The sequence below is a fragment of the Symphalangus syndactylus genome, chromosome 1, assembly GCF_028878055.3.
Source record: "Symphalangus syndactylus isolate Jambi chromosome 1, NHGRI_mSymSyn1-v2.1_pri, whole genome shotgun sequence".
NCBI lineage: Eukaryota > Metazoa > Chordata > Mammalia > Primates > Hylobatidae > Symphalangus > Symphalangus syndactylus.
This window is the reverse complement of record NC_072423.2, coordinates 22,488,876-22,549,823: the sequence shown is the minus strand read 5'-3', so window position 1 is coordinate 22,549,823 and position 60,948 is coordinate 22,488,876. Positions and strand designations below refer to the sequence as shown.

Sequence of the window (60,948 nt, the reverse complement as noted above, 5' to 3'; positions counted from 1 at the left end):
TTGAGTCATTCATTGACAAGATGGGACTGCCAGACTGTGGATACTTAGCTATTGGAAGATCCTACAGTTGAGATCCCATTGAAATGGGAAAATTGGTCACTCTAAACTTAAGAGCTTTGCTATGTCATGTAGGGCTGCCCTGGTTTCTACTTTAGATCAACTAAATTTGTATTGATAGAGATGCCCTCTCTAGGAAGAATGAGAACAATGCTAAAGCAAGTATTCAGAGCTTGAAGCATACCTTCTGTGCCTTCTCAAGTGGTCTTGAATTGAAGGACACTCTTTCTGCATTGCTAAATGTGGCATACTTAGACATCATAAGTTAATTTTTAATAAACGATTCTGTTTCTTGTGTATAAAATGGAAGAACTTAGAAGAAATAATCTATGGGACAAGCACTTAGAAAAACTTGTCCAGCTTCCAGTTTTTGGCTTGAAGAAAGCCAAGGTGAAACTTTCTTTATTTGTCCCACATCCAGGTTCATCCCACACCAACATCCTCTATTATTCTGCCTCAGTTCAACCGCAATAAAATCAGAGTTGTATACCTGAGGTGTACTGGTGGAAAACTCATGCCACACCTGCCGAGGTCCCAAAATTGGTCCTCTGGATCTGTCTCCAAAAAAAGTTGGTGATGACATCATCAAAGTAACTGGAGACTGAAAGGGACTAAAGATGATAGTGAAACTGACCATTCAAAACAGACAGGACCAGAGGGAACGGGTAACTTCTGCTTCTGCCCTGATTATCAAAGCCCTCAACGATCTGCCAAGAGACAGAACAAAGTAGAAAATCACTTAACACTGTGGGGAATATCACTTTTGATGAGATTGTCAACATTTCCTGACAGATCACTACTGATCTTTGGCAGAGAACGCTGTGGAACCAATAAGGAGATCCTGGGGACTGCCCAGTCTGTGGTCTGTTGGCTGCAAAGTTGATGCTTCCACCCTCATGATATCACAGATGACATCAACGGTGCTGCGGTGAAATTCCCAGTTAGGTAAGAGTACAAAGAAAAATATTTCAACCACCAAAAGTTTATTCACTTTAGCTTGACATTTAAAGTCCTCTATGGTTTTCCCATATACTAGTCATTCCCAAACATGGCAGAATCACCCATGGTGCTTTAAAACAATTACAGATTCTTTGAGCTCAATTCTGAACCTATTGAATCAAAATCTCTGGAGGTGTGATCCTAGAAACTATATTTTTTAGCAGCTTGCTAATACATTCTTATGTATCTAACCCCGCTTACTGTCCTAAATTACCTCTTCAGTCCTGCTGTCTTGCTATCCATTATTAGTCCTCACGTAACTTTTCAGAAAAATTCATTTGTCCTTTTTCTACCTGTCTTTTCTATTAGTTTATCTGTCCTTTTCTTTTTCTATCTTTTTTTTCTATCTCCGTGCATCCCTTTAAAATTTCCTTGCCCTTTCGATGTTTTTCCTGTCTTTGGAAGAGTGAGAAATTAAGAACAACTACAAAGTTAGAGGGAACAGTTCCCATAAGACTACTCTCACTGCTGACATCAAATGGAAGTTTGAAGGGTTTCCTGTAAACACTTCAGGTTTGATAATTTTCTAGAAAGACTCATATAACTCACTGACAGCTCCTATACTTGTGGTTAAAGTTTATTACAGCTCAGATACAAATTAAAATCGCCAAGAAAATAGAGGCATAGGGCAGAGTCCAGGATGGGCTCAATGCAGAGCTCTGGTTGCCTTCTCCCTGTGGCTTCAAGAGTGGCCTTCCCTCCTCCTGGCCACAGTGTGTGATGATATACACAGACAATTACCAACTGTGAAAACTCACCCCAGCCTTTGGTATCCAGAATTTTATTCAGGTCGGTAACATACTACCTGTGTGGCTAAACTTCAGTCCCTAGCTTTCCTGGAGTTTGAGCTAATATCTTTAATTATCAGGTTATTTGATGGTCAGAGCTCATGTGGCCTTGCTCTAAGTTTTCATTACAAATCACATTGTTAGACTTCCTGAAGGACAAAGCTCCCAGAAAATACATTCTCAGCAGGCAGGGCACTCGAGGGGCCTGAAGATCACCTTCCAGTAGCCGAAGGCAAAGGCCAGATTTCGTGCTTCTCTTCTTTCAGCCTCTTGTCCCTCTGCCTCATTATTTCTTGATAGAACTTGATTTTGTCAAAATAGGCATGTTTTTAAAGTAATAGTTGGCAGCTGTTAGGAAACAATTGGCAGTGTCTGGCAGGAAGTGAAAGGGTTATGAAAATATATCCCAAGCCTAGAATGCTTACGGCACGTATGGAATTTAACTTTTACAAGAGTTTTTAAAGGAAGCTATTTTTTTTTTAATATAGGATAAAAAAGCAAAGTCTCAACATGATCACAGAGACAGTAAGGGAGACAGAATTTAAATTTGGGTCTTGCTGGCTCCAAAGTGAATGCTGTTTTCTCTGTACCAGATGTGACTCTAGGTTATTATTGCTCTTCCTCACCATGGGTGAATATTCATTGCAAGGAGCAGCCACTGCTTCTGAGAGTGATGAGAAGGGAAAAGGGTCTAGGTCAGCCTGAAGGTCAATCCAAGCCCATCGGTCAGTATGGGCAGTGCTTGAGCTGGATACGATGAGCTCTATTTTCTCTCTGACTCCTAAATTTACTTTAGATGAAGAATTAAAGAACCACTGGAGGCCAGGTGTGGTGGCTCATGCCTGTAATCCCAGCACTTTGGGAGGCCAAGGTGGGCAGATTGCCTGAACTCAGGAGTTCAAAACCAGCCTGGGCAACATGGCAAAACCCCTTCTCTACTAAAAATACAAAAAATTAGCTGGTTGTGGTGGTGGGCATCTGTATTCCCAACTACGCAGGAGGCTGAGGCAGGAGAATCACTTGAATTCGAGAGGTGGAGATTGCAGCGAGCAAGATCATGCCACTGCACTCCAGCTTGGGCGACAGAGGGAGACTCCAAAAAAAAAAAAAAAAGAAAGAACCATTGGAGAAAACCTCTACCTATGACTTTATGCTCATATTTCAATTATTAAAACTTACTAAATGCCTATATGTTATTTTTTATTGCAATGCATTATAAAGTAACCATGATTATATTTAGTTTTACACATGAACAAACTGAGGCTCAAAGTATTGGAGAGCAGATGAACAGTAGAGCTGAAATCAAAATCGAGGTGAGCTTGACTCCCATGCTCACATCTGTCTGCTATACCACACTGCTTTATCTTATCACCGTACATAGATAATTCATGAAACAGAAGTTATGCATGTCACCTTTCCCACTTCTTTTGTTATTTATATGGAGGGGCACTGATGCTTTTCCAGTAATGTATGTTCCTGGTATTTTGTAGATAGGAACAAGCTCTGTACTTGTCAAGCTTTCAAAGCAAATGAAGGGTCTGCCCATTGTGTTTCTGATTTGACTGCGGCTACCCTTTTCTGTAGAGATAGAGTTGGTTAGACCTGTAGAGGAAAGAATGAAGGCAAAACATCTATGTTTTATGGCATGATACAAGTTTAGATCTTAACTATTTTATTACTTAACCTTCTAATACAGAAGCACTTCTGCACTTCTTGAGTTTATAATTAAATTTGGAATTTAATGCTTTCTTAGAACATGGTTTCAAATCTAGGGGAAATTAAGAGGAAAAAGTATTCTGAAACTCACAAGAGTTGCACATAAAGCAATCAATCCTACCAAATTTTAGGACTCACAGCCCAGAGAAAAGTCCAATGCATTAATCTGAATGCTGGGTACCTGTGAATCAGCCAACCCATATCAATGTCAGCCTATAAATCACCTATTACCCCAAGAGGAGGTAAAAACAGCCAAACACTATATTTAGTAGATCCTAGTCTTGCAATTAAATGACAAAAAGAGAAGCAGGAGACAAGGTGACTAGCTAGAAATATGACTCATTAGGACATACAATCTCTACTTTAGGAATGTCACACCATGGTTATTTTGGGAGGAAAAAATGATTTGAATGACTATAAGGTCCCCAACATTGGATGAAGTCATATTTATTTTAAGGAATGAGCATAAAATCAATGGTGTAGTATATTTTGCCGGAAAACAAAATCTAAAGAGAAGCTCTTTAAAGCAGCCAAAAGGGAATTTTCTGAAAGAATGTATTTTCTCTTGTGTTAATTTCAAAATAATATAACCCAACTAATTTAATTGATCTTGACATTTTACTGACTGACACTTTGCTGAAACCAACATTTTGATTTTTTTGGTGGGGGAGCCATTGATGGGTGTGAGAACATCATTTTACAGGTGTCTCAAATTTTTTACATAACAAGTTAATGTTTTATATTCAATTTCATATTGAAGCCGCCATTGCAAAATTGTAACTGAGACATTGAAAAAGAGCTGACCTAACCAACTTCATCTTGCTTCTAACCTCCAAATTGTCCTGTTTATTCCTGGGTGTAGGCTGAACTAACTTTGGGAGGAACTTAGTTTATAGTTTAAAACAAAAACGATAACAACCCTTTCCCAAAACAAACCTCCTACTTGTCTGGGGACTAGACTGCCTTTGTAGGGCTAACAAATTAGCCACAAGATTAGAAATTATGGCTTAGGAGTCATTGCAGCTGGAGGCTACAAGATTCTGATGCTCCCTAAACTGCTCCTAAGATTAATGCTTGAGATATTTCGGAGACCCTGCCATTGATGGATCAGCTGGCACCACCCAGATCATAAACTGGCTCATCTGATCTTGTGGCCTCCACCCAAGAACTGACTCAGCACAAGAGGACAGCTTCAATTCCCTGTGATTTCATCTCTCACCCAACCACCCAGCACTCTCAGCTGACTGGCTTTCCCTCACCCACCAAATTATCCTTAAATCCTCTGATGCCCAAATGCTTGGGGAGAATGATTTGAGTAATAATAAAACTTCAGTCTCCCACACAGCTGGCTCTGTGTGAATTACACTTTCTCTACTGCAATTCCCCTGTCTTGATAAATCAGCCCTGTCTAGGCAGCAGTCAAGGTGAACCCATTGGGCAGTTATAGTAATATGTGATTTCAATTAATATAGTTCATATTATACTGTATCACATTGTTATACAAATATATTGCTTTACTTTGCTAATTTTTAATTAAAGTCATTTAAAATACTTTGCATGGTGAAAATGTATAATAAGTGTTGATAAATCTTCTCATATTAGTAATATCTTCATAACAAATGTCACTTTTGGAAACTACATGTGGGGAAATGATAGTTTAGATTTAGATTGAACCTTGCAGGGAAAATTGTGTGCTTCAGTGGAAAACTAAGTGCTTTGAGCATAACCTTCTGGGTTATCTGATTCGGATTCTGTGGGGACTCTTGGCATTGCCTTTGATCCATTTTACAACTGTGTAAGTTGTAGATAACTGATAGCAAGATGCAATAATTCTTGTCTATAGACATGCAAAATAATTCTGTTTGGTGGTTTGACTTCCCTCCCTCCAGGGAAAAAAACAGGTTTCTCTCTATTTGTAAATGCATTTCAACATTCCTTTACTACACAACTTTCTGCTCATTTACCTTATTTTTAAAACTGATTGTAACAGCTTACTGTTTTCCTCATTAATCATGAGTTTAAAAGAATCTTTAACATGTATTCATTTTATATCTATGTGAGACTCATGATTTTACCTGATTTTTGAAAATTATCCTTTAATAAATGACACTTAAATGTTATCCTTTTAAGAAACCAGAGTGGTATTTTTCTGTAGTTGTTACGTATTGAATCATATTAATTGTTGCTTTTATTTTCATATCTTCTGATATTGCTGCTGTTTCATCCGTCATATTTTTAGTTAAATATTCACAGGTGTGTGTTTTGTTTTCCCATCCTCATTGTAAGTTCTTTGATGGTTAATGCTTTCCTGTATTCCTTGCTGTGCCTAACATAGCATGTTACACATAGTGTATGATCAGCTTGATGATAACTACAAGTTAAATAAAATAAAAATACTGGGTTTCCTATTTCATCTAGTCTCTGTACCTTCTCTGTGGTCTTTTGCAAGTGTTACAAGACTAGTAGCTTCATATTGTAGACTGAACATCCTAGGAGTCTTATACTTCAAGTGTGAAAAGGGCAATTGGGTATTTCCCAATGACTTTTTAATTTTAACTATTTTTATGTTATTTTTATATGACGATAGTAGTATGTGAAAAAATAAATCTAGCCTACATTTCAAACAGATCTCAGTCTTTGCAGATGTTTGCTTTATGGTAATAAATTACTTGGAAGAATTTCAACCTAAAGTTTCTTTCACCCAAGGACTGAGTGTCTGGCAGACTTCATCCCAAGGATGCATGTGGAGAAGGAGTGCTCTCCCCTAACACATGTACCAATGATGTATACTTTCTAGAAATTTAAGTGGATTGGTAGTTTGTATGTTTTTAGCCCCTGATTGATTACTTTAACATGCATTTTCATATTTGGTTTTCACAAAAATCTTATAAAAGACATATCTGCTATTTCTCCATTTTACAGCTGAGTAAGCTAAGGGTTTATCAAGTTAAGTGACTAGAGATTTGAACCTAGGCCTTCTCACATGCTAACTCATTCTCATTTCACTAAAGCAAGCTATTCTCTACATCTTGAGAAGGTCTTATCCTTCCAAGCATCACCTCATGGTATAGCCTTTCCAATATGCTCTGGGTCTATCTGTACCATTTTCTAAATTTTACCCAGAGTGTTTCCTAGAAAATTGTAAGGACACAAAGAAAATTGTTAGACCACAAATACATATATTTTTTTCACGTAAATAAAGGTGTAAATAAAATTTGATATTGAATTTCTCTTCATCTGTTTTTCTCTGAATTGGACACTTAACTTCATGGCAATTTCATGTTGAGCAACTCCAATCAGATTACTTGCTTTCCAAGGCCTGTCCTGATTACTGTTAGTACAGTGATAGGGAATCCTGGATCTTCCAAAAAAAAAGTAGGAGATCAAAGGTTAGTCTTGAATAGTTATTCCCAAATTTTGTTGCACATTAGAATCCAGATCTTTAGGGTCTGAGCCTCCACATGTATTTTGGGGGATGCTGATCTAAGGCATTTAATTTAGGAAAGATCTAAAGGCCGGGACCCAAAGTCCCCCAGAGCCAGAGAACTGTAAGAGTTTCTCGGATGAGGTCACAGTTTTCCTAGAAAGCATTCATCTGTTTTTTTCAAAGACTATTTATTTTAGAGCAGTTTTAGATTCATGGCAAAATTAAGAGGAAGGTACAGCTCATCTGATTTTAATGTGCTTGAATCTGTCCCCCTGTCTCTTCTGAGGTGACTAGAGCGGACCAGACGTAAAAGTAATCCCAAACCATTCTCCCTAGCTCCCTAGAAGTTTATGTTCTTGAATGGATCTGCAGAGACTTACTTATGAATCACTGGTACAGCACTGTGTTCATAGAACCTGAGAGTTAACTACTGAAGAAGCCAATAAGATGTTTTTTGCTAAAATGCTGATGAAACTGGTGCGATTGTCCCATAGAACTGATGTTTATGGGGTTTTTTGAATAAATATAGAAATTGACCTTCCTAGTCATGAAACTTAAGAAATTGATATTTCTCTCTTATCTGAGTTCGTTTCTTAGGAAACCAACCCTCAGGCTTCCCAGATAGTATCAAGGAGCTGAAACTCACCAGATCACCGCATCTAGACAATGGGATGCCAGACCCCTCACCCATCATGGTGGCCTAACTGACCACCTGTGTCTTGTTGACCAACTCCTCTTGCTTATCCCTCCCTGATTCCTATTTTCTCACATATAGTTACATTTCTTCTCTACTACATAATCCCCTGATTTTAGTCCATCGGGGAGGTGGATTTGAGACTAATCTCTCATCAACTAGGCTGCAGCACCTGATTAATGCCTTCTTACCTGTCAATACTTGTGTCTCAGTGATTGGCTTTTTGTGTGGTGAGTAGCAGACCTAGTCCGAAACTCTGGCATTTCAGTGACATTAATGATGAAAATAATGAAAATAAATTATTATTTAGAAGAACAAGAAAGTTAAACAAATGTTTAATAGGAGAATACTAAAACCGCAACATTCTATTGAGAGATATCAAAGAAGACAAATAAATGGAGATTAAACTCTACTTCAGAAAGAAAAGATGAAAAATTTTAAAAGTGTTTTGCCACTTCCCTGCATGAGACCTTTCAATGGATTATGCTCACATTTAAAAAGAAAATCCAAAGTCCCTGCCGTTTATCCAAAGGTGCTTCACAGTATGACCTCTGATCGCTCCCTAACTTGTCATCTTCTCTGTTTTCAAAGAAACAGAAAACGTCATCCAGCTTAGTGATCTCCTTTCCTCTTCTCTTTGACAACCATGTGGCTTTCTTCCTTGCTTCCTTCAGGTCTCTGGTTGTAACCTTTTGAAAGGTTCTTCCTGCATGCTGTACAAACAAAAGTAATCCACATTATTGCAGTAGAGAAAAAGTTTAAACTTGATCAAATGATTCAAAATTCATACATACCTAAATTTAGAATATGCATACTTTAAAAAACAAATTCTACTTGCAGGCAGTGATTCTAAAAATAATTGAATAAATGTTCATTTATCTATACCAGGATTTTATCATAGAATTACTCATAAAGCAGAAACTGGAAAATAATTTTAAGTACATTAATTGGAGCTAGGTTTATAATTTATGGTGTATAAAATTGAAGGATAGTCTCTGATAGAAACAATACAACGATAAGTGAAAGATGTTATCAAACAATATGTAGTGCAAAATTATTTAAAATATATAATTGTATATTTACACATATGCAAAACATGTCTGTAAGACTATATATGAAGACATTAACAATATTTTTTATTGGTAAGTCTAGAATCACCTTCACTTATTTTAAATCTTCTTCTTTTCTGTCATAACCATGAATTATTCATAAAAGAAAAAGAAAACTATTTTTATTTTTTAAAAACAAAAAACAGTATCTGGTCCAATTTTTTTATTGTACAGATAAAAGAAATCGGTCTCAAGATACAAATTATCTGTGTGTGTCTGTGTGTTTAAGTATTGAAAATAGGGATAAACATATTTATCCAATATAATCCATCTGGAAAAGAAGAGCAGGTTTGGTTTTAGTGAAAAGTTGTGAGTTGTTTTATTTTTCCCTGAACCAAATAGCTATTTTTTATAAACTTCAAGCTTAGCTGTCACATTGCCTTTTGGCAAGACACTTGATTTGAAGGTAGATGTACTCTGCAAATAGAGTATATCTATCACAGACTACTAATGCAGCAAAATGAAATCACACAAGTAATCCTTCAGATAGATTCCAGTGAATCTTCTTGCTCATTTCAATCCAAATCAAATCTATATTAAAATATTAATGCAAGGATTAAACTATATAAGTACCAGGTCAGACTGGAGGAAGATTAAAGGGAATACAAGAATCAATCCTCAGGCATCAAGTTGTAACTTCACGGTATGAGCTCTTAAGATATAGCTATTTGCATAAACCAAAGTCACAAAGGAAAAAATGTTCTCAAAAGATACCAACATTAGTAATTCCCTGGGTTTATGTGCTGCACATAAAAATAACTATTTATTGTTAAACTTACATGGCTTTTGTTTAACATACTCATATGATTTTATTTCTTGATTATTTCGGGTATTCATATAAATATTGGGTCAAAAGAATTTGAATAGTTAAGTACTTAAGAAGTTCAATTTTGAAAAGCCCAAGCTGTGAAAATATTATGTGAGATGATGTGAACAATTTAAAAAAACATCTGGGGCGACAGGTAGCCCATATAACGCCCTTGTACACAGTGGAGAAAGCTGCATCCTCCAGGTGGACACGACCACATGGTCTGGCAAGCCTGTTCTCTGGGCAACTTGGGGAAAAAACCCAAAAACAAACAATGAAAAAACAGCATGGCTATGATGAAGGTGGAGGGAAAAGGGGCCTCTTTTAATCTTGATCCTGAGGTTTTAAGAGGAATATGTCTGTGAGTAGTGAAACTGCCTTTGCGAAAATTAAAACGGTGAGAAAATTATGACAGTGAAAGAGATCTGATCTAACTGACTCCATCTTGCTTCTCACTTCCAAGCTGCCTTTGTTCATTTCTGAGACTAGGCCAAACTAACTTTGTGAGAAATTTAGTTTATACTTTAACTTTGAAACAAACGTGACAAAAGTCCTTTCCTGAAACAAAACCCCTTTTAGCCTGGGGACCAGATTGCTTTTGTAAGACTAACAAATTGGCCACAAGATTAGAACTTATGATTTAGGAGTCATACAGCCAAAGGCCTCAAGATAAAACTTCTCCAATTGCTCCTAGGGATAACATCACTATTGTAAAACCTAAGATTGGTGCTCAAGACATTTTTTTCAGATCCTGCCATTCTGATGCACCAGATGGCACCACCTAGACTGGTAATTTGGCCCCATCAGGAACAGAAGACAACAGAACAGGGACGGAAGAGAACAGGGACGGAAGACAACAGAGAGAACCCACCAAAAGCCCCAATGATTTCATCCATGCCCCAACCAATCAGCACTCCCCACTCCTGCCAAATTATCCTTAAAAAACCTCAGTCTCGGCCGGGCGCGGTGGCTCACGCTTGTAATCCCAGCACTTTGGGAGGCCGAGGCGGGCGGATCACGAGGTCAGGAGATTGAGACCACAGTGAAACCCCGTCTCTACTAAAAATACAAAAAAAAAAAAAAAAAATTAGCCGGGCGTGGTGGCGGGCGCCTGTAGTCCCAGCTACTCGGAGAGGCTGAGGCAGGAGAATGGTGGAAACCCGGGAGGCGGAGCTTGCAGTGAGCCGAGATTGCGCCACTGCACTCCAGCCTCGGCAACAGAGCGAGACTCCGTCTCAAAAAAAAAAAAACAAAAAACCTCAGTCTCCACATTTTCGGGGAGAGACCGATTTGAGTAACAAAACTCCGGTTTCTCATTTAGCTGGCCCTGCGTGAAATACATTCTTTCTCTGTTGCAATTCCCGTGTCTAGATAAATAGGCTCTATCTGGGCAGCGGGCAAGGATAATCCTTTGGGCAGCTACAGTGGCAGAGGCAGAAATGGATTGCATAAAGCTTAACCAGGAATTCCCATCACTGGCTTGCTGACAGTGTGAATTCTGTATCTATCCTCAGCCTAGGCCCCTTTCCAGTCTTGTTCCCTCTTTCACCCCCACACTAACTATATTATCTTGTTTCTTTAATGCTCTGTTTTTTCAGTTTCTCAACACAGTTTTAGAACTTTCTGTTCTCTTTCTAAATGCTGATTATTTTACTTTATTTTCTGTTTCCATTTCAGTTAACTTCACCTGTTCATTCTATAGGCTTCTTGCTTTTCTTTCATTTTAATCTTTCTTCTTTTAAATTCTTGTTTCTAAAATATTTGAAAAAAATTCCATTTTAACTCCAGATAAAACATTTAGAACTTTCTAATTCATGCTTGATTTGATTCTTAAAGTTTAACTTTTTAATATTATTGGGTTTTAAATGGTATTAAAAATTTTACTCCATTAAATTGTCCGTTACCTTGTCCTTAAACTTATCTTTAGTCTCTTTAGCCGTTCACCTTCCCTTAGTCACCCTACTTTAATTTTCTTTTTTTATTTTTTACTCCCCTCCCCTTTAATAATTTTTAAAGTGACCTTTAGAATGTTTAGCCAAAGAACTGGTAAAAATGCAGACATTCCTCACCCCAGACAGGAGCTATGTTGGAGCTCTCCCACAACTGTCTTTGCAGCTTCCCCTTGCTTTCCCCTAATGGATTTCCTGGTCCACTTAAGGCTGGCTCTTCAAAAACCTCACCGGTGATACCCCATTGTTCCCACTGACTATAATTCTATTAGTGTGTCTGACACTTCTGATTTCCGGGAATAGTGTTTCTTCCTAAGTTCTCATACCGTGTGGTCTTTACCTAGGCAATATGCATTTAAAATCTATAGTCTTCAATACACTGTACGTGCTATTAACTTGGAGACAAACAGCCAAGAGAAAAAGTATGTGACAGCACTAATAATCACGCCAGAAACTTTATGCACTAGCCCTGTCTGGCAAGTCTTGCCCTTGGTAAAGAACCAAGTGGTTCTGACCTGCACACGGGAACTCAGAGAAAAGGAGCACGGGCCCCTTTTAATGCCCTTATCTCCAAGTTACTGTCATTTCTCTTCTAGTAGAGTATAAGTGGATCCTAATTTTTAGCACCTCTTAGAGCTCTTCCTAAATTCCTGGTTCTCATTATAATGCTCAAAGGGAATCTATTTAGAGCAGCTTTTTAAAAGTGACAATTATAAACCTGCTTGATGGTAACCTTGATTTGTTAGGATTTGTATTTAGCAATTTGAATCTGACTCGAATGTCATTACCTAAGAAGAAAAGCCCATTTTCTTAGACATGTACTTTGTTCCCCAGGGAAAGTTCATGTAGGGAGGATCCCTGTGCTGGGCTTCTCTTACCTCTAAAGAAATGGGCATCTGGGGTGGCCAGAGTCCCTGAAGCTCCATGGTTTGCATGCAGGCTGTTAGTGGAAGCACCCACAAAAAACACACTCTCCTCATCCAGATGTCTTGTGTTCTCACACCTTGAAGCTAGTTCCCTTTTCTCCTAATCTGCCTGGCAGTGTCTCATATGCAGTGATCCAAGAAAGGCAATTTCTACATTTAAATAGCTGACTGAATTTTCTTGTCTCTTTTCTCATATATATGGCATATAGTATCAACTCAGTTTTAAGCTTCCTGAGAACAGGGGTGATGTTTTTTATCCTTTCTATCCTCATAAGAATCCAATTCATTAAGCTGTATGCAGTGAGTACATAAAATGTAGGCCTCATACCTGGGTGACGAAGTAGTTTGTACAACAAACCCCCATGACACAAGTTTACCTAGGTAACAAACCGTACATGTACCCCTGAACTTGAAATACAAGTTAAAAAACAATGTTGCTGACCTCTTTTCTTTAGCCTTCATAGTTTTAGATATTTTACTCTATATTATAAAAGTTAGTGAATAGTATCATTTGAGTGTCTTTCATGGTTTATAAATAAATTTTTGCTCTGCGATAAACAACCACAAAATGTCAGTGGCATACTACAGTAAACATTCATTTCTCATGCATCTGCAGGGTTCATCCATCCAAACTGGGCTTGCCCGGAGGGCTCTGCTCATTTTGGCTGTGCTCACTTAGGCAGCTGAGGCTTAGATGGTCTAGGCTAAACTTGGCTGATGGAACTCAGCCCCATGTATCTTTCATCTGATAGAAGCCAGCCTTCTCATGATGCTTGTAGATGTGCAAGAGAATAATCCCCAAGAACTACTCTTCAAGGCTTCATCTCTCTTAGCATCGTGTCCACCAAAGCTGGTATGTGGCTGAGCAGTTGTTTGGAAAAGAGTATGAGAGCAGGGAGGTGTGAGGAATCAGCGCCAAATGATGTCATCAACCACACATAGTGTGGAATATAAGTGACTAGTGCTCTATGAAAAAATTGTGGATGTGCATTCAAGGAGAGTTGACTGTGATCACATAATGCCTTCTAATATTGTGCCCACTGACAACAACTTCACTGACTTGGTTAGACTGACTCCTTAAGCTTCCCCAATCAAGAAGGCCACTTTCATCCCTTTCATTACATCACTTATTCATTAAGCCAAACACATACAGATTGCATTTCCTATTCCTATTCCTATTCTTATGTACCTGCTTGAATCCTACTCACTCTTCTCCACTCTTCAAGGCACAGATCAAGGCCTATTATCCATAGGAAGTCTGCTTTAAGCTTCATGCTAAAATGTTTCCATGGATTTGTTAATGTCCCACTTCCCTTTGGATCTCCAGCATACTATTTACATATAAACTGTATGTTGTGTTACTTAATCTCTATGTATTTGTCACTTTTTTTTTTTTTTGAGACTGAGTCTTGCTCTGTTGCCCAGGCTGGAGTGCAGTGGCGCAATCTCAGCTCACTGCAAACTCTGCCTCCCGGGTTCAAGAGATTCTCCTGCCTCAGCCTCCCAAGTAGCTGGGACTACAGGCGCACAACTATGCCCAGCTAATTTTTGTATTTTTAGTAGAGATGGGGTTTCGCTATGTTGGCCAGGCTGGTTTCGAACTCCTGACCTCAAGTGATCCACCTGCCTCTGCCTCCCAAAGTGCTGGGATTACAGGCATGAGCCACCATGCCCAGTTGTATGTGTCATTTTTATCTGCCCAGGCAGCATGCAGGCTCATAAAAGAAGACATGGGGACAACTCTAGATTTAAAGACTGGAAATTTGACTTTTGGTGCTGACTCTGCCATTAGCTAATGAGGAAGCTGTTTTAATCTATAAATGGGAATTGCCTCTCTTACACTGAGGGGGTTAAGAAGGCCCTCCATGTGTATCTACATTTCTTTGCCGTTGTCCATAGCATTTCATTTAGCATACTGTTACACACAGAATATGTTCTTAATATATGCTTTTTGTTGATTGGTAAAATGTGGAATGAGATTTATAAACTTGAATCCTATACTCACGCAAAGTTAGGATTGAATGAAGTGCAGGAAGTTTGTCTATGGGGAAGACTGAGCTGGCCCACAAATGTTCTAGTTATTTCAGTGATATTTTTATCTCTAATAATCACTTAAAGTCATAATAAATGTAGCCATTCCTCTCATAGGCTTGATTGTAATCTATTAAGCTTTGAAGTGCATAAAGATGCTATTGCATTTTTGCCAACAGATTTATGTTAAGTTGGTTAAAAAAATGGATATTGCAGATCAATTTATATGTCATATCAAAATCTGACCACAGTGGGGGACACTACAAAGTTACAGGAAAAACAATATGGATAATTAGATAATGTGGATAGGAACACTGTCATATTTTCCAAAAATTGAAAAAACAGAGAATTTCTTGATAGTCGTAGCTTTGGAAATTTCTAAGGTTGCTTGAAAGGGTAACAATAGCTGCTCATTTGACCTTTGATTCACTAAAGCTACCCATCAGGATTGGGAAAGTTTACCTTCTGTTGTCTGTCCTCTATTGAGAGTGTGCATTTTTCTTTCAACTATGCACTTTAGCAAGCTAAATATTATCATTGCATGTCAAAGAAGATTGGTGGGGCTTGTTTCAGGATGAAAGAGTCTCATTCCAAACTATTCTTGCTTGGATTTTCCCCTTGCTCTGTTAGCAGGCTACACACCATTTTTGATTGTTTAGGCCCATGTGATGTGTGCAGCAAATGAGAGGTGACTTCTTATCTATAAGCAGAAGCTGCCTGATAAACAGCAGGGATGAATAATTTATAAGGTAGCAGTATGGAAAGTGGCATTTCACACTTCTTTCCATGTAAAATGTCACATGAATTCCAAACAGGCTAAACAGTTTAGTAGGAAACAGAAACCTAATATTGCTAGCAAGAGAAGGGAAAGAGAGGGTCTATAATGTGGTAATTATGATATTACTCAAAAAGAATTCTGATCCAAATATTGTTCTCCATTGATTAAATGTGAAAGCAAATTACAGTTTCTCAAATCAATATTAGGAAATAATTATTATACACATGGAAATAGCATCTGCAAGGCAAATATGCTTGGGTTTTATTCCACTCAATTTCAGTCAACTTACAGTAAATGAACCCAGAAAAACTGTATTTTTCATTTTCTAATCATGCAGTTAGCCCTCCATTAAAAGAGAGCTAAAAAATGGGGTTTGATAGATTATTATGCATCATATGGCATAGTTAACATTAGTCCACTTAATCAGAAAATCCAATCAAATTGGTTCTCTGAATTCGAATCATCAAGCCATTAGCAGCTCTTTATTACTAAAGATGGTTAGTAAAATTAAACTGAAACCATAGAAGCTCAAACTTGAAAGTAAGATTGCATTTTTATTCCATTTGATAATTAATATTTAGTAAGTTGATATTTTGGAAAGCTAAAAATTTAGAGTTACCTTATTGAATTCTTGACATTGTTACTTAATCTTGCTTATAGTGATATAACATTTTTGAAATATATTTTAAAAACCTAGATTCCTCAAAGAAATCTGTTAAATAACTTTATATATGAAATATGATAGGGAACACTCTGGAGTATAGAAAAATATACTATTGCTTTTGTCTTTAAGGACCTATCTCTTGATCTGGGTGGAGGAGGTCACTGATGAATACATAAAAGAATTAGAGATAAGGAAATGAGTTATTGTCTGGTGCTAACCATTGCTTATTAGAAATTCAGAGAGAAGCAGCTAGGCGCGGTGGCTAACGCCTGTAATCCCAGCACTTTGGGAGGCTGAGGCGGGTGGATCACGAGGTCAGGAGATAGAGACCATCCTGGCTAACACAGTGAAACCCCATCTCTACCAAAAATACAAAAATACCAAAAAAAAAAAAAAAAAAATTAGCTGGGCGTGGTGGCGGCGGGCGCCTGTAGTCCCAGCTACTCTGGAGGCTGAGACGAGAGAATGGTGTGAATCCGGGAGGCGGAGCTTGCAGTGAGCTGAGATCGTGCCACTGCACTCCAGCCTGGGTGACAGAGCGAGACTCTGTCTCAGAAAAAAAAAAAAAAAGAAAGAAATTCAGAGAGAAGCAAGATCAGGCAGCTCTGGAACAGTCATGGAAGACTTGCTAAATAACCAGAAATTTGTGATTTTTCTCAACTCTTTCTTTTCCCTCACCAGTTGACCAATAATTTCAGATGACCTTGCTGGCCAAATAATTCTTCTGCGTCCATTTCCTTATTTCTTCTCCCACCATCCTGAAATATGGAAGTACAGTTCTAAAGAGTGGCCCTGAAACCGATCAGGAATTCTTCATGCATCTCAGTGCTCTTGCTTGGGCAGCCTGCCTAAATATTTCCCACGTGTACAAAGAGCACCTCCCAATCTAGCTCTTTAGTGCAATGCACAAAATCCTTCTTGAGGGGTGCCTGCCTTGTCCACGTTCACAGAGTCAGTAAGTGGTAGAGCCAGGATTCATGTCCATGTGGTTTGCTTCCAAAGCATATGTGTTTGTCCAAAATACCATATTGTAATCGTACATGGATTTGTCTGCCTCCCATGATGAGACTGTAAGTTCCTTGAGGACAACTGGACTATGTCTTATTCATTTTCTACCTTCAGTGTCATGCCCTCCTAAGATACTCAAAAACTACATGTTACATAATTTTTGGAAAACTTGCATTTTGAAGATTGCAATGGTGGGAGACCTCATCAGGAGAACAGAGCCTGTGCCAGGTATAATGAGAGGTGATATTTAATAGGGAGGATTAGCTGCAGAAGTCTTGAAAAAGCTAAACAGATAAAAAAAGGGACAGGAAGGTGACCAAAAGTCAGCATCAACAGAAAACAGGACCAACCTTAGGACTGGGGCACAAGGGGAATATGGGGTTACCAGAGCCAAGGAGACAGAGCTACCTGTGGTGAGCTATGATCACAGAAGGATAGACTATCAGGAAGAAACAGGAGACATGAAGATACAGGTAATTCCAGAGATAGAGACTGATAAGGTTTAATTCTGTGTCCGCACTCAAATCTCAACTTGAATTGTAATCTGAATTGTAACCCCCAGATGTAGAGAGAGGGACCTGGTGGGAGGTGATTGGATCATGGGGGCAGTTTTCCCAATGCTGTTCTCATGATAGTGGGTAAGTCTCATTAGCTCCAATGGCTTTACAAAGAGCAGTTTCCCATGCTCACTCCTCTCTGTCTGCTGCCACCTTGTGAAGAAGGTGCTTGCTTCTACTTTGCCTTCTGCCATGATCGTACGTTTCCTGAGGCCTCCCCAGCCATGCTGAACTGTGAGTCAATTAAGTCTCTTTCCTTTATAAACTATCCAGTCTCAGGTAGTATATAGCAGTGTGAAAATGGACTAATACAGAGACAGTGCAAACACGCATGCTGGTTTCTTTTTTTTCCACTGCTCTCTAGGCTCTCTGTTGGCCAAACCCAAGGGAAAGCCACTTGTCAAAGTAGCCTGAGAAATGTCATTTGCAGAAGTAAGGAGTGGGGAAAAGGCAGGAAATGAATTATCCTGGATTGTGCCTGTATTAGTCCATTTTCACATTGCTGATAAAGACATACCCAAGACTGAGTGATTTACAAAAGAAAGGGAGGTTTAGTGGACTTACAGTTCCACGTGGCTGGGGAGGCCTCACAACTACGGTGGAAGGCAAGGAGAAGCAAGTCGTGTCTTACATGGATGGCAGCAGGGAAAAAGAGAGAGCTTGTGCAGGGAAACTCCACCTTATAAAACCATCAGATCTCATGAGACTTATTCATTATCACGAGAACAGCATGGGAAAGACCTGCCCTCATGATTCAGTTACCTCCCACCAGGTCCCTCTTACAACCTGTGGTAATTCAAGATGAGATTTGGGTGGGAGCACAGCCAAACCATCTCAGTGCCTGTTTCCAGACAGGCACACAATAGGCAGAGGGGAAAATACTTAAGGGGCAAATAGTGGGCTCAAAGACATGGATGGAAACGTGCATTTGGGAGAATAGAGGCATATGTTTCAATAGGCAGGGAGAGGCCAATTTTGGAGCTATCTTTAAACCTAGGTGGAAAAGTTTATAGGCAATATCACTAAGTGTTTGGAAACAGAAAGCATTAAGTGAGCTTTTTAGTAGAATATGAAAATATCATGGATACAATAGACACTAGAGGCAAATTAGAATAGTTGCCAAGCACAGAATAAAATTCTAAGAATCAAATAATAGAAAGTTGTGATATAATCTCTCACAACCTCATTCTTCTAAAGAGGCATTTTCTGAACTTACTTGATAATAAAATTCTCCTGGTGTTCCTGTTAAGCATGCAGACACACACCTACAATATCAGTTCTCCAGAAATAGTTTCTGTAATCTATGCTACTATCAATAGTGCTAATGGTGATTTTTATGATCAGGCAAATCGAGGAAATGTTACCTAAAAGAGTTTATGTGAGAAAAATACCTGCTTTTTTCAACTGATCAGTATGTGCCACTAGCGATCACTTGCAGGACTTGGTGCAGAATGAAAATGAGGGGCCCCTTGCTCAAGTATTCAGAAAGTGATGTGATAATGGTACTGAAATATGAAGCTTCTTCCTTTCCTCTGCAGTCTCTCTTTATGTGTCATGGTATTTTTTATTTGCTTTTCGATGTTATAAGTAAAAAAATAAAAATGTAAATTATCTGCCTGAATTGTAACATTCATCTTTATATTGTACAATGCCAATTTTAAATGCAAATATTAGGGCATTTAACTTGTGTGTGGAATCACTGACATGACACCACTTATGTTTCATAGCTTACACATGTGTATGTATTTCTTTCTTACCAGACCAATGGAAGTGCTGCACAAAACTAACTCAACTGTCTTTAATTCACATCTTGATTAGCATTTGCCAACACTTTCTGCCATTGACTTACTTATGAATAAGGCAGGACTGACAAGAAAAGGAAGTATGTGCTGTCCTGTCTTTCCCTTTTCTACTATGTGGTCATTGCCAACTAAGTGGGTGACTAATACAGGGAAATAAATGAGTGACAAATAACATGCTAGTGTTCCCTGGTTTTTCACGTATCTTAGAACATCATTGCCTCTTTCTGGATTGAAAGTAAGTTCTGTTCAAATAGAAGGTGTGACCTCTCTGGGCTGTCTGTCCCCTGCTTATTGATAGACATAATATATGCTTTCCTTTTCTTTCCTTTGGATCTCTCTAAACTCCCAAACATCATATGTTCACCTGAGTTCTGTGCTCATGGAGCATTGCCCACACAGCGTGCGAATGGGGCAGCAAGGGTCTCTCTCTGCTCACATGGATGATGCTCCATTGTTTCATTGGACTTCATGTGCAAAACGCAAGTTCAAAGATAATCATTATTTAAAATTTCAGGAGGAGTACAGCAGAACTTCAAGTGTGGGCCCTTCTGTGTGATGACACAGGTCCCATGTCCATAAAGCTATCGTTGTGCCAGGGAGTTATTATTATCCTCATTTTGCAAATCAGGAAACTGAGGTTTAGAGAGGTCAAATAATGTTCAAAGCTACTCACCTGGAAAGTGACAGACCTGGGGTTTGAATCAGACCATTGGTCTGCAAAGCTCATGTGCTAACATAAAATCTGCTTCTTCATTTTGCCACACTCAGCCCCCCTGTTGCTATATTTAGACACATCTGAAAGCAGATGACATCGTTGTGGGTAGTTTGGTTCAGTGATTAATTAGTCACTCATAATCAATATGTGATTAATTTCCAAGTCCTGTTAAGAATGTAAACACACACCTACACAGTTTTCCAGAAAAAAAGCTTGCATAATCTGTGCTATATTGAAAGGGCTTTTAAAATTATTTAAGTAGAGACTATCTGCCCTGAGAGTGGTATTTATTTAACTTGATCTCTTATTTCCACACAAAACCACTCCTATGCACTTGGTGCACTGAGGTATGAGAATAAAAATGGATTAGTTCATAAGGCACAATTTCTGCCCTTAGGCAGCTTAAATATGTTTGAAAAACCAACATTTCCCTTAGTTTAATTTCATCCTGTCACCTCCTTTGGCTTTTCTCACAGGTTTTGTTTCTCTTCATTTCTCCTTGGTGCTTACTGGGTGCCTTTTCTAGTTTCATGTTCTTTTCAACAGCAACTGCATGGCTGCTTCCATGACTTTGTCTCCTGCATATTGTTATGGTTTGTAAAACATTTGCTGACTAGGCCAGGCATGGTGGCTCACGCCTGTAATCCTAGAACTTTGGGAGGCTGAGGTGGGCAGATCACGAGGTCAGAAGATCGAGACCATCCTGGCCACATGGTGAAACCCCGTCTTTACTAAAAATACAAAAAATTAACCTGGTGTGGTGGTGGGCACCTGTCCCAGCTACTCAGGAGGCTGAGGCAGGAGAATCGCTTGAACCTGGGAGGCGGAGCTTGCAGTGAGCCAAGATCGCACCACTGTACTCTAGTCTGAGTGACAGAGCACGACTCTGTCTCAAAAAAACAAACAAACAAAAAACATTTGCTGACTAATCTGATTCTTCAAATTAAGGGTGATCGGATGTTTTCCTTTCCCCTGGTCTTTGACACCTCCAACAAAGGTGAGGTGTGAATGATACTGGGGTGGATCTTCACCAAGGGCCCAGTGAATTTTCTCCTGTCAAGTGAACTCTCTGTGGCTTGCGTACAGTGATTATGCCAAGAGCAAGACTTGTTCTCCCTATTTAAAGAGGGAAAGTCATTTAAAATATTTAAGAAATGAGAAGCTGCTCAGAATACATTTCATTAAGGATGTACTTGGGGTGATTTTGAGTTGGCTGTGGGGAAGCAGTAAACAGTCACAGCTCTTAACCACTCTTTCTGAACAAAATCTTCTTTAGGACACACAACATATCTCAAAGCACATCTAGTGTATTATCACACATCCAGTAAGCAATTCATTATAATGTTTTAAATGGCCGTGGAGGACAGCCCGAGGCACCAATGCTTTCGGAAAATATATTTTGCATATCTAATGAATGGGATCATAGCGAGTCTATAAAAATATTAGCCTTAAAGGAATCATTCCACCCATACTTTACTCTTAGCAATTATGCCTGAAACCACTCCAGTGATGAGAACTTTTTAGAAATGTGTAAGTGTCTAGAGATAATCAAGCAGGCTACTGTATTTATTACAAAAAGTTCACAACTTCCCCACATGAATATACCTGACTGCCAGTTAGTTCACTTAGCTGCTCTGATTAGTAGTTGTAAGCTAATCCTACCCTATTTTTATTTTTATTTTATTTATTTTTTTGAGATGGAGTCTCGCTCTGTTGCCAGGCTGGAGTACAGTGGTGCGATCTCGGCTCACTGCAACCTCCACCTCCCGGGTTCAAGCAATTCTCCTGCCTCAGCCTCCCGAGTAGCTGGGATTACAGGCATGTACCACCAAGCCCGGCTAATTTTTGTGTTTTTAGTAGAGATGGGGTTTCACCATGTTGGCCAGGTTGGTCTCGAACTCCTGACCTCAAATGATCCACCTGCCTTGGCCTCCCAAGGTGCTGGGATGACAGGTATGAGCCACTGCACCCAGCCAATCCTACCCTATTAATATGTGCTTGTAGTCACAGGGGGTTGTAGCCATGGGGAAAAGTGACTCATTTAATATATGTGTCATTAACTTCTGCTATAGGCAAGACAGTTTTAAATGATGAGAGCTGGGAAGGGACTTACAGACAGAGCATATGTTGACCTTGAGCAGCATAGCCACCCATCCCTGTTTACAAGATTTCTGGTTCGGGAGATTTTCAGTTTCAAAACATGAGAGGTTCTAGGAAAACCAGGAGGCATTGGTCACCCCACCTTTACTCAAAGAACTTACAGTTTAATTGGAAAGAGGTGCACACAAAATATGAGAAATAGAAAAGTACTATGAATTGCGAAAAAAGGGGAAATAGCTTTCCGGTGAAGGGATTCTGCATCAGGGGAATGCAAATCCCTTGCTCTACCTGGGGTCTGTGGGAGAAGAGTTGAATGAATGGCATTTTGGTACGATGAAACTTGATGGAGTCCAGGCATTTCATTTGTCTTTTCCTAGATCTCCTGTGAAATGGCCAAAATGACAGCAAACTAAAAGAAATGTTATTACTGAAAACTAGGGAAAAGAGTCAATCATCTGAGAGAAAGTGCAAATAATTTCTGCTGGAAGAGAGCAATTGGAAGACAACTGAAGGAAAACACAGAAGACTGTTTCACAAGGTCCCCTTCTGAGAAGATGATACAAACATGGAAATTAAGGAAAGCAAGTCCTGGCAGCACCCCATGGATATTTCCTTATTTGGAGTGGTGAAGGGAGGTGTGAGGGTCGACTGTGGGCAGAGAGCACAACACCCTCAGAATCACTTCTGCTACTGCGGAGTCAGGATCAGCCCAGGGCAGATCCTCCAGGATGTCTGGAGCTTCAACCGTGGCGGAACCAGGCAGAGAGCTGGTGGTGAGCCAGGCATCCCCCTAAGCAGTGAGCCTTCCCTTGGTAAAGCAGAATTTCTTCCTGGGCCAAGCTCACACCTGTAATCCCAGCACTTTGGGAGGCTAAGGGGGGCAGATCACCTGAAGTCAGGAGTTTAAGACCACCCTGGGCAACATGGCAAAATCCCATCTCTACTAAAAATAAAAAATAAACCAGGTGTGTTGGCAGGTGCCTGTAATCCCAGCTACTTGGGGGGCTGAGGCAGGAGAATCACTTGAACCCGGGAGGTGGAGCTTGCAGTGAGCTGCACTGTACTCCAGCCTAGGGGACAGAGCAAGACTTCGTCTCAAAAAAAAATAAAAAAATAAATAAATATAAAAGAAAAGAAAAGAAAAGAAAAGAAAAGAATTTCTTTCTGGGCAAGCAGACTCCCAAGAAGCCTCAATCTGTGTACCTGTCATAGAGACCAGGACAAACAAATCTGGATACAGAAAACTGACCTCTGAGCCATACAGAGAAGAGATTGAACAGAATTAGCCTTGACTGATCATGGTTATGATTCTTCCCCATTTCTTTTAGGCTGCTGGCTTTACTAAAAGGGCAAAGCAATTTTAAATTAAAACAGCAAGGATGACAAAAAATACCCCTTTTGAGCTTAAAATTTGAGAGGCGATTTCTAACAGCAAGCAGATGGATAGTGAGGAGACACAAGGACAGTCCTCCTACTCTATTTACACACAAGCATGAGGCTAGGAGAGACCTCTCCTCTCTCAAGGATGTGTAAATAGAAAACAACCAACAGGAGGCCTGTGAAAAGATTTTGCAGCTCAAAATAAGGAGAGGGACATAGTACTCAACATCCAGGAAAGCAGCTGGTTTGGAAGAGATTTATTACAGAAGATAAATTATATTAGGGCAATACCTGCTTTATGATCTCACTAAAATATAAGACAAGAGGAGTTTTTTTTTTTTTAATAGAAGAAGTGAAAGATGACATGGAATCCTATGAGACTGAAGTGAAACAGGAGCTATCTGAAAACTAAAAGCACACCAAAAGGAATCTAAAAGAAGTGAAATAATTTAAGAAAATTAAAAATGCAATTTTGGAATTTGCAACTGCATTTCATCATTAAAGAACAGAACCAACACTGCAGAATTTTTACTTACTGGCTAGAAAACTCACTTGAGGATCCTAACAGAACACAAAGAAAGTGGGTGGAGAAAAGAAACAGATCAGAGAGAAATAGCAGATAGAATACATTTGGAATTTCAATATATACATAATCGATGTTTCTGAATAAAAGACTAAAACAAATGGAATTATTTGAAGATATGAAATAAGGAACTTTATGAGCTGAAGAAATACACAAGCTTCATATAAAAGAGATCAATGAGTATCTGGAAAAATTTATGAAACATGGGAAATGTTATGAAAAGAAACAAATTTCAATTTTCCCCATTAACATTTGGAATTTCAACAATAAAATGGGAAAAATGCTAGAAGAATTCTCACAGAGTTCTGTAATGGTCCTGATAAAAAAAAAATTTAAAAAATGAATAAAACTTTATACTTCTTAAAAGAGTTTATTAAGGATAGAGTTTATAGATAATATAAGATGACTCAAATAGACTCAAGAAGCAAGTGCCTATATACATAAGAATCTTTATGCATAATAACATAAAACTTGATAAAGTGATATGAAGAAATGAAGATTTAGTCCTTACTTTTAGACATAAAGATTCAGGATTGTATGAATATCAATTTTTCCCAAATTTAATGCAATTCCAACAAAAATATTAAAAATCTTAGGAGTTTTTAAAAACTTGGCAAAATGGTTCTAAAATGTAAAATTACCAATGTCCGAAACAGCAAAAATATTTTGAAAAACAGGGATAATAAAAAGCGACTTAACTAGACTGTTAAAATGCTTAACATAGCTGACTAGATAGAGAAATCAATAAATGAAAATAGTAAAACCAGAAATAGGTACATACACAGAAGTTTATAGTGTATAATCCTGTTGGTATTAAAATCCATTGAATAAATATGAATTATTTATTAAATGTTGAGAGTTAACTATCAGGAAAATATAATGCTATTTATATCTTTACAGCATACAACAAAGTTAATTCTAGATGAATTACAACACTAACTATAAACAATCATACCAAAAATTAATGAATATAATATGGGAATAAATATTTCCATTCAGGAATGTGGATTTGACTATATGACATATTAAAATCTTCTTTGTATTACAAAACATAGTAAAGAACACAGTAATAAAATATTTAATGAACATATGAGGAACTACTGAAATTCCCAAGTAAATCTTGAATGCTGTCTTAGAAAAACGTTTAATGAACACAAAGTTAATTTACAAAGAAGTACAATAATAATAATAATGGCCAAAATAACTAGAGGAATAACATTTTTATGTGACTATAATAAAACTTTAATTTTTAAATATCATTTTTAAAATTAATAAATTTGGTAAATATTTAAAATGCTAAGAATTCTGGAGGACATGGTGAGAACTCATGTACGGTCTACAGAATTGTAAGTTTGCATAATGCTTCTGGAAGGGACTTTATAAAGTTATGTTAGTGTAATGATATTTCCATCATTATAACTGGATGTAAGTATCTATATGTGATTATTTAAGGAAGTTGTAATATGTGTTATGATAGAATATTATGCAGCCATGAGAGATGTATTTTTCAAGATGCTAATAGCTGAATTAATTGCTGTGAATTAAATCTATTTGTATATTTTCAAGATTTTCCGTATTTGATTTATATTATATACAATTATGTTATTTTGTAAAAACCAAAGAGTCTGCCCCACGACTGGTGATTCAGTAACACAATATTTGCCACAAAAAGCAGCTTATAATTACTACTCAAGACAATGGATTCTTATTGTCTTAGAGATACAACTTACTGTAACTTTGGAGGCAGACAATAATGTAAAACTTGTAATTGCTATGTTTTCAGTCCAAGGTTTGAGCATGAGGTGTCTTTTATATAATTTCAGATTTGCTTGTTCTTATTATTAAGACTTATGAAAGTTTTTGAAGTAAAATATATATAAAATAAAGAAAAAATATAAAGAACATTTTTAAAAAGAGCCTATAAAGAATTACTCCGCATGGTCAGAAGAGGGAGCTTTTAGATTGCAAAAAACAGTAAAATTTTAAGCACTCTATTATCAGAAGTAATATTATTTCAAGTCCTCGTATTGAATACTAATAAAAAAGTAGCCACAGAAACATTCCTTTGTAATAACTTAAAAAACTTTTTGTTTCATGAAATATTGAGCTTACGTTTATTCTTCATTGAGAGCATGTAGAATCTCACTCTAACCACTGTCTTCTGACGCTTTGCACCTTTGACCTTTGTAAGTGTGGCTGATAAACCAGAAGGCTGCTGACCAGTTTCCACCTCCTGCTTTCCCTTTCCATCTTTGCAGGTTGCAGAGATGGCTACTGAGATAAGGGACAAGAGAGTGGAAAGCAAGGTGGCAACAACTAACCAACAACAAAATTAAAGATTTGTTACCTATTATTGAATAAAGGTACAGAGGCAAAGTTCTCTGACCAACATTGTTCATTAAAGATAATACTAGAAATATAAAAGTTGAAACTATCCATCTAATCTGAAGCCTTTTTCTATGTCAATATTCAGATTTTAAAAGCTAGTATTTCAGTTACTAGTGCCTTTGTAAGCGATTCATAAACCTGACCGTGTTCATAGGTACGGCAGAAAATGAAGACTCAGGAGTGAGTTCTGTTATTATAAAAATCATGGCAGTTAGAAGTGTAACCCAGAGTGCAGAATGCAACAATAAGGAGGATAATTCTTTTTTGATTGGCATGGATCACACACCAGTTCCGCATTCAGTTAGTGGCTCTACATCTTGAAAGAGAAGTAGAAAATTTGAAGTGAGTTCATGACCTACTCATAAGTAACATTCTAATTTGGGAAACAAATTACCACAAACTCTATAAATAGGGTTAATTTTTTTCTTAGGTTTGTTACTTTAAAGAAAGGATTTGAATAGTGCCGCAATAAACATACGTGTGCATGTGTCTTTATAGCAGCATGATTTATAGTCCTTTGGGTATATACCCAGTAATGGGATGGCTGGGTCAAATGGTATTTCTAGTTCGAGATCCCTGAGGAATCGCCACACTGACTTCCACAATGGTTGAACTAGTTTACAGTCCCACCAACAGTGTAAAAGTGTTCCTATTCTCCACATCCTCTCCAGCACCTGTTGTTTCCTGATTTTTTAATGATGGCCATTCTAACTGGTGTGAGATGGTATCTCACTGTGGTTTTGATTTGCATTTCTCTGATGGCCAGTGATGATGAGCATTTCTTCATGTGTTTTTTGGCTGCATAAATGTCTTCTTTTGAGAAGTGTCTGTTCATGTCCTTTGCCCACTTTTTGATGGGGTTGTTTGTTTTTTTCTTGTAAATTTGTTGGAGTTCCTTGTAGATTCTGGATATTAGCCCTTTGTCAGATGCGTAGGTTGCAAAAATTTTCTCCCATTCTGTAGGTTGCCTGTGTTCACTCTGATGGTAGTTTCTTTTGCTGTGCAGAAGCTCTTTAGTTTAATGAGATCCCATTTGTCAATTTTGGCTTTTGTTGCCATTGCTTTTGGTGTTTTAGACATGAAGTCCTTGCCCACGCCTATGTCCTGAATGGTATTGCCTAGGTTTTCTTGTAGGATTTTAATGGTTTTAGGTCTAACATATAAGTCTTTAATCCATCTTGAATTAATTTTTGTATAAGGTGTAAGGAAGGGATCCAGTTTCAGCTTTCTACATATGGCTAGCCAGTTTTCCCAGCACCATTTATTAAATAGGGAATCCTTTCCCCATTGCTTGTTTTTGTCAGGTTTGTCAAAGATCAGATAGTTGTAGCTATGCGGCATCATTTCTGAGGGCTCTGTTCTGTTCCATTGATCTATGTCTCTGTTGTGGTACCAGTACCATGCTGTTTTGGTTACTGTAGCCTTGTAGTATAGTTTCAAGTCAGGTAGCGTGATGCCTCCAGCTTTGTTCTTTTGGCTTAGGATTGACTTGGCGATGTGGGCTCTTTTTTGGTTCCATATGAACTTTAAAGTAGTTTTTTCCAATTCTGTGAAGAAAGTCATTGGTAGCTTGATGGGGCTGGCATTGAATCTATAAATTACCTTGGGCAGTATGGCCATTTAGCAAAGAGTTGGAACCAACCCAAATGTCCAACAACAATAGACTGGATTAAGAAAATGTGGCACATATACACCATGGAATACTATGCAGCCATAAAAAATGATGAGTTCGTGTCCTTTGTAGGGACATGGATGAAACTGGAAAACATCATTCTCAGTAAACTATCGCAAGGACAAAAAACCAAACACCGCATGTTCTCACTCATAGGTGGGAATTGAACAATGAGAACTCATGGACACAGGAAGGGGAACATCACACTCCGGGGACTATTGTGGGGTGGGGGGAGGGGGGAGGGACAGCATTAGGAGATACACCTAATGCTAAATGACGAGTTAATGGGTGCAGGAAATCAACATGGCACATGGATACATATGTAACAAACCTGCACATTGTGCACATGTACCCTAAAACCCTAAAGTATAATTAAAAAAAAAAAAATACATTGAAACGCTAAAAAAAAAAAAAAAAAAAAAAAAAAAAAAAAGAAAGGATTTGAAATGGTTACTCACCGTGTATAATACAGAGTATATGAAGGTTGATCGTATCCAGGGGTGGGACCAGATCCTTTCCATCCTGCAAGTGAAAAAAGAAAATAGTTATTTTCAGTGAATGCTGCAAAACACAACAGAAGTGAGTAACCCATGGAGTGTAAAAGTCCCCCATTCTTCTGTGTGAATCAGTGCTCATCTAAAGCCTGGACCTGAGCAGCCTTGATGTGTCCTCTATTTGCACCCAGCCTGGTTTAGATGACTCTAAGCCTCTTTCTGAAGTTATGTGTGCTGTTGGCTTAAATTTGACAAAAATATTTGGTAGTGTCAAGGCACTAAGCCAAGTGACAAGGAGCATTGAAGTTTCATACAATGTAAGGAAAGAGAAAGATCTGAGGGAGAAGGAACCTCAGTCATCCCATGAATAGAAGGAAAGTGGGGTGTTTGAGCAGAGAGAATATAGAGGGATATTATTCAAACCAGTAAGAGGAGAAGATATCCCGTCTCTATTCCTGTTGACCTTCTCCTTCTTATCACCAATCATTCATTTACTTTTACTGTCCGAAGAGGTGCAAATATTGTAATTTAAAAAGCAGATATTCCTTATAATAATATATTAAATGCTATATACCTGGAAACATTACTTTTAATGTTTTGTTTGTGTATTCTATGGTCCCTAAATATGGTCACATTTCATACATGTGTACTCTCTAAATTTGTGATTTTAAGCATTTATTTAAAAGCCCTATTTATTAATCACTGATCTTGTGCCAAACATTGGGTGAGGTGATGATGGGTGAAAAGATGAATGAGGCACAGTCGTAGAAACTCTTAGCCTCATAGGGGAATCAGAGAGGTCAGCAGACATTTAAAACCTGCTGAGAACTAAGTACAGGTTTCAGTGGTAAGATGCAAGGTGCTGCTGAGGCAGGGTTGGACCCAGAGATGGAAGAGGCACCGACAGTGACAGAGTTGGTCTTAAGCTTTAAAATGATCTCACTCCTGAAAATAAAAATCTTTTTTGCTAGCTGGTCACCTGAATTCATTTGGTTTACCTTGTCTTTTTCCTGTAGTAGGATTTCACAGAGGATTTAACATGTAATGGTGAGAACTCAGAACTGAGTGCAAAGACTTGGTTTTGACCATCAGGGAGAATAAGAAACAGCTCCTTGGTTTTATTAGGTACTGGGATCCTCGTTTCTCATTGCAGTTGGTGGATTTTGTAGTGTTTACATCTTTCAAGTTGTGAGTTGCCCTTTCCTGAATACTTGATATGTTCTACATGGCAAAGTCTGCCAGTCAGACGGCACAAAAAAAGGTGTGTTCTGTGGTTCCTTGTTAACATACATACAGCTTTTCGGAACACAAACAAGTTCAAAGTTGTGCAAAGCTGTAAGATGTTCCATGTTGCTCTAGGCATTAATATAAAGCGAAAGTTAGTTACAGTTTGCAACTGAATTAGTAGCAGTCTCTATTTATAATGCAACCCTACTTCAACACGTACATATATTTTTAAAGAAAGACTTAATATCCAATTATTTTTATAAGAAAGCTGGCTGGCTAACTCCAAGAAGTTTTAGTTTCCAGTTAAATATTTTTTTTTTTCTTCAGGGGAGATGGTTGTTATGACAGGATTCTTTTGCCTTATAGAAAGCCTTATGTAACAGATAAAGTAATTAGCTGTAGACCAAAGTAGTTTGCTCTGTGTGATTCTTTAACACCCCCTCAAAGCTACTCAAGCATGCTATTTCATTTAATTAAATACACAAAAAGTCAACTGGAGCTCTCCGCTACATGAAACTTCTTGGAAGTATGAAGAAAGAACGTCACAGGAGGGCTTGTGTGTTCACCACAACCTCAGGACTGTCCCGGTGCTGGGCCTTGCTTTTCCTCAAGGGGCTTCCCAGTACAACTTGAAGCAGTCAGGGCCAGGATTGTGAAGTCAGTCCATCTTCTTCACTGGTTATTTGCGGAAGCCCAATTTACCCTACTTTTACCCACATCCCCAGGCAAGTGAGTGCAAATAACTGAAATGACTCATGAAGTCTTTGAATGAATTGATTTTCTCTTTTTACTTGAAATCAAAAATAAGTGTTCTCTTTTTTCTCTGGCAAATTGCCTCCTATGCAGTTATAGCTGTGTATTTCTCCTGGGATTTACAGCATTTGAAAATCAGCACTTGAGAGACTCGTGCACCTGTGTGTCCATATATGGCTTCCTGTTTTGTCGCATCAGGCAGTTGCCTGCTATGTTCAGATTCAGGGCTTTTTGAGTGGGACAGCCATGAATGAATGTCCCCTGGAAGGCTGCTGGTGAAGAGTGTCGTGACTGTTCTGTTTGCAATAGAGTGTGTGTGTATCCTCATTTATCTTATGGAGAAAACAGGGTACTTGCTTTCCAGAGACCTTTCTAGGATTCCTCCGTAAAAACCTCCTGTGAAAATTCCAAATGGTTTGAAAGACCCTTGGACCCTCAGGAGCACAAAGCTGGACATCTTTGCAGATGATCTGAGCAACCCCATCTCTACTCTTGCAAAGTGCTGTTTATCTCCATTAGAATTTGAATCTCATGGTGGGTTTGTATTTGATAACGCCTTTTTATGATCGCCTCAGTTCAGGACAGGGGATTGAGAAGCTGTATTTTCAGAATGAAATGAACCTGAGCAATGATCACTAACTTGGCATCGAGGAACAAGAATGTGACACCCACCTTAGGGTAAAGATAACAGTGCTCATATAGGAACAATGCCCTCTGTATTGGTTTCCTTGAGTTGATGTCACAGAGTTCCAGAAGCTGGGTGGCTTAAAACAGCAGAAAATTGAGTTGTTGAGAGGGGCATGCTCTGAGGGCTTTTGGGAAAACATGTTGCTAGCTTCTGGTGGTTGCTGGCAATTTTTAGCTTTCTTTGGTTTGTAGCCACATCACTCCAATCTCTGCCCCCATTGTCACATGGTATTTTCTCCGTGTCTCTGTCTTCACATTGTCTTCCCTCTATGTATGTGTGTGTGTCCAAGTTTCCTTCTTATATGGACACCCGTCATTGGATTATGTCCCACCCTAATCCACGATGACTTCATCTTAACAGATTACATTTAACAAGACCTTTTGTAAATCAGGTCACATTCTGAGGCTCTGGGTGGAAAGCTTCTTCTGGAAGAAGTATTTGGGGAACACTGTTTAACTCACTACATTTTTCTATGGCATCTTCATTTCCTTGCAGCAGCCTCACAGAAAGGCAAAACCAAATTTACAGGATCAGTTACTGAAATGGAAATCCGTCTTCAGTATGATGTGACTGTACAGCCAGAGTTTTCCATGTGGTAGGTTGTAGCCTACAAATGAATATGGCTGCTTGAATGTGGCTGACTCTTTTGGGCTACTACTTAAAATTTTTCTAGTCATATTTTTGTAGTGCAAAATAGATTCCCGACATTTCCTGAAGTGCTTAGTATAACTCCAGACTAGAACATGTGCCTTCCCAAGTCCTGACAACTAAGTCAATTTCACAAACCGACAGCATCGTCCTGTGTTCTGATGCCCCCAGTGACTGCTGTTCATATCAGAAACATTTGAAATTTATCCTCACTTGTCCCATAAACATACACAAGCACAAAGCCCTCAGCAGCAACTGAACAAAATGCTTTCATGAGAGAAGCCTAAAGGTCTGTCAGTTATTCTCCCTTTGCTATGCTTATTCAGCATTGCTTCCCATGATCTAGTGAGGTAAGATATATTAACTGATACCCAAGGGCTAAAAAACAATAATAGAACTTAGCATTTTAATCTCCTACCTTTCCCTAGAGTTTCATAGCAACTTTTTGGATTCATTAGAAGTAGACATTTAGAATGTCAGCTTCCAGCAATACGTACTCTGTGGTTACAAGTCCCCTGTTTTATATTGGGAACATAAGTATAAAGGGTAAAATATAATGGCATTTTAAATAAAGAACGGAAGAGACATACCCAAATGCCAGACATGACCAAAATGCTAAAAATCAGGATGGGTGGGTATATTAGGCCATTCTTTCATTGCTATAAAGAAATACCTGAGACTGGGTAACTTATAAAGAAAGAGATTTGATTGGCTCATGGTTCTGCAGGCTATATAGGAAGTATAGTAGCTTCTGCTTCTAGGGAGACCTCAGGAAACTTAGAATCATGATGGAGGGCAAAGGGGAAGCAGGCTTGTCTTATGTGGTCAGAGCAGGAGAAAGAGAGAGAGTGGGGAGATACTACACATATTTTAACTACCAGATGTCGCAAGAACTCACAATACAGTATCAAGGAGGGATGTTGCTAAGCTATTTATGAAAACTCTGACCCCATGATCCAGTCACCTCCCATTAGGCCCCACCTCCAACACTGGAGATTGCAACTGAACGTGAGATTTGGATGGGGACACAGATCCACACCATATCAGTGAGCCAGTGATCAACTTCTGTTTGGCAGGCAGGACAAGCATGCTCTGTAGTGGATTAGTTCTCATGATTCCTAACACCTGAGGCAGCTCTTAATTCCTTCTTATTTGATTGTTTTTCTTATTGACATACCCTGTTGGTCACATTCTATTTCTAGCTTCCTGATTCAGAAGATATAAAACACAAGCAGAAACTTAAAATTGTAGTATGTACATTTGTCCATTTGTGTGTGCCATTTTCCCTGCTCCGTGTTGCTGCTAATCTCCTCTGTCCTCATCAATTCCTGTCTTTCTCAAATAGTATTCTCAGTCTTCATTTGTGTGTAGATTTCTTGATTCCACTGTCGAACTGAAAGTTCAAATGAGTGTGGGTAGACAATTATGTTTTCCTAAGCAGCCTGAGGATAGCATTTCTTATTCACAGTCTCTCTTGTTACTAATGAAAAGCCTCTTAATTATCTTCCTTTCGTGGCACTTCTCATCCTGGTTGTTTTCTCGTTGTCTTCAGCACTCTCCAGTTTCACTAAACTGGGTCTAAAATGTGTTCGATTCTGATTTTATATTCTGTCCGAGGGCTTGGTTTCTTTCATACATTTCTTAAGAATGTATGTCTTTATCTTAGTTATTTTCTTGTAGAATGTTATACTTCCCCTACTTTCTCTCTTCTCAGCTCAGGAACTCCTGCCAAATGTGTTTGAATTTTTAATTCTAACCTCCATGGCTGATAAGCAGCACTGTATGTTTTCAGACGAAAATGCCTACCCTACACAAAGGGGAGATTCTTAATTTGTTCTTTTTGAGTTATTATCCATGCTGTGTTTATCTATAACTACTCTTTTGGTATTGCTTAGATACTAGAGTCAGTGTTGATGTTAATTTTAGCCTCAAAAAATGTAGAATGATCTGTGGACATGGACAGTGTCACAGTTACAGGCACAGAAAGCATTGTGAGGTTTTCAAATAGGCAAATATTTACGTATATATATGGTTATTTAAAAATGTATTTCTTATGTCAATCCATGACTTGCCTATGTCACAATGGAATCTGGTGTAGGTTTTATTTCTTGACAGAAAGAAAGATTCTATCCTCATAGTGTTGAGTCTTTTGCAAGGACCTATGGATATAGGTGGTACCTACATGGGGACACATTGCCTAATACCACCGAGAATGGGTAGCAGAGTTCATAGTGAAGTTTCCATTGTGAGTGGCAGGTGGCGGGCTCTTCTGAGAAAGAACCTTCTAGATGCATATTATGGGGAGCAGGTATGGGATAACCACTTGGAGTCTTGCTCATCCTCCTTGGATAATAAGTGGGTTCCTGAAGTCTGCATCTTCTCTGCTTTCTATTTCCTCTAGAAAGTTGTATAAAGAAATATAGACATATTGTGTATTACAGAGGAAGGCAGACTTCAGCTTAATTTTGAGGCACAGAAAAGGGAGTGTTCATTTATGTGTCTGAACTGTAAGCATCCATAGAAAGAAGATTCCCCCTCCTGAGAACCCAGCCTGCACCTTAATCAATTACCATTCTTGCCTTCACATGCCAGCAGTTCAGCAGCTTTGGTTCAGATTTTGACAATGACAGGGGATGTCATAGAAGAGGTGTGATTGGGTTCCCTGACTGGGATTTATTGTACAGCAGATTTTGTTTTATTTTGCTGGGAGAGAAGTAGCAAGAACTCTACCTACCTTGAAGGGGCAAATCCTCTTTGGGAAATTAGGAAGTGTTATGCTTGGGAGCCTCCTTCAGGAGTGGCAGTTTTCTGCTGCTTCTTCACTTCCCCGGGACAAACAAAATTTTCTTTGAGGCTGCCCAGGGACCTGTCTGGACACTCACCTTATGTCCATTTCTCCTGAAATCTGCCAGGAAATCCGGCCCAGGCTGCCTCTTGGGACCCAGAGGCCTCTCTACCCTTCCTCCTCCAGGCCCTGTGGAATTGTTCTATTCTCGTGGTGGGGGCTAGGGGGTGTAAGACCCCTCACTCTCCCCCTGCTTCTCCAGCATGCTCTTCTTGGTCTTCTTCTTTACTACTTCAGCACCTACCCCCCCTGCTCCCCTCCCTTTACCTCCTCCACAAACCCTTTGGGTGCTCTAAGACCTCAGAGCAAAAGAGTCAGAAAAAAAAGGACAGTTTTTTATTTTTCTGCTTCCACCTGCCATGTAGCTTCCCTGAGGTATCACAGTGCATATAAAAAATGTTTTATAGGCCGGGTGCGGTGTCTCATGGCTGTAATCCAGCACTTAGGGAGGCTGAGGTGGGCGGATCACCTGAGGTCAGGAGTTTGAGACCAGCCTGGCTAACATGGTGAAACCTCATCTCTACCAAAAATACAAAAATTAGTCAGGCTTGATGACACACACCTGTAGTCCCAGCTACTAGGGAGGCTGAAGTGGGAGGATCCCTTGAACCTGGGAGACAGAGGTTACAGTGAACTGATTGTACCACTGCACTCCAGCCTGAGTGACAGAGTGAGATTCCATCTCAAAAAAAAAAAAAATATTATCTAGTGAAATTGATCATTAAAAATTTAAAAACCCCTCTAAAATTGCATAAACATATATTTCTGTGGGTGGTGTGTATGTGTGTGTGCACGTGTGTGTGTACGTGTGTGTAGGGTACATGTGTTCAAAGAAATGATGCCTTAAATTTACACTATGGTAATGGTATGGGATAGGATGGCAATGGTGCGCTTATCCCCCAACATTTGCATTAAAATGGAATTTTGATCCATGCAGTTGCTCAATTCATTTTCTTAAAGAGGCCACACCTGATCCAATAATATCAATACTACAATAAATACCTCTGAAATGACACAGGGAGAACCTGGTTAGTAGGTGAGAGAAGCATCACAATTTCCAATAGCTCACCGTTACTTTTGCATCAGCCAAATTAAGGAGAAATAGCAGATATAATTAGAAAGGTTTATATCCCTGTGCTTTCTCGTGCCCTGCAATTGGCCATACCCGGGTGCTACCTTTTGTAGGAATGCATGTAACATTGTTTCCAATGACATTCTGGCTTAAGGGAAGGAAGGGAATACTAGCAATTTGTCAACAGAGTTAGCCTTTGAGATTTCTACTTCTACAAGCTGAAGCCCTGACTGGCACCTGAACTTTAGAAGGTTTATTTAATGCTACAGAACCTCAGCATTTTCAGGTTACCCTTCAATTCGGAAGTGTTGTGTATATTTTCTCCAGTGATCCATTGCGCACCTCTGCTTAGCCTCCGAATCCCCTTGCTCTTGAGGTCAGCTTCTCCCAGCATGTTTCTGTAAACCTGGGCATGTGTGCTATGCCTGGAAGCCTGGACGTAGGTTGGCTGAGACCATGCCTACGCTCTGGCTTTCCTGGCAATGGCGTCTTTACTCCACACCTGCTCCTGGCTGTTTCACTCATTTCCACCTTTACAAACTTAGATCTATTTTGTCACCACCTAGAAACTTCTGGTTCCAATAACAAATGTTCGAAGACGCCCTCTCCCTCTGCCCATTCCTCTTTCTGTCATTCATACCCCCTTCCTCCATTGTCATCTGGAGTTTCTGGGTTCTATCATCACACTTGCAAAATGCCTCTGCTGCCCCAATATATAAATAACACTAATTTGTCATTTGAATCAGTGCTGCCTTGTCAGTGTTCTGATAATTAACCCATGGGCTGGCATCCCGTGTGTGTGTCTCTGGAATGAGAACACACGGACCCAAGTAGGGTCATGATGCTTCCAGTGAGTCAAGGAGCAGAAAAATGATGCAGGAACAACTGGGATTAGACCAGCAAGCAGAATAAGAAAAGAAAAATGAAACACAACTTTGTTTCATTCTTTGTGTTCCTGATTGTGGCTCAGGTGGCAAACTTGCCAACTGCACTGTTTATGTACTCAGAAGAAATGAAAACTCCTGGTTACCTTGGAGGATGATACATGAAGAAAAAATCTTGAAAGCTAGTGAGCAAATTGCTGTTTACAGGTAGTGACATTTTGGCTAAGAAATAGGGTATAATTGATGTGCACCAATTCCGGGCCTGGCCCATAAAATATTTTTCAAAATCCTCTTCTCAATCTTATTTTCTCATCTCTGCATGGCAGAAAGAGAAGACATTCAAAATGGTGGAGCCCCATGGAGAAAAGAGCTCAGATCCCTGAGTCATCACTGAAAATAACAGTCTTTGGTGGCGGTGAAGACAGATTCATTGCAAATGGACCTGGATTAGAAGTGCCTAACCTCGATTATTCTGGGCTCATATTCTGGGTCAGAGAAACAGACAAGTAATAGAATGCTTGGTAGAGGCCATGTGCTACAAAACACTGGGGACATCTGCAGGAGAGAGACTGTGAAGGAGTAAGGAGGAGGACTGTGACCTATGATACGTGCTTCCCATAAAGGTGATAAATACTGGTGATTCAGCATAGTGTCGAGGAAAGAGAAAAACTGAAGGGAACTCTCTGAAATCCTTCAAGCTTCAGATGCTGGAGTGATGATGGCTGCGTACCGAAGGCATTGGGATAGATGTGCACGGAGGAAGCATTGGCTTTTGCCTACTGCATTTTTGACTGATGAAAATGAATGGAAAAAAGTCCTCTGCACGTGTGTTCCAGGAGACATGGTGGTGGAGGATTTAGAGAATAGAAACCAGGCTTGCCCAAGTACAGAAATATACTGCATTCTCCATGACATTGGAGATACAAAAGAACTTTGGATTCTCATGTTTGTGTTAATTTGGCCAGAAGAAGAGGCATGTGGTCAATGTATCTTATAGGGTAGAGTCAGAGGATTGAAATCCACCTTCTGGAGGGAGGATTACAGGTCAGTGAGGCCCTACCACCTGAGACTTGTCCATAATATCCAAGGCCATGGGGATGAAAATAGGCTGGTTCTACATCTCCATGAGCAGGGTTCTCCAGAACAGGCTCAGGCCACTGAAGGTGGCTTTACCAATTATTCTGCTGTAACTATGGAGAGAATGAGCACGAGCAGGGGAGCTGAGACAGGGCAGGCAAACAACCTCTAAAAATCTACAATTGGTGATTGGTGTGCTACTGATTAAGGTAAAGGCATAGAATTATACATCCAGGTTTCTATTACTTATAGCAGAGCCTCAGACCCAGGTTGAGAGACCACTGGCCTTAAGAAAAAAAATGGGGTTTCTGATTTCTGGATAATAATCCAACTCTACAAATTGAAGAAGCAACATACCCTCTTTGTTAAAGTTGAAGGAAGGGTAAGATTTTCCTGGAAAATTGCCAGCATGCTAAGAACTTGCTTAAATCTATAAAGGAGGCTAAGGATGGCTTGGGGTGCTTGGAAAATGAGAGAGAAGGGGAATCATAAAAGAAAGAAATGAAACACATGAGTATTATGGGTTAGCATGATAAGTTGACTGTGGTCCATTCGCCCTCCTCAGGTGGGTGCACAGAGAGAAGGAAAGATGAAAACTCAGGTCAGAGAAGTAGGTAACTATGCTAGTTCAATCTAACCACAACTGCTACTGCTGTTTTGGAGCCAAGGACAGTATATTCCCATTCCTTGGTCACAGAAGGCCTCTTACAGTTGTCTCCCAGGACTAATAAATTAGAACCAGATGAACAAATGTGAGGTGATAAGAAAATAAAGCGTGAAACAAACAAGAATTGAGAAACAACTCCTTATCTGTGCTTACATATACAGCCCCTAGGGTGGAGGTCAAGAAAGTCACATCCACAGTCTGATAGTGTTAGGTGTGTGGTAGACACTGTCACTGAGGAACCAGCCCCGAATGAGTGTACAGTTGGCCCCAATACATACTTTGGTTATATATTTTTTCACCTATCCATCTGTGTAAAAATATATAGGGTAGATCCTTGGCAAAGACTGCAAAGTATTTATACAATGGAGGATGGAACCTGGAGAAAAAGAAAGAAACATAATACATTTAGTGCTATTTTCCCCATTCAGGGGATTAAAAACTAACTTTTATTTCTTTTCCCATTTATGTGGAGGGGGAGAAAGCTCTGCCTAAAACTCATCTAGAATATGTTGCATCACATCAATCTCCCTTACCCCAACATTTGAAAAATCACTGCTGTAGATGTGTGAAATGGATTTGTAGAAGAGTAATATTTCATTTAGGATTTGAGAAAAATGTATTTGATCCTATGGGAGGTACTCTGATGAGTAATTTAAGAGACGAACATTAGCAAGTAGGCTAACAGGGTCTTGAAACAGGGACAGCAATACAAAGTTGTTTAATTGGGGTCAGTGCACAGGAAACAGACCTCAAGAGGGTTCCCATTAGTGAAAGAGTATGACAGCTTGTCATGTTAGGAACCGCCTGTAATGCAAGACGGTGTGAAGGGTTGGAGAAATTAAGTGGAAAAGACCATGATTCTTACTGATCAGGACAGCTTTGGTCAGAAGGCACCTGTCTCATTAGTAGTAGAAATAGGAATTACAGTTGGAACTAACAGCAAATTTGTGTTTCATGTGATAAAGCATGTGAATATTTGAGTAATTAAATGAAACCCTTCTAATTTACTTATTTACATATTGAGCCATCTATTCACTGTCATCATCGGCCTCATCGTCATCATCATGATCATGCCTTCTATGTATTCAGCGTCTACCAGTTTTGAAAGTATACTGGGTATGCTGGGAAGTTTTTTATCTATTACTTCATTAATCTTAACAACAACTCTGGTAGACATAATTATTACTAATGCTCAGAAATATCTTGTTTCTTTTTCCTGTCACATGGAAGACTGCAATTCCTGGACTCCCTGTGGTTGGATGTAGCCATTTACTTTGTTCCAGCCATTGGACATGGAAGAGGTTTGATGTGCACCGCCTTCAGGCTAAAGCACTCAATTAATTGCCAGTGCAAGACTCTCCACTCCAAGCTTGTCCAGCCTGTGGCCTGTGGGCCGCATGTGGCCCAGGATGCAGCCCAACACAAAATTGTAAACTTTCTTAAATCATTATGAGTTTTTTTCTGCAATTTCTTTTTTTAGCTCATCAGCTATTGTTAGTGTATTTTATGTGTGGCCCAAGACAATTCTTCTTCTTCCAATGTGGCCCATGGAAGCCAAAAGATTGGACACCCCTGTTCTACTCCATCTTCTCCTGGACATCTAAAAGGAAGCTTTGTATTGAGATAGTAGAGTCAGAATTATTAGGTATCTTGGATCCCTGAGAGGCCTTCTGGTCCCACAGAAGACTTTGCATGAATAAGAAATAAAATTTTATTGTGTAAAGCCACTGAGTGAAGGATTGTTTGTTATCGTAGCATAACCTAACCTCTCCTTACTCTGCAAAGAATATCTGCTTATTAGTTGCATTTTACTGAGAAAACTGAGGCTTGGAGCAGTAACATACCTTAAGCTGGTATTGGACATTCAGTTCAGCTGGAGTATAAGCCTGTCTGTTTCTGTCTGTACAACTGGTTGATAGTAAAACAGTTTGAACAATGTAACCAGCTAACTGGGTTCTACTAGACTGACAGTACTATAGAGGAATAGTAGCATAGAAAGGTAAATTGGAAAGACTTTGGGGGTATAAATGGGACATTTTTTGAAGAAGAAATGCTTGAGATTTTTTTATGGTGACCTACAAAGATACCGGCACAGAGGACTTAGGGACCTTCTTTTTGGAAGTGACTTAGCCTTGTCTAGACATTTACCTGTATCTGTGTCCATATTTTAGATAATTTTTTTTTGCACGAGTTATTTAGAAGTTTAAAAAGATCTCTGCTGCTAAGTAAGAAATGCAGAATAAAATAAACAACGAAAGAGCCTTTGCTTTGGCCTGACAGAAACACTGGCTGGTTCATTCATGCTACACTTGGAAAACATTAGGAAAAACTAAGCCATTATTACCTGTGGCAAAACACTTTGCTGTGGATGGACGCACTGCTAATGACCTCGCAGCAGGAAGTATGACTCCAAAAGCACTTCTCCGTTTCCAATGCAGGGTGACTGGGGTGTTTTTCTACATCCTGATTAGTGCTTTAGAATCTCTGTGTGGTGCTTTCTGAGAACAGAGTGGGTCTCTATTTTGTTAAATGTTGCAAGGATGGATGATTGACAATCATGGATCAAATAAGCACTCAGTAATCCATCAGAGGAAAGACTCTGTGAGAAAAAATAGATGACAAACTACCTTCAAATATATAGTTTGCACACTTTAACATTTATTTCATCAAGATGGTTGCCTTATTGTGACATACCATGTTTTTCCATTTCCTCCCTTCGGAATGAGTAGCAGAACTTGCAGCTCTTCCTCTTTCAAGACCAGCTGTCAGTGTGAGATAGGGATTAAGGCAGGGCATTTTCATGATGAGACTGTAAATCTCTTGGTGGAGAGGATTTGACCTTACTCACCTCTGTACGCCCAGATTCCAGCCTAATACGTGGCACACAGTAGGTTCTCAGCCAACACTGGGGGAGAGCATGAGGACAGCAGAAGCTTCTGAATGCAGCTCAAATGGAAAATAAGTTCCCTGATACCCTGTCATTTTTGGTGTTTCAAATGTGAATTGTTGTTTATAGGATAGTAAGGAAAATACATAATCATAATATTTTAAAACAGAATATGAAAAGACTAAGTCAGCTGGTAGATTCCAAAGTAGAACACAAGTGTCTTAAACTCTAGCCCTGTTACCATGTGATGCTGCCTGAAGGCGGCAGACCTTAGGGTGGGAGTTGAACCAGGTGGTGGATGGCTGGGTTCCTGCCCTCTCTGGATGGCTTTCTGGTCTCTCAATCTGCCTGAGTCAAGTCGTCCAAGCTCCTTCAGGAAAGTGTTAGGGAAGCAATGTGTTTCCACGCCAGGTTTCCTAAGGATTATGAGAAGCTGGCTTTAATACTTTTTAATAGTAAAATTTAATTAAACTAAATGTACCTCTGGGAAGAATAATGTATGCAAACTTATCACAAAATCAAGGACCATGGTGAGAAAAACTGAGAGCTTAATGTGGATGAATTCCAAAATATTTGGCTTAAGCAACAAAACCAATTCATTCTATATTTCCCCTTAATATGTTGTGTGGATCTTTTAACAGTTGGTTGTTTAATAATAGTAATCTTCAAGCTTATTTCTCGGATCAGCATGCATGCGACAGTCCTTCATTCTCAGTAAACACTGTGTGATACAATCAGCCTGCTGCAGATGCTCCTTATTCTATTACTGTGGCATAATCATTTGGGGAAATCTGTGAAACTAATGCAAAATCTCATAAAGCTATTCAGAAATATGGATTGAAAATGGAAGACTGGAAAAATAGCTTGTCATAGCCCATTAGCGAGTACACACTGAGATTTAAGAAACTATTTTTCAAACATTTCCATTTTGCACATTGCTCAAAAAAAAAAAAAATCCTACCTTGTTTGTTCCTGAAGAACAATGGGAACATCTATCATAGGATGTTAAGGCAGATTTACCAGGAAAATATTCATATTTCCATTGGAATAAAATATGTGGACTTGATTTAAGATTAGCATATGCATTTTTCTCAAAGATAAACACGATTTCTGGTGTTTATTTTTATTGAGAACAGAGGACAACAATGTAATACAATTTAGTGGTATGATCTTGTTGATCTTGATGAGCAAGATTCTATACTTACGGATTGGCCAGCATTTTATCAGACTGGCTATTAATTCTTCTATTTCCCCTCTTTCTTCATTGTTTTATAAATATTTATTACAAATCTTGCCTATCTTCAACCTGCTCTAACCTGGGTGTCTTTCTCTAATCATTGATCTCTCTTTACAGAAAGAATCTTTTCTATTTTACTTCATAATCAATGACTTTTGGGTTTTCATTTGGACACATTATTCCCCCTACTGAGATGCCAGCAATTTTACTGGGTTTTTCTCAATTCCTTGTTTAGAAAACAATAGTTCTCCCCACCCCCCATACTCCAGGAAGGAAAAGAAGTAATAGTTACTGTGAACCTATTCCTATATCCTGAGCCTTCTACTGAGAGCTATCATGACAATTTCTTATATTTTATAGGTTGGAAACTGACAGTAAGAGGTGTTAAACAACTTTTCTAAGGTTATACATTGAGTATATTGCAGAGTTTGCATTCAGAGAAAGCCATGTTATTCTGACACTCAAACTCCTGGTCTTTCCGCTCTTGCACAGTATTCGAGAATTAACTACTCCCTACACTAGGCAGAGACAGCACAAGCGTGGGCTATAGTCAGAGGGACCAGGGAACTACTCTTCACTCTGCCACTTACTGCCTTAGCAATTTACTTAGTTTTCTAGTGAAAATGATACTTAGCTTTCCAATTTAAAATAAAAACCTAGCAGATAATGCAGCACAATGCTTACGTCTGAGTAAAAAGCAGAAAAAGAGATTATTATCATTATTACCCCAAGAAGAGTAGTTGCATATTTATCCTGGAAAAGAGCTATAAATTATTTAATTATTTTCCTTGATTTGACTATTTCTTTCAAGTTCAAAATTTCTGCCCTCCAAGTTCCTGCCCCCTGCACCTTTCCCCAGGTGGCTTGCACATAATGGAAGGTAAGAACTTATAAGACTTAGAAGACCCACAGGCTTAGACCCTAAGTTAGTTACACTGCCCATAAGAGTGAGGAGACATGCTTTCTGCTCTCTTCCCAGTTTCAGGGAAAGGTGTAAGTGCTGTATTTGGGCTGTATTAACCGAAAGACCTTGTTTCACCTGCAGGGAAAGGATGGCCAGTAATACTCAACCTCAGCAGTAGACCCAAATGTATAGGGCAGATGTATAGAGAAGAGATCAATAACCTTGATCTTTGCTGCTGGGCGACCACCCAGTCATGGGTACGAAGAGGCTGCTGTTTTCCATAATGTTTCTTTGGAGGCTGACTCTGTAGACTTTCTAAAGCACACTGAAACTTGTAATTCTCTCAAATATCCATTTCTATTGGTATGTTCACAAATAATTATTTATAAAATCTTAAGCAGAGATTCATGACATTTATGGGAAGCACATAAAAATGAAAGAAAATGGCCGGGCGTGGTGGCTCACGCCTGTAATCCCAGCACATTGGGATGCCGAGGCAGGCAGATCCCCAGGTCAGGAGATCGAGATGATCCTGGCTAACCCGGTGAAACCCCGTCTCTACTGAAAATACAAAAAAATTAGCCGGGCGTGGTGGCGGGCGCCTGCAGTCCCAGCTACTCGGGAAGCTGAGGCAGGAGAATGGCGTGAACCCGGGAGGCGGAGCTTGCAGTGAGCAGAGATGGTGCCACTGCACTCCAGCCTGGGCGACAGAGCGAGACTCCATCTCAAAAAAAAAAAAAAAAAAAAAGAAAATATAACGTTCAGGGTTCTAAAGTGCAAACTTTCCAGAGAGGTTCTCCCTGCCTGTATATTTAGGAATGTCTTCTGAATTCTACTTTGGGGGAGGAGACAGGTGCCTCAATTCCTTTTTCCAAGCCCTTAACCAGAGGATTGCTGAATGGGACTAAGTGGACATTCCGGATGTGCTATGAGTCAGGAGGATTCTGGTTTGACTGAAGACATTTACACTCTATGTCTATACTGGAACTTTCTGATATCTCCTTTGGTACTTATTCATAAAAATATTCATTTATTTTATGGGTTTTGTTTGTTTGTTTGTTTGAGCTGGAGTCTCCCTCTATCACCCAGGCTAGAGTGCAAGGCCACGATCTCGGCTCACTTCAACTTCCGCCTCCTGGGTTCAAGTGATTCTCCTGCCTTAGCCTCCAGAATAGCTGAGATTACAGGTGCATGCCACCACACCCAGGTAATTTTTGTATTTTTAGTAGAGATGGAGTTTTGCCATGTTGGCCAGGCTGGTCTCGAACTCCTGACCTCAGATGATCCACCTGCCTCGGCCTCCCAAAGTGCTGGGATTACAGGCATGAGCCATTGCTCTTGGCCTATTTTATGTTTTTTTGAAAATGAGCTTGTGCGTAAAGATAGTGAGTGTTGTGATGATCATAAAAGAAAATATACATAAAGAGGTAAAAAGCCTGAAAACTTTCTGAGAGCTTCTACACACCCTTCTCCCTTCTCCTCCCATCCTCCTCCATGCAGGGCTGGGGTGATGCACCCATTTGTCGTCAGCCCTCTGGGATGCTTTAGTGCCACCATTGGTTTTGAAAGAACACACCAGGGAAAGGGAAAGCCGTGTGCTGAAATTTAGGGGAGGCTCTGAAGACTACACTCATCTCCACCTTATCTTCAACCCAAATTGTCTGCCTTGTTCACATTTCATTAGCACTAATTTCTAGAGGGCTTGTCTAGTGAGTTAGATATTTTGTTCCCAAATGTCCACTGTACATATGCAGGCATCCTTAGAAGGATGACACAATAATCTACCATGAGCCTTCCATTAGGGCATGAACACAGAGTTGATGGCATCAGGCAACCCACTGAGAACACAAGTGAGGTGCATGAGGCAAGGAAGCCTCACTGAGGAACAAAATTAGGTTTTCCAGCCTGAGGACTTTGCAAAAAAGGAGGAAAATGAGGTAGGAATGATTTGCAGGTGCATTTGTGTGTGGGGAGGCTGCCTATGGGGGTAAGGTAGGAGGGGGAACATGAGGGCGTCCGATGGGACAGTGGAATGAGAACCCAAAGACACATTTTATGTACTAAGATATTATAGAACATTTTGAAGTGTGAGGGAGCCCAGGTTCTCTCTTTAAAATTCCTTTATGATGAGTCTGTTCAAGGAGGCCTCAATGTTCCTCTCAGCTTTTCTAAACTTTAGACGGTTCTTCATGCCTCTAGGATCCTTGCCTTCCTTTTTTAAAATAAATATTTACTTTTAAAAAATTGCAATTTTAAATTCTTCCTCTATGTCTTTGAGTTGAAAATCTTATTAAAAGCTTCTTGCCAGTTTTGCAACTCAGAACTGTCTTTCTCACGGATCTGGGAGTCATCTCTTTGAAAAGAAATAATCAAAAAAGATAGCATCCCTATCTCCCAGTTTCTACGGGAGGATAGGAGCCTAACATTTTCCAAGTTGTAAAACTGCCTCCTGTCCTGAAGATAGGAGGAAATGTACTTTTCCATTGGGTAAGGCCAATAAGCCAACAGATGCCCTAAAATGCCTCCTCCATCCCCAATCTTAGCTCTTAAAAGCTCTCCAGCCATTTTTTACCAGTGGAGTTAAGACTGAGTTCTGGTGCCCTTTCCATTATTGCGACAGCCTTAAAGTCTTCCTTGCCTGTGTGATTATGTGTGCTGCAATTTTTTTAAGCCCTAAAGGAATTTGCTTTTTGATAAGAATTCATTAACAAAAAGTGGGCCTCAGGATGAATCAGTTTACGACATACAGAATTAACATTAAAATGAGATAAGTAACTTTTATAGAAATACTGACCAGAGAATGTCCTTTCAAATGTTTTTCCTCCTAGCATGACAAAAAGTTTTAGTTTGTAAAAATTATGTCATGTTTGCTCCTAAAGTTTTAAGAACATATTAATTGCATAAACTATACTCCTATATAAACATCTTAAGAATATTTATTTCATAAGATTGACATTAACTGTTGAGTTCCTCTGTTTCTGCAAACATGATGTTAGTTCACATGCAGTTTTATTTGATGCTACACAACATGTATATCAATTGTCACTTTCTTTTCATGTTTCTTTTCTTTTCCTTTTTTTCCGGCTTTATTTTGGTATAATTGACAAACACTGTATATATTTACAGTGTACTCTGTGATGATGCTTTGACATGTGCAGACATTGTGAGAGGATTGCCATGATCAAGCTAATTAACATTGCCTTCACTTCACAGAGTTATCATTCTTTTGCAAAATTTTACAAAATTATTGCAATCTTTGCTTTGACAGTCCAATGAAAATGCTGGCCCTTGTTTCTTACACACTTTCTTGGACAACAAAAAGTGCTAAACTTACCAGCTGCCTTAGGTTTACCGCTGGCCTTCCATGGAAACGAGTCCTGGGGTGGAAATGGTCCCCTTCTGAGGGAGCCTGCTAAAACCACAAACCTCACTCCTTCATTAAAACAAAGCGAAACAAAATTCACACAACTGCATTTTTAACCTGTGTTTGCATAACAATGAGTTTCATTCTTCACTCTGCCTAATTTATTCCCCATAGTGATTCGCCTCAGGCCCCCAGTCCTTGCTCACTCTAATCAATCTAGTGGCTAAAGACAAAGCTTAGTGCTTTTTTAGAATTTGTAACAAAATGCTAACAGTGGTTCTTCTGTAGAGACCCTGTTTTATAGGGAAATGAGACAACTAGAGAAAGCCCTGAACACTTTCCTTATGGAACTTTGTGACTTAGTTAAATTACCATCCCCAAAGCCTTCCAGGTTAGCAATAATTAGACAGCAACTAAGTGACCCCACCATGATAGCTTCTTTGCGTAATAATCTAATGCCTGAAACACTCATAGGAGTAATGTATTGTTACCTCTGCTTTGCAGATAAGGTAGGGTAGAGAGGTTACCCATCATACTCCAGATTTCACAAGTGAAAAAGTTGGCAGATCTCTATTTCAAAATTCATTTCAGGTGGCTTCAAAATCCGTGAATTTTATATGCCTTGTGCTATTTTCTTACCTGTAAAATTGACAGAGTGATAATTGATGTGTAAGTTACATTTCAAGCTTGGAATTCTCAGAGATGTAGTCCTGAAAGAGAGTGTCTTGGACCCAGAGAAGTGTGCAGAATCCAGACTTTTCAATGAAGGCAGTAGAAACAGTTCTCTTTTTTGAGACACTTAAAACCTTTTACCCCACTGGTTCACTCAAGTGCATCTAACGGTACAGATCACTTGGTCCAACTAGAGGACAACTCTCTGCCTCTCCAGTGAGCAGATCCAGCCTTTGCCTCCATGTTTCCATACATTTGTTTTCTAAACCCAGAAAAGTGATATTTACTGTCAATCTGTTCTTGAGATGCTTCTAGGGTATGGCAGAGGAAACGGTCCACAATGTCAGGTGTATTCCTGGCTCTGCCTGCTTTTCTTTTCTTTGACCTTCCATAAACAAGCAACTTCATTTCTCTGAGCCTTCATTTAACTTCTTAAAGAGTGGTGACAATAACACCCATCTTATGGAGATTTTCTAATAATAAGATAGAGTAGAATCTCAGAGATCCTTAAGTTCTCCAGGCTGAATGCATTATATAAAAGTAATTACTTAGTATGAACAGCTAGGAGACATTTCATTCTAGTCAGGGGGTGTCTCTGGTATTTGTTTTGGACAAATAAAGCAAGCTTAAAGGAAACTCGGCTATCACTTTTTTAATGCTCTTATTTTATAGATGAAGAACATGCACAATTATGTAATATTATGAAACTGAGTTCAGTTAGGCTAAGAGTCTTTCTCAAAATCCTCAATAATAAATGTTCTGTAATGTAGATATGCATACAGTCTACGAAGGCAAACAGTATTTAACTTGCTTGAGGTAGTACCTACTCTTTTGTTTTATAATAAGATTGTGTCAATTTTCCCAAAGAAGTGCTATGAAGAGATTACTTTTAATTATTTTTAATGTCTCTAACTTAAAAATATATATATTATATGGATATAAAAGCATTATAACTTTTTTGTATGAGTGCCGATAAAATCAACCAAGACTTTAATAGGACACAACTCCAAACACTTGGATTACCCCTGACACTGTGTTTGCGGTGGGATAAAGCTTTACGTGGTGACACATTCTGCCTGGAATGCTGGCTCCATCTGCTTTCAACATTCCACTTATACTCAAATGTATATAAATTATATACATATATAAATTAAAAATTATGCTCATAAGTTTTAATTGCCCATTTTATACTTATTATCTATGCATCATTGGCTATCTTGTACCACTTTAGGTCTTATTTTCCTAGGTATAAAATAAGGCTACTTGATCAAGACCCTGGGGGTCTGTGTGTGTGTGTGTGTGTGTGTATGTGTGTGTGTGTACATATGTCATCCTTTGTCCATAGGATTACACTTCATACAAAGTAGGGTCTTAATAAATATGTGTTGTTTGATGATTGATTTGTTTTTCTTTAAATATACTTAACTCATTGACTTGTACAGCAATATTTAATGAATACCACTTTTGTGCAAGTATACAAAAAAAAGAATCATATACAAGTATACAAAAAAATAATCATATATCCTGATTTTCAAGACTGCACAGTTTAGCTGAAGAGCTACGAATCACTTACAAATAGGTAAATGACAAAAGACAATACATGTGACTCCAGTAGAATTCAGGGAAAGATGTAGCCTCCTGTGGGTACAGAATTCTTAGGGGAGATGGGATTTTCAGTGAGCACTGATTAGAACTTAGAGGAAGAACAGAAGGAAGGAGGTCATTCCAAGCTGATGGACTGACTAAGTAAAGGATGAAGCTGGCTGATTCTGTTGGAGAATCACTTAGAAGTGATTAAATAGAAATTCTGAGAGCTTTGTGAAGTTTAGGTTGGAGACTAGATTGATTTTTCACTTAGCATATTTGTTAAATAATTTATTGATTCACTGCAATTAAAGTTATATCTAATTCATTGCATATTGAGTTTCACTAGGCTTAACGTTATAGGACTAGAACAATGAGATGAAATAGACACTGGTGTTTTTACTAAAGAAGGTCTCATAACTGCTAGAACTTCAGTTATTATAGACTTTCTGCCATAGTGACATAAAATTTGTCAGCAATGCTTTTTCACATTTTGTTTTGATTGAAAATTACTATTATATGATTCCTTATAGTGAAGGAATGGGAGGAGAAGTACCTCTCCCATGTGTTTTTCCAAAGACCTCTATGGTCTCCTCTTGCAGTGGTGAGATGGGTTTTCTTGAAATTCTTTGGCAGTTGGCAAGAAACCGAAAATCTGGATTGTTCTACCTCAAAGACTGATCTGCTCAGATCTTCTTTTCTCTGTGGCATCTTTCTCTTATTAGAGTCTTGGGACACAATTTTGCTTTTGCTTTTGGGTATTCTCATGCAGTCTGTTAGATAGATATTAAAGTTGACAGTGATGCTTCTTGTCCATGTGTATGAAGTAACTAAAAGTTTGGAGAGAACGAACAGCTAACGCCACAAAAAAACAAAATAAGCTTTGGGTCTAAAGTATTTTGATTTCCTCTCCCCATCATCAATTTTTGAGACGCACTTGTAACTAATTGTTTTTCTTTAAAAATAGATTTATGGCCACCAGAGGGGGCATCTTCCAACAAAGAGACCACAGCAAATAATAAAAGCTTACCTGTTAAATCTCCCAGCCTGATGTGGAGCATAATTAGCAGAGAAACCAAGCCAATTGCTGTGGGATGTTTTGCAGAACAGATGCTTTTCTTCCATCCTCTCTCTAAGATGGCTCTTCTTTTTTTGTTAGTTTAAAGAGATTCTAAATCCCAATAATAGTTAAGTTTAGAGAAACACTCTGAGTGACACACCAAATATTTTAATTAACTGCTAAAGCTGGTTCAGATTAATGATCTCCTTATCCCTGTGTGGTATGCACACAGTGGTGGATTAAACCTGCCCTTAAAGTAGGGTATTTTTTTTTTAGTTCTATAGCGTTTAGAGAGAAATTCCTGCTTAACATATTAGTCTTTGAAATTGTTGAGTATAATATTTGTTCTGGCACTAACTTTCTCTTTGAATTTGTGAGATGTCTGGAGGAGATTTCAGATGCTCAAGGAGAGCCAATTTATTGGTCTGTTTTGTTATGTTCAACATAGGAAAGTTGTAGCCTCTTCAATCCTCCATTAGCCAGATTCTAGAGAGCAAGGCATGAATGATAGCAATTTAGTTATCACGTTCTATTTCCAGCAGAATTGTTTGTAGTTTAGCTCAAAATATCCATCTTCTTAATTTTAACTGGTTTTGCCAGTTGCCAGTTAAACCAGATTGCAAGTGAAAATGAATATCATCAACACACTTAAATATTTCTGTGCACGGTACAAAGCAGACTGTAGATGATTATAGACTACTGGAAAATGTGTTTCCACAGAAACTTTCTTCTAAATTGCTAGGAGTGTGTTAGACTTTAAGATTACTCATAGGCATGTGCTCAAAAATTTGGTAAACTTTAAAATTTTTTTATTTTACTTTAAAAGTATATTATAAAGAAAGCAATATTCTCTAAGGCAATGAATCATCTATTCCCTTCCAGTTTAAAAATGGTACATGGAACATTTATGTTATACACAAAAATTACTTTGAATAGCTGTGTGTGATCATTTTAAACAAAGCAAATCACTAAACTTCGGCATGACATTGCTGATCACCTCTTCTTTTTCAAATTTGTATAAATTTATGGGACATATGTGTAATTTTGTTACATGCATAGATTGTGTAGTGGTGAAGTCGGGGCTTTTAAAGTATCCATCACCCAAATAAAGTACGCTGTACCCCAAAACCTCCGTCATCCACCCCCCTCAGCCCCCTTACCTTTTTGAGTCTTCGTTATCTATCATTTGACACTCTACACCTTTGTGTACTCATTATTTAGCTCCCACTTATAAGTAAGAATATATGGTATTTGTCTTCTGTGTCTGACTTGCATCACTTAAGATAATGGTCTCTAATTCCATCCACTGTGCTGCAGAAAACATGATTTCATTCTTTTTATGGCTGAATAGTATCCCATTGGGTATATATGCCACATTTTCTTTATCCAGTCATTTGTTGATAAACACTAAGGTTGATTCTGTATTTTTGCTATTGTGACTAGTGCTGCAGTAAACATACGGGCACAGGTATCTTTTTGATACAATGATTTCTTTTCCTGTGCGTAGACACCCAATAATGGGATTGCTGGATAGAATAGTAGTTCTGTTTTTAGTTTTTGAGAAATCACCACGCTGTTTTCCATAGAGGTGGTACTAATTTACATTCCCAGGGACAGTGTATAAGAGTTCCCTTTCCTCCACAAACTCACCAATATTTGTTATACTTTATCTTTTCAATAATAGCCATTCTGACTAGTGTTAAGATGATACTGTAGTTTTACTTTGAACTTCTCTAATAATTAGTGATGTTGAGCATTTTTCATGTCTGTTGGCCATTTTTATGTCTTCTTTTGAGAAATGTCTATTAATGTCTTTTGCCCACTTTTTAATGGGATTATTTCTTTGATTTTTTGTTGAGTTGTTTGAGCTTCTTGTAATTTCTAGATATGAATCCTCTGTCAGACGAATAGTTCGCAAATATTTTCTCCCATTCTGTAGATTGTCTGTTCACTCTACTGATTATTTCTTTTGCTGTGCAGAAGCTTTTTAGTTTAAGTCTCGTTTGTCTATTTTTGTTTTTGTTGCTGGTGCTTTGGGGATCTTAGTCATGAATTCTTTACCTAGACCAATGTCCAGAAGAGTTTTTCCTAGGTTTTCTTCTAGTGTTTTTTATATAGTTTTAGGTCTTACGTTTATGTCTTTGATTCATCTGAAGTTGATTTTTGTATACAGTGAAAGATAGGGGTTCAGTTTCACTTTTCTGCATATGATGATCCAATTTTCCCAGACTATTTATTGAAAAGGTTGTCCTTTCTCTAGTGTATGTTCTTGTCTATTTTGTCAAATATCAGTTGGCTATAAAAATGTGGCTTTATTTCTGGGATGTTTATTTTGTTCCACCAATCTATGTGTCTATTTTTATAATAGTACCATACTGTTTTGGTTACTATTGACTTGTAGTAAAGTATGAAATCAGGTAATGTGATGTCTTCAGCTTTGTTCTTTTTGCTTAGGATTGGTTTGGCAATTTGGGCTCTTTTCTGGTTCCGTATGAATATTATGATTGTTTTTCTAATTCTGTGAAAAATGATGTTGGTATTTTGATAGAGATTACATTAATTCTGTAGATTGCCTTGAGTAGGATTGTCATTTTAATGATATCAATATTAATTCTTCCAACCCATGAGCAGGAGATGTTTTTCCATTTGTTTATATTATCTATGATTTCTTTCATCAGCATTTTCTATTTTTCCTTGTAGAAATATTTTGCCTTCTTAGTTAAATATATACCTAGATATTTCATTATTTTTTGTAGCTATTGTAAATGGGATTGTCTTCTTGATTTGGTTCTCAGTTAGATTGTAATTGGTATATAGAATTAATACTGATTTTTGTACACTGATTTTGCATCCTGCTGAATTCATTTATCAAATCTAGAGATTTTTGGTGGAGTCTTTAGTTTTTCTAGATGTAAGATTATATAATCAGTGAACAGGAATAACTTGACTTCCTCTTTTCCAGTTTGGATGCCTTTAATTTCTTTTCTTTGCCTGGTTTATCTGGCTAGGATTTTTAGTACTATGTTGAATAGAAGTGGCGAAAGCGATTACCTCTTCTTGGTCTTCCTAAGCAACTTCCCTAGTTTATCTCGTCTGTTTTCATCTGGATTGTAGCTGTAGCCAAATATGCCACTCTACTTCCACTAGCTCCTTCATGATGAACTTGGAATTATCTTCTGATAATGCACTTCTTTTTTAGGAATATTTAAGACTCATAAATTTCAGAATCAAATCAGACTATTTAATCCAAAAATGGCCTTCCTATACCACCAGGCCCTCTGAAAATGCCCAGTCTTTTTTAAAAAATCACACTGTACCCCTTTCTCTGCTAATAAATTCACATAGCAGCAGTGCCTCAATACATATTCTATATGCTTTTCTTCTCACTCACCCCAACCTTCTCCTTTGGCTTATCCTATTTTTTTTTTTTTTTTTTAAGAATGCTCTTTCCTATAACATTTCTATATGTTAATGCATTATCATTCAGGGTCCATGTCTATGATTTGGATGTTTGTCCTCTTCAAAACTCATGTTCCAATTTGATTCCCAAGGTGGCAATGTTGGAAGGTGGGGCCTGGTGGGAGGTATTTGGGTCATGTGGGTGGATTAATTATGAGAAGATTAATGCCCTCTGTCAAGAGTGAGGGAGTTCTTGCTGTATTTATTACTTGAGAGCTGGTTGTTAAAAAGATCCTGACAGCACCCTCCTCCACTTCCTCTGTCCCCATAGGAACCCACCCATCTCTCACCACTTAATCTCTTGGCACACACTGGCTCCCTTCTGCTTTTGGAGGTGAGGCCCTTACCAGATGCAGGTACCCAGTCTTGAACTTTCCAGTCACCAGAATCATAAGTTAAATAAACTTATTTTCCTTATAAACTACCCAGTCTCAGGCATTCTGTTATAGCAACTCTAAGAACTACCTCTTCCCAAAAGCCTTCTGAGATATTCCCCTTGCTCCTCACTTATCCACACACCTCAGATTAGCCTTGAGATTGTACTTCTCCAGGAATGACAGTCACAGTATTTAAGCTCTGCATGGCATGGTCGTCCATGGATCAGAACCTAGCTGGTTGAATGTAATGGCTGAATGGCCAGCCTGCAGTCCTGTATCTCTCTCAACTAGTTTTCCTCATGTCCTTAAGGAAGAGTTCACAGACATCTTCCTGACTAAAAGATCACTACTCTGTGATCCTATAGCACCTGTGTGTGCCTCTGTCATGGCACTAATCACCCTATGCTAGAGTCACACTGTGTTATTGTCTCCATGCTCCGCCAGGTAGAACACCTGGCATATCTAGACACTCAGTAAAAGCTTGTTGCCAAACTGATTAAATTTTTTAAAACATGAATTGAGGCCAAACACAAGTCTTAATATGTCCCAGTCACTCTTCCTAGTAATTGCATTTATAAAATGCTCAGAAAATGTTTGTTGTATTAAATTTGAGCTCTTGATCTCTAATAAAATCTTATTAATCATTTAATAATAATGATGATGATGATACTGCCAAACAATTACATAGCAGTCACTATGTATCAGGCACTGAATTAAGTGCTTTATAGATGCTTATTTAATCCTCACTCTACCTTTGTGAGGTGGTTCTCTTATTTTTCCTGATTTTTAGAAGAAAACAAAAGCACAGAGAGATGAAATAAACTGTCTAGAATCCTGCATCTCATCAGTGGAATGACCAGGCTTCTAACCTAGGAAGTCTAACTCCAAATCCAATACCTTTCAATACCTTTTTGCTCTGAATTAATTTCAACGAAAGCCCTGTTTGATCTGATGAACCTATGGTATATATTCATTGTTTTCTTTTCGTAACCATCCATCCTTTCCATTAATTACTAGCACTCTGACACTGCTCACAGCGAGTTGTAGAATATTTTCAATCAAAAGCATGTAAATAACTATCTTACCACCAACATTCATCCTTGAAATTTTCTTGCTAAGACATGAAATTGTTGCCTCCACACTTAAACTATTTATTTCCTGCCTCTAGTTTTTCATTTTCCTTGTCCTGGTTTTCTAGCTGAGGACAACTTGTAAAAGTCTGTTATCCCTTCACCCTGCCTTCAGCACTCAGCTTCTCAGTAACTCATGGATTCCCTGGGCATCTGCTACCACTCATACCCCAGTGCTTCCAGTATCTTTTCCCCTCATCTTAATTTCTCACACATTTCAGTTCCAAGTCTCTAAAATAGATACTGACTTTTCTTTCACAATTAAATAAAAATCCCTGAAGGTTATTACTCTTATCTTAATTCATATTCTCAAATATTTATCCCTTAATTATACTAGTAGCATTACGTGGCTAATCTTTTGAACTAATTATCATTGCAATATGTTTAATGAGATACATTAAGTATATCGCAATAATTTTTTTTACTTAAAAAGGAAAATATATACATACATGTGTATCTTAAATCCATCCACATATGTCTTAAATCTATCTATCTCTCTGTCTCTTAAATTTGTCCTGTTATCCTCCTTTCCTCAATCCTTTTACAGTGAGTCTGATATTTATTACCTTGTGCTATGGTTTGAATGTGTTGCCCCAAAACCATGCATTGAAAACTTAATGCCCAATGCAACGGTGTTGGGAGCTGGGGGCCTAATGGGAGGTGATTAGGCATGAATGGGTTAATGCCATTATCAGGGGGAGTGGGTTTGTTATTGCAGTAATTATAAAAGGGAGAGTTTGGTTGTTTTCTTTGTGTCACTGTCTTTTGTCCCTCTACTGTGAGATAACACAGAAAGAAAATCCTTCCTAGACACTTATTTCCTTGATCTTGGGCTTCTCAGCCTCCAGAACTATGAGCAAATACATTTTGGTTCGTTATAATTTACCCAGTCTGTGATATTTTGTTACCGCGGCACAGGTAGACTGAGCTACCTTGCAATTAGACGGTGATGCTAGTTCCTCATATGGCCTCTCCTGCTTGAATCTTCCCTCTGTTCCAATTATCATTCATACAGTTGAAGCAATTATACTAAAACCTTCTTCATAAGGATCATTTCTAGATGATAGCATTATACGTGATTTCAATTCCTTTATTATTTTCTATATTTTAAAAATTTTCTGCAATGAACATACTTTCTTAAAACAATTACAGTAATTATATTTTTTCCCAAGAAAAAGAACAATAGCAGCTATTTTATAAGATATGCTAAGGGACTACTATTTTTTTCTCTAAAATCCAAATAGGCATTATTAGGCCCCTTCTCGGCCATTCGGTTAGGCATGCTGACCAACGTAGACTCTCGCTCAGCCTCTATGAACAAGGAGCTGTTCACTGAGATATAGGATTGCTCAGAGCTGCCCCTAATAATTTATTCATTCATCTCCTTCCCTTCTTAGTATGGGAATTCTGAGACTGGCTCATTCATTCCACAAATGTTTATGAGATGCATCTTAATGATCAAATTAATGCTTGAGATTGAGCGATTGAGTGGTGATCAAAGCATGTCCAGCTGTATTTTCATGTTGCTTACAGACTTTTCATCTTTACATCTCTCAGCCCCAAGTGTAGTGTTAAGCACTCAGGAGATCTCTCCAAATAACTGCTCTTGATTTAGGATTTTTATCAGTCCACTGTATTAAATTGCCAAAAATTATAATATTCATAGAATTACTTAAACCTCATTGTCTCTAATCAGGTAAGGAAAATATTTCAGACATTAGGCACTTTTGATTTCAGGAAAATTTTTTTCCAACTTTTATTTTAGATTCGGAGGTACATGTGCAGGTTTGTTACATGGTCTAGAAAATTTTTTAAATCTTAACTACATATATCCCAGTTACAGATCAATGAAAGAGTAACCTTCCTCCCTGCCCCCTGCCAAGTAACCAGTTTTGAAACCAAGTAATATGTTAGGTGTCCAAAATAACATCAGAAATAAACAATAATTTATCCTTAATTTTTGCTCCCTCATCTCAATATTTAGGGTCCCTTGTCACTGCTATATTACAGGTATTATAATATACTTTCCATAGTTCTGCTTTCTTTAATACCTGCTTTCTCAGGTTTTGAACATGTGCTTTGTGGCTTAGCCCTGTAGTAAACATTTTACATGTATCACTTGTTAACTTCTCACAATAATGACATGAGGTAATTTCATTATCCTTATCTTGCAGATGAAACTCTGAGGCTTTCAGAGACGTGAGGTACCATGCCAAGGCCACACCACTGGTAAGTGAAATTGACACTGAAGGCTAAAATCTCAACGGCCAAGTCCTTGCCAATGCCCATGTCTCAGTCCAAATGGTCTCATGTCTCCTTGTAGCTTAATGAATCATCAGCCTGGTTTCATCCTGAAAAACCTGGTTTATATCTGTTCTGTCCAGAGATGTGTGTGCACAGAGAGTGCCTGTTTTCACACAGTATGCCTGGAATCAGCCTCAGGTCATGGTAAGATAACCAAGGAAGTAACCCCTTTATCAAGCTCCTGGAAGCCAGCCCAATGGACCCAATCTCCGTTCGAACTTCTACCTGCTATGTGGGATGGTTGTCATTAGTAACCCATGTTTTCCTATATGTGTTTCTGCATTGCCATTCTCATCCAACGTCCTCAAATAATAGGGCTGAATTTCTCTTGTGGATTACTCTCTTTTCTAAATTTTATTCTCATGTAGAGGGCCCCGAACGTGCTAGGAATGAGGAAGTTTGGGTTTTTGTAACTGAGCTAATTTTGGGAGGAGGGAGGTTGATTTCAGTTTTACGTGCTGAGTTCTCAAGGTAGAACTAGGTTACTCCAGTAAGAAATCTTTTCCTTCTTTTGGGTTTTTTTTCTGTTTTAAGGTTGCTATCAATGACATCCAATGTCACTGCATGAGACTAATGTAAAGTGTCAGATTAAATCAAATAATGGTGTCTGTCTAATTGTTTTGCAAATGAACAACCCAAGTCACTTACATTCAATGTAGCTTGACTTTCTGAAGATTTAAATAGAAAAGGTGATTCTCTGGAAGAGTGATCTTTGCAAGATTCCTGAGCTACTTGTGCAATGAAGAAAGTGCCTAGCTATTCATCAGCTTGGCTTATTTGACCCAAATGAGGTGAATGGAAAAGATATAAATTCTTAGTCTGTGACACCATCACCTACCACCTGTCACCTGTCACCTCCACGTCGGAATCTTGAACTGCTCTTAACATAAACTGAAAAGGAAGCTGAAAAACCTTTACCTACTGCAAAATGTTATTTTATTTAAAGCTTCACAACTACAGTCTTGGTGGGGGTGTTCAACATGACTGGCAGCTGCCTTTGATTTACCTGGGAGCACTGAAATGAAAATCACAGCCAGCCATCACCTTAAAATAATTGGGGTGGAGTGCTGGGAGAAATTCTCTGAATTTATGATTTATTTGCTCTTTTGGTCACAGGTAGTATTTCATATCCCACTCTAGACTTACATACACAGCTGCCTGTATGGGCATGGCCATACCGATTGTTAAAATATTAAAATACTTCTATGCCAGTTGATAAATAGTCACTGCATTCAGCCTCCTAAGTAACTCCCTTCCGGTCCAAGGCCTTCCCTCAGGATCCCAGGAGATTCCCACAATCCAGCAAATAAAACAAATAACCCTAACACAGCAAGATTCTTCTGGAACTCTGCACCAATACTGAGGCTTCTGCCATTCTGTTGTTAAATATTTTAAATATTGCCCCTGAAATGAGGAGTGGAGAACTTGAGTGGGCTGGCTTTAACACAGGATCAATTGTAAAAATGCTTTTTTATTGGTTGCTTTGGATCTTCTATAAAACTTCAGTGGAAGATATTGTCTATTATGAGTCCATTGTCTCTTATTACAGAATTCATGTGATACATTTTTAAATTTCTTCAAGGGTGCCTTATTCTGGGAATGTAATTTACTTTCCAAGGAAGACAAAAACTAAAAGGCTCTTGTTTCTTTTAATCAGGTAGAAGGAATACCTTGCAATGTAGTTTTCTTTTTACTTTGTCTTTCTGGAATTCTAGTACTAAAATTAACACCTAGTTGAACAATAAAATTATGCAAGCTATTTGATGTGTCTGTCTTTCCTCTTAAATGACTGATTTGCTAATTTTAAAATTGTATTCTTTTTAATATGATTTAATGTTAGAAGTTGCATTAAAAAAATTGGGGGTATGGGGATAGGTTTTTAAAAAATCATACCTAAATTGAGCATGTTCTATTCTTGGCTGTGCTAAGTGCCTTGGGTGCCAAGAGCTGCAGGGATGCCCCAGTGCTTCATGGTGTTCTACTGAACAACTTCCATACTTTTGCTGTTATTCCTCTGAAGTTAGAACTGAAATTTCTTATTATTAAAATAAAAATAGGTTTGAATAAATATTAAAAATCCATTTAATTGTCCATGTTTCCTATTCAGGAATCTTTTGCTGAGGTTTGCAAACCTTTAAAGTTGACCTGGTTAGATATGAGAAAAGGAAATCTGAAAATATCCATTATAATATTATTCTTATTTTACATTTTGCATTATGTGATATTTACTTAGTTCATAGACAATTGCGATCTTTTCAGTTGCTTCTTTTTCCTAGCTTCCTTGTAGCCATTTCACAAGAACATGTTTATTTTGTAGAATTGGTAAAGGCAGAAAGAGGTTAAATTCAAAACACTCACTTTGTGAAACAAATTAACTAGAAAAAGAAAAAGGGGCTTGAAAATTAAATGTTGAGAAGACTGCTTGGAGTATATGCCAGTTTTCAATTGTCTGTGCATGTCATTTTCTTTTTTTTAATTACACTTTAAGTTCTAGGGTACATGTGCACAATATGCAGGTTTGTTACATATGTATACATGTGCCATGTTGGTGTGCTGCACCCATTAACTCATCATTTACATTAGGTATATCTCCTACAACACTCTCTTTTACCCTGTATACCATGGATGATAAGCCAAAATAAATACAAAACTTACTTTAATGCATTCTATGTACCTTCAGTAGTTTGTGCATTCCATAAATATTGAGATACTATGCTTTTATTTTTGTGCTTCTCATTCTTAGTTCAAGGCTTTATACATTATATGTGCTCAGTGATTGTTTACTCAATTTTATGTATTATGTGCTTAGCACATTGGAGAATAATTAGGTCCCTTTTTCTTACAATTTCTGTGTGTTTTAAATCTCTTATTTAAAGTTCTGCCATTCTGCCAATCAAAAGAATAATCATTATCATCCATCTGTTCTACCTTTTCAGTTACCCAATCAATCAATAATATATTATTTACTGTGTGCCACACACATTTCCAAAAAAATACATAGCAAAAGAAAACATTTTTTTCCCAATAAATTTTACTTACCTTACACATTAAAAGATCAATAAGTAAATATTTTTCTACATAATGGACTAATTGAAATAAAAGTTTGAAAAAGGTCTATGGAAACAGAGAGAAGGGATTCATCAGCTCTGTACGAAGAAATTCAGGACAATCTTCACAGAGGGGTTGATATTTGTGCTGTAACTGATGAATTCAGTTGAAAATATTAATATGAGTTTCCTAGTAGACAGAAGTGGAAAGGGCAAAGACATTCCAGATTATTGAACCGCCTTATTCAATAATTGCTGGTTTAAGAAAGATTGAGATGTTCATGTTGCATAGGAAGGAGATATGGTAGATAAACTTGGAGAGGTAGGGGAGATGCTATTGTGAAAGACCTTTCATACCAGCCTGTGAAATGGAGCTTTAGTCTATAGGTAAAGGACAACTAACAGAGGTGGTTGGCC

At 38.4% G+C, this 60,948-nt stretch overlaps 1 protein-coding gene across 1 annotated transcript; it reads right to left on the bottom strand.

The window, feature by feature from the left end:
- Nucleotides 1-8,145: 8,145 nt before the first annotated feature.
- LOC129488111 (putative uncharacterized protein encoded by LINC00305) lies at nucleotides 8,146-31,082 on the bottom strand. The gene is made up of 6 exons (XM_055289873.1): nucleotides 30,979-31,082; nucleotides 29,940-30,000; nucleotides 29,732-29,866; nucleotides 28,610-28,673; nucleotides 26,204-26,407; nucleotides 8,146-8,394 (listed from the first exon to the last, which is right to left on the bottom strand). Exons 1-6 carry the CDS (start codon nucleotides 31,080-31,082, stop codon nucleotides 8,294-8,296), a joined length of 669 nt encoding a protein of 222 aa, XP_055145848.1. The 3' UTR covers nucleotides 8,146-8,293.
- Between the last annotated feature and the right edge of the window lie 29,866 nt (nucleotides 31,083-60,948).

What these genes read in the sequence shown, in the direction of transcription:
- LOC129488111 (XM_055289873.1), bottom strand. Translation starts at nt 31,082, where the DNA reads ATGTCCAGCTTTGTGCTCCTGAGGGTCCAAGGGTCTTTCAAACCATTT. An exon ending in GTTTCTTATTCTCCCTGATG is followed by an intron (nt 28,674 to 29,731) that starts GTCAAAACCAAG and finishes TTTCACTTGCAG; the next exon opens with GATGGAAAGGATCTGGTCCC. An exon ending in GCTCTCAATGAAGAATAAAC is followed by an intron (nt 8,395 to 26,203) that starts GTAAGCTCAATA and finishes TTGTTTGTACAG; the next exon opens with CATGCAGGAAGAACCTTTCA.